This window comes from Peromyscus eremicus, chromosome 19 (assembly GCF_949786415.1).
Source record: "Peromyscus eremicus chromosome 19, PerEre_H2_v1, whole genome shotgun sequence".
Taxonomy (NCBI): domain Eukaryota; kingdom Metazoa; phylum Chordata; class Mammalia; order Rodentia; family Cricetidae; genus Peromyscus; species Peromyscus eremicus.
The window spans coordinates 20,506,907-20,578,995 of NC_081435.1; the positions used below are offsets into that span (position 1 = coordinate 20,506,907).

Here is a 72,089-nt window from a genome sequence, read left to right on the forward strand (position 1 = left end):
ATAAAACAGAACAATCAAGAATTTGAATATCATGGCCGGGCGATGGTGGCACACGCCTTTAATCCCAGCACTCGGGAGGCAGAGCCAGGCGGATCTCTGTGAGTTTGAGGCCAACCTGGGCTACCAAGTGGGTTCCAGGAAAGGCGCAAAGCTACACAGAGAAACCCTGTCTCAAAAAAAAAAAAAAGAATTTGAATATCATATAATCAATAAACTTATGCACATAAGCATGTGTGTCATCAGTATGTCCCCAATAGCATGTAGATCATACTTAGTGTCAAAAACACATTATTGATCTGAAATTCGATGCTACTTGGGTGTCCTATATTCCCATTTAGTAAATATGCACCTCACATCAGTGTTTAAGAATTTATAAGATTAGAAATTTTTTCAAACTGGAGTTGTCATGAGCTCTTATATTTTTCTTGGTGTTCCTATTCTTTTCTATTTTTGAGGCATTCTTGATCATTTCTTACTCTTCAAAAGTGCTCCATTTGCTCTAACTATGCGAACAGGACTTACCAGTTACTAGCTTATTATATATTCTTGTCACTTCCTATGAGCCCCATCCAGTGTCTTGTGTTTCCTCCCTGCTAGCACTGACTGAGGTGTTCTTAAACAACACAAGAAGCACATAGGAAACTAATTTTTACCAAATATTGTATACACTTGTGTTATTTTATTCCTACACCATAATTAATTTAGGAGCTGAATACATCTGATTCACCTTTGGAAGACAACCTTCCTCTGCTTCAGACTCAACCAGGTATTGAAACCTCAGCTTCCTACCAAGATGCAGCCTCACCAGAGTGGAGGCCCACAGCTGCAGAAGCAGGTAAGTCTTGACTTCTGGGAAACTGAAAGTAAAGAATGAAAATTAAAGACAGAAGACCACCGATTCAGCAAGCTTCTCTTCCCTCCTGATCCTTGACATGCAATTCTCATCCTAGCACACTTCAAGGAAAGACAGTTAACTCATCATGGGAGGAAAAAAAAGTACTCAAGGTAGCTTACAAATTATAACAAGGTTGTTTTTACAAGGCCTCAAAGATGTAATTCAAGATAGATAGATACTTTCCCTATATCTAATTTCTGGTGGATTTTTTAAATCCCCTAAACTACCCTATATATACTTAATCATGTGTGCTGTTTTAATCTGGAAGAACTTTTATGTTTTGTGACCTCAACAATGTTCCAGGGAATATGAGCAACAGCTTGTATTAATTAATGTAAATGGCTCCTACTGACTTGGCATGAACTCATGGGAAATCTAAAAGAAAAGGAAACCCATTTTCTTATTGGCCCCAGCAAGAGCCAACACAAATTGGATTTAGTGTCTGGTTTATGAGATAATCAGCATATACCTACACACCATTTAATGAGTCTCTTGATTAAGCAAAGAATGTATTTACTGTATCTAGGACAAATTATTGTGTTTATGACTGACTGAAACCTACAGGTGATATAATTATAAAATTACAATAGAATTGTAATATTTAGCCAGGGAAACACAGATATGAACTGATTTACTTTCACATAGGAATTACAGTTGAAGCAAATTAGCAGATGTTAATTTAAAGTTTTATACTACACAAAATTTGTAGATAAGTATAAATCAGGGTTAGATAGGAATAATTGTTCTGATTTTAAATAAATTTTTGAGTATTTCAGTTTCAAAAAGTTTGCTATGTTATCCATTAAAATGTTACTTTTATACTGAGTTTTCATCTAACTATTTTAATGTGGCAGAATCGGTATTTTATGTATGGTAAACAGAACAACTTTTTCCCCCATTGAGAAGCATACTTGCTAATGGGGGGTGTCAGGGGGAGCAGTTATAGCACGTGCCCAGATGGTTTTGATAAACATTTATCAATTTGGTGAATTTGAAGTAATCTAAAAAACAAACCCTTGACAGTTTTTCTAATATGTCCTTCCCATAAATAAACCCAGGAGAAAACAGAGAACCAGCCATTAAACCAATAGTGTAAAATAAATAAATTCTAGATCTACTTTAAAACTGCGAAGTTATAAACTTCACCCTAGGTAAAGTGTTATTTTTATAATTAAAAATTAAGTCTAGTTGTTACATTAATTCAAATCACTATGTAACATTCCTTTTCTCCCCTCAGATGTAGAATTGTTCCTTAATCAGAACAACTGAGTGTCCACAATCTGTGGGAGTACAGATTGTTTGTGCTCACGTGGTATGGGGGGGGTAGGGCATCTTGGCAATTTTATAGGGTGGAAAGGGGCTTTGGGGGATAGAAGATTCACTGCAGGTCAGGTCCTCTGCAGTCTCGGAGTGGTAAATCAACACTCCAAGAGGTGTGTTGATCCCCTTATCAAAAGTGTCCTGGAACCTGACAGCCCACAAGTGTTACAGTGATGTCAACTTTACTTTCCCAAAAGATCCTCTGTTCAACCTTCATTCCATACCCCAAGGACACATAAAAAGAAGGGGGGCAATGTATTATCATATTGGTTGCTTTCTGCAAGGGATAATGAAGCAGGGGGGGGGGGAGTAGGCTCTATACCCAGGATCTTAGGGGGCATCATAGGTCAGAGTGTTTTCGACTTGATTGGCTGCGGTGGCTCTTCTATTGCCATTATGCACTCCTAGAGAAACATTTTTAATTAGATAGTTAGACAGGGGACTATAGTAAAGAAGACTAGGAAAGCTAGTAGGGGACCCAGCCAGGGTAACCACTATCCTCATGTGGATCTAGTGACAGCAGTGATTAATCCAGGAGGAAATTCTATAAAAAAAAAAAAAATTATCAAAGATAAAGTGAAAACTTAAGTGTGAGAACGACGAGGAGGAATGGAGTGACCAAGGGGAGGGGCCAGCTCAAAGGCCGTCCGTAAGAGGAAGCCTGCCATTGAATTTTTGTCTGGTCCCTGCCTTTGAGCCCATCTTGGACCCGTTTGGAATTGTGGGGGTAGAAGTAGCATGTTCAGCATGTTCCTGAAAAATAACACAAATCCCACCCTTAGCAATAATCAGATGGCATCCTCTTCCATTTTTAGAGTACCACAATAGCCAAAGAATCAAGTTGGTCCTGAAGGATTCTAAGCTGCTCTGAAATTCCTTTAAGATTTTCTGAGAGCAGGTGAGGACAGCGAGGTTAATCAATGCAAAGTAGCCTTCATTGCAACTGTTTTAGTTCTGAGTCCTGGGGGGGGGGGGGGGGGATGTCCAGAGTAGTTTAAAAAAAAAAAGGCTAATGAGCTGGATGGCTCATTAGTCCCCTTTTCAGAGGCCACCAGAACTGCTTTTAGGAGTTTGGGTAGGGCCCAGGTCTCTCTTTACTGCTTCAAGCTGACAAAAGGGGGTGATGTAGAAAGGGCAGCAGCTAGAGTGCTTCAGAGGATGGTTCATCTCAGAGCCCACAATAAAACTTAACAGATGTCAAAGAACCAGAGCGTAAAACAGCCATGTGATGACAGCATGCATCCTTGCAGTGTGATATGTGAGGGAGGTACATCTGTGACACACAAATGAATAAGAGTATCGGGAGTACTATAATTCCTACCGAGGGTGTAATTAAGAAAATAGTTGGAACATCTTTACCCCTATTGGAGGAAAATAGAAGACAAAAAAAGAAAAAAATCTAAAAACACTTAGCAGGCTTTGTCATGGGTGTTAGCAAAACTGATGCTATTTGCTACACAGTTGTGGATTACAAGGTGTAACTCCATTTGGTTTGGCAGAAGAGTTTGAGACATTTTTCATTGGCCAGTCTAAGCTCAGAATCAGGTACTGGGTCTCCTTGATTACAATTTTTTAGGAAACATTAAGAATTTTAACATCATGATTAACGTGAGTTTTGTTTAGTAAGGTGAAATGTAATGGTACAGTTAGATGGCCCTTGTCCCATAGCCCTGTAGAAGGAAGGATAAGGTAACTGTTATCAGCTGTGAGTTATAACACACTCCTGCAAAAGGATCAGGTACCTGAAAGCTTTGTAAGAGAAGTTAAGTTACATATGTATATCAGAGGAGATGGTACCTAAGGCCTAGGCAGGTAAGCACAAAATAGCAAAATAAAGAAATGAGGGAAAGAATTTTATGGTCTAAAATCCAGAAATCTGGGTCCATAAGCAGCTGAAAGAGCAGCTAGAATCACAGGAGGAAGCATCTCTCAAAGTCTCAAAAGAGTCAATGGGCAAAGAGTAAAGATCTCTGAAGATTACGTTCCTAAGGGATGTTACCAGCCCTGTTCCAGGATGAGGAAAGATTAGGGAATTGTGTTTAGAAATTCGAACAGGTTAAAACCTGAGATCCATAAATGTAGGCATAAATCGAATGACAAGAGTGATGATAAAAAAAGAGACTTGAAGGTAAGACTTTAGACCCTGTGAAATTTTGTCTAAGCTGGTAAAGATTTGGAAGTTGAAAGTCCCAAATTCAGTCCAGGTGTGGCCATTCTCTAATTGATGTTGGGGCAGGATCTGAATGGACAGCCCCATAAGAGTAATGGGTCTGAGGTTGCCAAGACCCAAAGTCTTGAGGTATAATTTTAAGTATACCAAGGGAGTGTTCTTGGGCACAAGCAGTTTGTAGCCCATCTCAGAAGGCAGGGTAGAGGGAGGATACAGTCATTTCCCAAGTCATCACCAGGGTTTGAACAGCTAGGGGTGGGTAATCCTGATTTACAGAAGAAGGTATCTCTGCCCATAGAAATTGTATGGTAAAAGCAGAGGGCAAAAACCAAAGAACTCCCAGAGTTATGGAGGGAGCTGAAATCTGGGGCATCTGCAGGCCTTGGCTGGGCCTTACTTTCCCACCGCATTTATGGTGGGTGTAGTCCAGTGGACAAATGGTGACTGGCCTCTGCCCTGGAGGTCAGAAGATAGTGAGAGACAAAAAGAGGTGGCAGATAGTGATGGAGAGAGTGAGAAAGAAGGGCAAATGAGAGAAAAGACTCAAAGTGAGTTTACACGGCATATCAAAAGCTCAGGAGTATGACTCAAGACCATTAAGCCCTAGTAGGCTCAATGGGTAGCCATGTTCATGATGGGATAGGTCTGAGAGAGAGGAAGAAGGGTTTAGGGAGATAGATGTTGCAGGGGGTGTAGGCTGGGTTGCAGGAATCCCAAACTCCTCCCAGTTTATGGCACTAAATGTTAAGATCCAGATGGATGGAGGCGATGCAAAAATAAGAGAAAGTAAACAGGCATCTCCAGAAGCATCAGAATGACCCTGCGGGAATGTGCTATAACACTCTTCCTAGAACTTATCTCAATGGATGTGTGTGCTTAGTTTAGTCATATTTAATACATTTGCTAACATTAATTATTGACCAATCAATCCAGGACATATTTGTCTCAATAAATTACAAACTGTGCCAATTCTTCTTCACTCCAAGTTGAGATGAGACTTGAGATATTCAGAGTACTATATGGCCATAGATGATCTTGGATATTATTCTACTGGGCCTGACAGAAGTGGGAATCTGTGTAAACTAACTTATCTTTTACATGCAACCTCTAGGCTTATCTTCCAGGCACTTTCAAAATAAATTTTGGAAAAGCAGCACCAAAAAAAGTCAACCTGGCAGCTGACTGCTGTTGACCTTGCATGGCTACTTAAAGTATCATTATTCTCGAGTAAAGTTAGAGAGATATACACATATATGATTTTCTGCTTATACTCAGTCTAGTTTTCATCTTGATTGCATTAGAAACCTAAACTTAAGTATGGAAGATGATCTCTTAGAGGAAAAATAATCTAATTTAATCAAGAAGGCTGCTTGAAACTAGAAATTTTACCTTTCAAGGGACAATAAGGAAAGGAGATGCTACATGAAGGTAAAAACGACCAAAGTTTCCAAATTACGTGCAGAGTCAGGTAGAGCCACAGTGTGTCATCTTCAGCTCCTGAGATAGTCTACATTCTTCTAGACTCGTCTTCCTGAGACATAAGATAGAAATTAAATATCGTTAAAATTTAATCAGCATCTCACACTAGATGTTGACCCTGTGTTTAATTCTAATACTTGGTAAAACTTTTTGGGTTTTGGCTTTCTTTTTTTGCATAATTTCAAAAGGTCCCTACATGCTGTCAGAGTTAGAGTTTGATGTTTTCTGTTTCCAAGTCATCCCTTCCAATAAAATATACAAGGAAATAAAGAAAACTATGAGTATTTAATAAGAACTAGGTCGTTAAAATTCATGATACCAGGTAACAGTATTCAATAAACTTCTCAAACTTCTCATTCATTTTCAAAATTGATTTTAGTGGAATTGCTCTGAGTTTCTCTCCATTTAATTTGATGATCATTACATATAAGCAGAAAGGGTTAACGAAATAAATACCACCCACATAATATGAACACTTGCTGAGGAGAGAGAAGGCAAAGGACGCATACCAACAACAACATCAACACCACTACCAACAGAAATACAGAGAGAGACTGGAAGAATGTGTACTCAATGAAAATCTATCATAGTAATTAGGCTGTCAGGAAGATGACATTAGTATGAGTTTACTAGCTGCCAACAGTTTCCAATGACTTGGTAATGCTTCATGATGGTCCAGCCATCATTACATTGAGAACCATGTGAAACATTAATGTTGTAAGCAACCCATTGCTTGGGTTCAGAAATAGAATACCAAAATAAATAAATAAATATGCTTTTTGCTTTTCTTGATCAGCACCAAACACATCTTGCTTCTTGAACACATCCATTTTAATGCTTAAAATTAATGGTGCAAGAATGACCCTCAGTGATTCTATGAGCAAGTGCATCAGGATCATGATGGGGAAACCTGAAGAGATGATCAAACCAAACTAGTGGGAACTCATGAAAGTTGGATCAATGGCTGTGGAGCCTGCATGGGACTGGACTAGGCCCTCTGCATGATGAGATAATTGTGTAGCTTGATTTGTTTTCAGGGGGCCCCTGGCAGTAGAATCAGAATCCATCCCTGGTGCATAAGGGGGCTTTTTGGAGCCCACTACCTGTGATGGGACACCTTCTACAGCCTTGAGACAGGAGGAAGGGCTTGGACTTGCCTCTAGTGGATATGCCTCCCCATGGGAGGCCTTGTCTTCTTGTGGCGGGGGAGTGGGGGTGAATTGAGGGGGAGGCTGGGGGTGGGAAGAGGGAAGAGGGGGATCTTCTTTGATTGGTGAGTAAAATGAATAAAAAAGTTTTCTTAATAAAAAAAAAAGAATGGCCCTCAGCAACACTAATAATAAATCTCTGGAGGAGGTGTAAAATAGTATGAGCAAGTGGGCATGTATATGCATACATCTCATTAGAAGAAGACAGAGAAATGGGTGACAAAGGCCCAGAGTAACAGACAAAACAATAAGCTCTAGTATAACAGAGGCCCAATACAATCAACTTTTCACTAAGCACTGTGGCACATGGAGGAGCAGGTCTTTGAAATGAAATATGGTTGTGATGGTAAACAACAAGAAAATTCAAGGGAGAACGGTAATGTTATTGGGTCCGTAATTGACCAAGAAAAATCACATCTTAAGATAAAATGGTTTTGTTGTCCAATAAAATTCATTTTAAAAGTCAAGCATTGAATGGTTTGAGTCTGTAAATTGGGAGTTGTATATGATGCTTGTGTCTTTGAAATAAAGCTCCAATAAAAACTGTGTACAATAAGCATTTCAAAAACTGTTTGCAAAGAGCTATTTTAACTTTAAACTGTCTTCAGATGAGGGATGATTCCCTTGTTAAATAATTGGTAGTATCTTAAGTGAAGCTATTATCATTAGAAGCTTCATAAATGAATATAAACAAGGTACTACCCCTGAAGAAAGCTTTTTAAAAAAACCTGTCAAATGTTCTTTCTCTCCAGTCTTTTCACTGAGTGAGTTATTTCTGCAATGAGCAATTTATGCATTCTGTATCTTCATTTTCCAGGCTCTAAAATGGCAATAATTTTCTGATTTCAGATCTTTTGAAGAGGTATACTTAATGTGTCAGGTATAAAGTAGATTGATAAGCATTAACAGTTCTGGGTTATAATTATTAGAATATGATCATAGAATCATTGAATCTTAGAGTTGGGAAATTATTCATCATGATCATTTCCACTTGGGAAACAATACAGTCAAACAGCATTATACAGGAGCAAGACGTCTAGAAAGATGAGCGTTTGATTATCATTAATGTGTTTGTCTTAGAGTTTTTATTGCTGTGAAGAGACACCATGACTATGGCAATTCTTATAAAGAAAATATTTAATTGAGTAGCTTGCTTACAGTTTTAGAAGTTCAGTCCATTATCATCATAGCAGGGAGCATGGCAGGATGCAGGCAACTTTACCAAGTTGCTGCTGGAGGAGCTGAGATTCCTACATCTTGCAGGCAACAGGAAGTCAACAGACTGTCACACTGAGGGAAGCTTCAGAAAGAATAAGCCTCTGTGGATTTATTTGGGAGCTGGGTGGCGGGCCCTCCAAAGATGCAAAGAATAAAAAACAACCAACAACATATAATAATTTGTCCTTATACCCACAACTAAATGTAGTCTTTACTCCTTATCAAGGAAACTTTGCAACAAGTTGACAGAATATCACAACCAATTAAAATACAGAGTTGTAATGGGTTTATGTGCAAAACATTCCCCATGCAAAGACTTGGAGAACATTGCAGAAGAGGAGGCAGAAACATTCTAAGAACCAAAAGGTAAGGAAATTTGCTATGATATTGTGTCTCCTAGTAATATCAGAAGCTATACCCATAAAGTCTCACCAATATGACTGCCTAAAAATGAGCTGAACAAGGATGACACCTAAAACATACCGAACTGGATACAGAAATGTCCATGAGTCCTTAACACACACACACACACACACACACACACACACAAAAAAAAAAAAAAAAAAAAAAAAAAAAAACTATAGGCAACTGAAAAATCTTGGAACAGGAGAGGTGGGTCCTCTGCAGGGAAGAGCTTACCAATTGTTTGTCCAGTGTCAAAGCTCACCCCTGGCACTTACATACAAGTAGTATTTCACAGACTCAACAGGTTATATTTAGGAATACATATGTATATACAAATACATATCTGTTTGCAATAACAATTAGTGACAAAGAAGCTATAAATTGAAGGAGAGCAGGGAGGGGTGTATGGGAGAGTTTGGAAGGAGGAAAAGGAAGGGAGAAATGTTGCAATTAAATTATAATCTCAAAAATTAAAAGGAAACTTTGGTCGACATTCCACTCATTTAGTATGCAAATTCAAAAAATAACTTTACACATCTGTTTACACTTATTTATTTCTGGGGGTGGGCAGTGGCATATGCCACAGAGAATAACTTTCAGAAGGTAGTTTCCTTCTTCCACTACATAGGTTCCAAGGATCAAACTCAGGTTTTCAGGCTTAGCAGCAAGTACCTTTACCTGCTAAGCTGTGGAGTCGCAGAAATACATCCCAGACTCACTATAATTCAACCTAGAAAACCTACCCACAAGTATACCATCAGAAATGTTTGTGAATCTGGAATCATGCCTGGTATAGGCTCAAAATAAACACTATCTGAATTTTCTAGTCTGAAAGCACTGTATAAGGAGATATTTCTGTCTTTATTTTTTACCGTTTTTTTCTTAGGTTGAAACATAAAATTCTTTCCTTCAGTATTTCTAATAAAAACAATCTAATTACTTTTAAATACATTAAAAGTTATTCCAGTATAATAAGGTAAAATTAATATTTTAATAAAATAAGAGTAATAAAATATAAATTACTTAAAGTGCTTTGAGTTTAGGACAAATTACTAGTAATTTCTGATGATGTTCTTCATAAATAATAGATTTGAAAGATTAGATTAAGATTCACTTTTGATGGTAAACTATGCTAATTTTCAAGAAAAAGAAGCAAATTATTGTTTTGATCAGTGCCATCATTCAATTTAACTTTTAATTAATCATACATTTTAAGTAACATGGTCATTCTCCTTCAATTTCTGGATGTAATATCTCATTGGAAGGAAGTTTCAGGGTTAAAAAGTAGCTAGGCTTTCCTAAGGTGGTGAATCTTGGGTAGATTTGAAAAGTAAGGCTGATCTCCCTATGCAAAGGCTTGGAATTCTTTATACCCTGTAGTAGAAATTAGTTCAAATCTGGACTGAGCCAAAAAAAAAAATAGATCAAAGGCCCAGAGCAGATAACCATAATTGCAGACATACAAGCTGAGATAACTGGTTCTTGACAAGTCACTGGAGACAAGGTAATCTTTTCAATAAATGGTGCAGTAACAGTTGGACATCTGCATGAACAACATAATAGTATAGACAGTCAAGATTGAGTGAAGACATTTTGATGTTTTTTAGAACCCTGAACATACTCTTACATTATAACCCAGGAAATCGTTCTTGGTATTTGCACAAATAACCATACAACATATAGCTATACAAAACTTGCATATATGGTTTCTAGCGGTGCTACTAAAATTTGCCAAAGCCTGGAAGCATCCAAAGTGTCCTTCATCGAGAGAATGAAAATTTTGTCATGCATGGACAATGGATTATTAGTCGATACTGTCTATAAATTATCTGCATGTTGTCAGAGTCATGTTTTACTTTAAATGTATGTCATTAAATAAAATAATTTGAAATATCTGAAAAGACTGCATTTTGCATGATTTGACTCCCTGATAGACTCCAAAATAGTAAATGGAAACAATACTAAAAGGTCTGTGGTTGTCAGGGGTCCATGGGAAGGAGAGATGAACAGGTAAAACACCAAGGGGTTGTGTGTCAAGGAACGTCATTTGCATAATGTCATAATAGTGAATATACATGTTTCTTTGAATTCATACAGTGATCCTTCCATAGGCTATGAGTCTTGGTGATGATGCCTATTTATCATGAAAAGTTGATAGAAAAGAGAGCAGAAGGGGGCGTGGGGGGAGTAGGGAGTCTATACTTTTGACCAATGTTGGTATGATTCTTGAAACTGAAGAATAAGATCTATTAAAAAGTGTACTAACTCTTCAAAGTAAATAAATAAAAATATAGCCTGCATTGAAATAATGTTTTAAGCATAATTAACATAGATGATATCATGGATAAGTAGAAAATTAACTTAAGCCGAGTTTAAAACAGTGACATGAGATACTAAAAAACTCTCATTGGTACTGAACTTTTGTTAATTTAAGATGCTTGTCCAGCACTAAAAGAAATGGATTACAGTATTATCTGTGCCAGCCAAATCACTTGGAAGTTTATTTTTCCACATAAGTATGACTACTGGCTCACACTAGAGTGAGAAAAAGAGACAGAGTTAGCATAAAAACTAGGACAGAGTTGACATTTGAGACTGTACCACTAATACGATTTTATTTCCATTGAAGAGGTATCAAGAAAAAAACTGTATCTTAAAAGGCAAATACAAAGATTTTCTTTAAAATATAAGTAACAAGTTATACTGCTTGCTAAGCTATATACTAACAAAGTACACCACTCTGAGCTGCCCAGTTTATTAAGAAAAGACTCACCCACAAGTAACATCTAACACCAAGAGCTGATAGGGACACTGTCTTACACATGGGGACTCCATAGGGGCTTTTGTGTCCATAGTTCTAGATTCTTGAAAAGAGGGCGAAACACAGACAGGGTTATTTTAGTCTGCTTACAATTTCCTGTCCCTATGAGCTAATTGTTCCTAAGGACCAGAAGGAATATAAAACGTAAGTATCCCAGGTACTCAGATGGTGACATAGTTTTGTAATTGAAAATTTTGATGACTCCCTTTGTGTTTGTCAGATGGTTCCTGGATGTCAGGGTCCGCTCTTGGGGTTCTTGGTCTCATTATTAAAATAATTTAAGAAAAGAGGCTGAGAGACAGTTTTACTAGTTTAACGGGGGGGGGGGGGGGGGGGGGGGGGGCGGGACAGGGCAGGCGAGTTGTAAATCCCAGCAACTGTATGGAGGAAGAGACTGAAGGAGAGAAGAGGGTGGGGAGCCAGGCCATCTGAGTAACAGTGGCCTGGAGGTCAGCCAATCACACAGCAGACAAGAAACAACATGGTGGGGGCTGGGGGCGGAGCTTTAGAGAAAGAATAAGGAATCCCAAAATGCTAGAGAAAGCTTACTTAGGTTTAGGCCAGCGCAGAAAAGAGACAGGAAAAAGGAAGAGGGGAAGCTGCACATTTCTAAATGAGGAGTCAAAAAGATGAGCAGACCCCGTGACCCTTGACTGCACTATGGGACAGGGATTCTGTGAAGGAAAGGCATATTACCTCATTAAAGGAATCATTTATTCTGCCTGTCATTTTAGCATGGCTTAAGGTAAGCCTGCATTCCTAGAGGTGATCCTGCCTTCCTGAAGAATGGTCCTGTCAGGTGATTCACTAGACCTTCTGGAATGTTAGGTCACCCAGGCCAGAGATTCCATTCTCTTGAAGAGAAAAGAAGTAATTTTCCCTGACTTCCCTTTAGTGCAACTATGTCAATTTGGGTAAACACTGTTGCTTTTCATGCCATAAATATCTTTGCCTATCATTTTCCTTAGTAAATGACTTTTATATTACCAAGATAAAACACAGATCGCAGTTAATCTTGGCTTCTTACATAGTCAAGACCACGGTTAATAGCAAAAGTTAGCTGTTGTTCCAGTAGTCATCAATGGGATTTCATGGAGGAGAGTGGCTTGTGATTATGGGATAGACTTGAACCTGGCTGAAACTCAGGTTGCCAGATATGGAGTATGCTGTGGGATGTTCTGTATGCTGTGAATGTGTTGTTCTGATTGGCTGATAAATAAAAAGCTGATTGGCCAGTAGCCAGGCAGGAAGTATAGGTGGGAAAAACAGACAAGGAAAATTCTAGGAAGGGGCAGACACTAGCCACCACCAAAGAACAACATGCCAGCAGACCAGTAAGCCACAGCCACGTGGCAACGTATAGATTAACAGAAATGGGTTAATTTAAGGTATAAGAACTAGATAGCAAGAAGCCTGCCATGGCCATACAGTTTTAATTAATAGAAGCCTCTGTGTGTTTACGTGGGGAACGCAAGTAGGAGAGATTTGTCCAGACCATCAGCAGGCCAGGACACAGAAAAACTTTCAGTTGCAAGAGTATTGGGGAAAAAAATAAGTAAATCTACCACTTAAATATTTTATGAATTGAGCCGGACGGTGGTGGTGCATACCTTTAATCCCAGCACTCAGGAGGCAGAGCCAGGGGGATCTCTGTGAGTTCGAGGCCAGCCTGGTTTACAGAACGAGATCCAGGACAGGCACCAAAACTATACAGAGAAACCCTTTCTTAAATATATATATTTAAGATATATATATATATAGTGAGTTGAAAATGAATATGAAATAGTTTGCTCAGAGATACCTCACCAAACACATGTTCTTAATCTGTCTTTTATAGGATTCTCAGCAATTGTGTGGGCTTATGATTAAGGAAGGTGCCACTAGGGAAAAAAAGATTGAAACTTTATGGAATGTCCTCTCGTGGAAAACATGCCACCTTTTACTCTTACAAGCTGGAAAGATTTTTCTACAGTCTTTCTTATTATTTTGTGTGTCTGGGTGTTTTGCCTATGAGTCTTTCTTGCACGGTTTGCATACCGAGTGTTCCCAGATGCCAGAACGTGCTGTCAGATTCTCCTGCTGCAGTTATAGGTGATTGTGAGCTGCCCTGTGGGTGTTGGGAATTGAACCTGGGTTCCTCTTGAAGAGCAGTAGGTGATCTTAACTGCCGAGCCATCTCTACTCCCCTGGAAGGATTTTAAGCAGGGAAAGACCGTTTTGGAACTATGCTTTTGAGTTTAGTCACTGATTTTAGCATGGGAGATAGACTCTGAACAATCATGAGTTCTTGTGTGTGTTCCTGCAGATCATCTTTCCATTGCTGTCAATCCTGTCTAATGTATCAAAGCTCTCGCCTCTGTAACGACATGTGTTCTGACACCCAACTACTTGAAATTGTGATTTTGAGATCGTTCTTTGACTGAGATCATTATTTTGGCTGAAAGTTTGAGGGGCAGTCTATCGTGGTGAAGAAGTTGTGGTAACAAGAGCATGAGACATTATTCATACTGCAAGAGGCAAAGAAAGAGAAGAATGCTTGTGATCAGTTAACTTTCTCCCTTCTATGGTAGTCTGGAATCCCAGCCCCTGAAAAGTTGCCATTCACATTTAAGGTGGGTCTTCCTACCTCAATTAACCTAATCAAGATAATCATCACAGGCATGCCTAGAGACTTGACTCCAAGGTACTATATCCAGTTAAATTGAAACATAAATGATCACAAATTCAATCCTAGTCGTCTTGACACTGCAACATATCACTTTTAAGTCCCAACTTTCCAGTCATTATCCCCACAGACTCAGGAAAAAAAACTCCCTGAAAAAATTCATTAAGTCCAACCTGAAAAAAATCCTGTAATTTTTAACAGTTCTAACATCATTCAAATGTGTTAATTCCAAATTACAGAGTCTCTTCTGATATACAAACAACATCTGGGATACCAGCCCCTGAACACCTTTAACATCAAAATAATTAACATGATTTTAACATACAGTGGAACAGAACACACACTCCCATTTCAAAAAGGAGGAAAAGAGGCATAGAAAGCAAGTATTAGACCAAGACCAAAGCCCAGGAGGAAAAACACCAAAAAACTGAAGCGCCATGTCTAGCATAACAACCTTATGACGTAATTGTCTAAGTTCCAAAGGGCTTAGGCAGCACAGACCTTCCAGTTCTGCCTCTTGCAGCATACTACTTTGAGCCAGTCTACTACATAACTACAGCTTTCCTCAGCAGATTCCCACGGGTCTGACGTCTCCAATATCTTTGGGTGTCTATTATAACTTAGGTTTCACCTTTGCAGCTTCATACTAGAGCCCTCAGAGTCTCTTGCAGGGACTCCAAATGTCTTAGGTAGGGTTTATTGCTGTGAAAAAAAAAAAAAAACCACCATGACCATGGAAACTCTTAAAAAGGAAAGCATGTAATTGGAGCTGGCTTACAGTTCAGAGGTTTAGTCCATTATCATCATGGCATGAAACATGGCAGCACACAAGCAGACATGGTGCTGGAGAAGTAGCTGAGAGTTCTACATCTGGATCCATAGGCAGCAGGAAGAGACTGTGACACACTGGGCCTGGCTTGAGCATCTGAGACCTGAAAGCCTTCCCCCAGTGACATACTTCCTCCAACAAGACCACACCTACTCCAACAAGGCCTCACCTCCTAATAATGCCACTCCCTATGAGCTTATGGAGGCCACTTTCATTCAAACCACCATTCCGACTCTGCCACATATTGCTGGCATCAGAAGTATTCTAAGACCATGGAGCAAGACTCTACAATTAACTCAATCTTGCATGTTTTATGTCTGCAAAACCAATACCACTTGGATTGCCAAGTTCTGTAGGCCATGTCAGGTTGCAGGCTGCCTCTCCTAGATTACAGTTTCTACAGTGTTTGTGTGCTTTGGTGATTCAATCTGAAAATCTCTTTCTTAGGTTGTTGTTTTGGGGGAGAAAGCTCTTTCTGTGTCATTCTCAGTTTGAATTTTTTTTCATTTAAAATAATTTAAATGTTCACAAGGTAAAGCTGATGGGTGATATCTTGTCTTTAGGATTAGCTTACCTATGGTCCCGATGCTGGTGGTTTCTCTTTAACAATTGTAACAATCTCATTCAAGTTCTCAGGACACAGGTAAAATACAGCTAGATTCTTCAGAGAATATAACTTGAGTGGCTCCTAGCCCAGTTTCTGACAGAGTCTTTGTTTCTCCATGAAACTTAATGAACCAAGCCTTACCTATCTACATTTCCTCCAGCCTTCTGGTCTTCTAAATCCCACATGAATTGTCCATTAAGCTCTGCTAACATCATGCAAGGACTTTCCTAAGCTTAAGTGCCAAGCCCTTCTAAATTCTTCCCGCAAACCAGTTCCAAAAGCCTAAGAACATTATGATCAGGTTTATCACATCAATGGCTACACTCCTACATTTGTTTCTCTACATTAGTTATCTCTTTGGTTTCTGCAATGAAATACCTGACCAATTTAATGAAAGAAGGGTTCATTTTGGTTTATAGTTTATGGGGAAGTCCATTTGTGGCAGAGAAGATGGTAACAGGATCATGAAGCTGCTGATCACATTACATGTGTAGTCAGGAAACAAAGTGATGAGTTCTTGTGTTGAACGAGATTCTTCTTGTTTATGTAACGTGGAACCCCAGCCTGTGGAATGGTATCGTCCACATTGAGGGTGAGTTGTCCCACATCCATTAACCTAGTATAGATAATCCTTCACAGACATGCAGAGAGCTTTGTATTCAAACTGATTCTAGATCTAGTCAAACCAACAATCAATATTAAACTATAACAACACTTTCTGGGTGATGCCTAAACATCTAAGACAGGACAGAAACAAGATTAAGCATCCTGAGTATAGAGCTCTGAATGAATCTTTAAGCTTCCTGAGCATAGAGCTCTGAGTGAATCTTCACTTCTCTTCTGTCAACTAGTTAGGAGTTTGAGTAATATGCTTAATTTCTCTGCTCTCTAACCTTGTATATCCCCAGCCCTCGGGACCAACGTGAAAATTGGCTGTAATAAAACTTTAATCATGCTTAACATGGTGAGCCCTGAATGAATAATTAGAAAGCACTATTCATCACTACTATCAAGTTATGTGGTTGTATTAACAACACCTAAAGTCTGTCTTATACATCTAAGAGTCATGGGTTTTATATAATAATTTTCTTCTAATCTATGATACACTTTGCTGAAAACTTTTATTGAAAAAAGAAAATTATTGTGAAATTACTATTAATTAAAAATGCATTGTAATTTGTAGAACTATAACTGCAAAATTCCTTTTGGAATCCCTTCATCATCTGTAAGCCCTGACCTTAATATCGTGCATACCACACCACAGAAATATTGAAATTATAATGAACAAAATAAGACACACGTGAAGTCAGACTATAAAAGGTCTAGTTTTTAATCTATGCCATGTGTCAGCTGTGGGACTTTCGATAAATTACTCAGCTGCCTTGTTCATTAGTTTCCTTATCTGAAATAAACAGAGGTAAAGAAATGGACGGATAATAATATCTTCTTTATAGAAGTGATGTGAGAATTAGAGATGTTTTTAAAGATCCTAACAAAGAGAATAGATGCAACAAAATGACAGCTATTAATAGTAGGCCTTGAAGAATTGTAAATCTGTAAGCAATATGCCATTCCCTCAGGCTATTTTAATCTAGATAGAAAATAAGAACATATGCCCTTGTCTTTATTATGATAGTGAATAGAACTCCTGATGTATAAACCCATGGGAGAGCTGTGGCCCTCTAGTCTAACACAGGAAACAAATGGTTTCATGCTCATAGCTCTTCATTAGCACTTGCAGCTTTCAGTAACAGTAACGCTGTAATGGTGTCCCCTGCTTCGCTACAGCATCTCTGGGTAGTTCAACAAAAAACGCAGATGGAAAGGTAAATGATCCCATTCAAGATGACACTGAATTCCAAATAATTGATAAATCATTAAAATGTAAATTGAAACAAGTTTTAATCAGATATGATTAGCCATGAACTATTTAATGCATTCAAGATACCTCATTCTGATCCTATATGGACCTCCATGGCATGTATTTCTAACTTGTCCCATTGCAAAAATAGTGGAGTGAGGACTGTATGGAAGATTTTCTATTGATTAGCTGTACATCTTCAAATGGTCACTGCCCCTCTCTAGGGACGATTGCTGGGACAGTACTTCCCACCCTCTACTCACAGATAATGCTGCAACACTAATCAGATCTTTGGAGTCCATCTTGTCATACTTTTCAAAGTCTTGACAACTCTAATACAAATGGAAATTGTATTCAAATTGAATAATAATATCACAAAATCTGTACCTTATAAATAGCCTTTGCTTTTTAAAAAATTCAATGTATATCTAGTTGGTGATGTTAAATGACGTTAACAACAGTTCCAGTGAGTGTCCTTTTGTTTTTACTATTTCCACCTTAACGGCTTTTTCAAATTTGTTTTGAGATGTGGAAGACATCTGCTGTGGGATGGTCTGTATGTCAAGTGTGTTGCTGATTGGTCAGTAAATAAATCACTGATTGGCCATTGGCTAGGCAGGAAGTATAGGCGGGACAAGGAAAAGAATTCTGGGAAGTGGAAGGCGGAGAGAGAGACACTGCCAGCCGCCATCAGGACAAGGAAGATGTAAGGTACCAGTAAGCCATGAGCCATGTGGCAAAGTAAAGATTAATAGAAATGGGCTAAATATAAGAGTAAGAGCTAGACAATAACAGGCCTGAGCTAATGGCCAAGCAGTTTAAATAATGTAAGAGTCTGTGTGTTTATTTTATAAGTGGGCTCTGGGACTGGCGGGACTTGGTGGCGGGAGCTGGAGAGAAATTCTCCAGCTACAACATCTGTTTGAGTTTTGATAATTTATAATCGACTTGATAGAGAAATGTAAAGATGGAAACAAAGCAACATGATAGATAAGTTGGTTTAAGGAGACCCAAATTATGGTCATGGTTTCTTGCTTTTAATTTTTCTTTTGGAAGTCGATTTTCCTGATTCAGAATCAAATCCAGCCCAAGCTTATTTAGTAAGTGATACCTATGCTTAAAAGCCTGTTATTTGTTTTACCTTGTTCTCACTAACTTCTGCCTTCTCCAGCTAATCAAGCTCCTCAGAAATTGACGTGGTTCTCTATACGAAATGCACACATTGCAGGGTAAATGGGCCCGCCAAAGAAACTCACCCTGGCCCTGAGACCAGAGCCAGTGAAAGAAACACTTTGGCCCTGAAACCAGAGCCAAATCTGCCCCTGACCAACTGAGCATGAAACCAACCAATCTCTGAGCACAAAACCAACCAATCCCTGAGCACAAAACCAACCAATGAGAGCTTGTCCAAGCTCAAGGGGCTTGAACTCTGACCAATTCCCACCCTGAAAAATCTCCCTGGAAAATCTCGGCCCCTAAGAAGCCATATAAGCCCTGTGCCTGTTGAGTTAGCAGCTACTTTTCTCCACCCTGGCAGAGGCAGCCACTCTCCTGGATTCCTTCTTACCAAATAAATCTCTTGAAAGAGTTTTGGGTGAAGACCTTTCACTGGAGTGGAGCAGAATCTCTGCTGGGAAACTCTCTCTGCAGAGTGGAGCAGAGAAGCAATGGACCTCTCTGCTGGGAAACTTCCTTAAGGGAGCGGAGCAGAAGTAACAACTTTTTGCTGGAGCCTGAGCAGACTGCTTCATTTCTGCAGGGGTTCCCCCCATTAGCAGAGTGAAGCAGAGAAGTTACAACTTCTGCAGGAGCTGAGAAGAAGCAACCGGACCTCTCTCCAGGGAAACTCCGTAGTGGAAAGGAGAAGGGAAGCAACAGAAACTTCTGCTGGGAAACTCCCTTAGGGTAGCAGAGCAGAGCTCAGCTGTAGCGGCTGTCTCTCAGAGAGGAGCAGGATTGCCACATCCTGTGGGAGACCATCCCCCACTGGAACCCAGGCTTCAGGTTGTAACACTTGCAAGTATAGCCTGACTCTCGACTGTCAGGGTACCTTTCCCTCCAGAGCTGTAACCCTTGCAGGTATAGCCTGACTTCCGACAGTCAGCCTACCTTTCCCTCCAAAGCCATAACACTTGCACACATGAGGAAGCTGCAGATTCTAGCCCATTAGGGGCTGTGTTTGACAAGTGTGTTGATTTTAATGTTTCCTGAACCACAGTCCTTCCTTTCACTTTCCCAGGTGTCACCTGGGAAGTTGCACTCAAGGTGAACACTGTGAATTCCAAACTGTCCCCTTATGTCACAATCCACTCATTTCTTCAGGCTGGCCAATATTACACATGGGTGGTATGCACAGTAGTGTATATGTGTAAATAATTAAAAAATGCTCTCCATGATTCCTCCTAGACAGAGTCAAGAGTCTCCCTCAAGACTCTCTGTGTGAATGTTTTTGGTCCGAAAATGTCCACAACTCTAGTACATTTGTTTTCCAAAACTTTACTCCACATTCAAACCCCAGGTCAAAGGTCTGATTTTGCACATTCTCTTGACTTTATGTAATTTTTGTAACTGTCCTCTGTGGCTCAAACAGTTAAATGCTATGCCTCCCTGAAGAAATTGTGTCTAAGTAAATGAAAGAGTCCTTAGACAATTTAGGGCACAAGGAGGTTTGGTGACTATAATCTTCACCTAAGTAAGATATTAATACCTAAGTAAGGTATTACAGCTTTGATATACCTCTGCTCCTAGAGTGAAGCAGCAACTTGCTGTGGGATGTCTTTCTGTATGCTGTGAATATGTGTGGCTACCATTGGATAGTAAATAAAGTTGTTTGGGCCTATGTCAAGAAAGCTTACAAGCCAGGCGGGCAATCCAAGCAGAGATACAGAGAGAAAGAAGGGCAGGGTTAAGCGAGACAAAAGAGCAACAAGATGCCAGCAGACCTGTAACGACATGGCCACGTGTCAACATATAGGTTAATAGAAATGGGTTAATTTAAGATGAAAAAGCTAGCTATCAAGAAGCTGAAGCCATAAGCCATACAGTTTGTAATTAATATAAGCCTCTGAGTGATTGTTTTATAAGCTTCTGTGGAACCGCAGGGCCAGGCAGGACTGAAAAACATTCCAGCTACAAGAACCATAAAAGGACAAATAAGAACATAATAGCAAAACATGTAGAGTATAATAATCAGTGTCATCTTCAAACCTGTTCTCATTCTGACCCCCCAGAAAACCCACTTTTTGGTGGTGGAGGGTGGTAATGACGAATCCCAGGCTCTCATGCAAGACACCATGTGTCAGTCAATGAGCTCAGTACCAGTTCCTCTCAAAAACCTTTGACACAAGGAAAATAAGTGTCACTGTGATTTTTTATTTTAGTGACAGGGAAATAATGTGGATCCTCTGGGTCAGAATCACCTGAAGTACAGGTTAACATACAGACTCCCTTCACTCTATCAATTTGCTAACTGAACCATCTCCTCAGCCTTTTAAGGGGACTTCTCAGTTGGAGTCTTTCCTGAACTCTGTCCCTTGCATAACCTTTTTTCAGGGGTCAAGGGGAAAAAAAACGGGCATTTTTGAGAACAGAGGTATCATCACTCTTGAAGTAAATCACATAAAGGGGTAATTTCCCCAGAATTTATATTAATTTAAACCTACATAGAAGGTAAAATAGTCCACACTGATATCTTTGCACTTTTCTTGTGGGAAGCTTACTCAATAAAAGCCATGTCTTGTAAAAGAATTCCTAACTAATCCTTTTTTATGTTTTGTTTCTTCTAGGAGAAAGCTTCTCTATGGGTTTCTATGTGATTCTGTGAGAAATTAGCAGACTGCTATATTCTGCAATATCATATCTTAGATAATAAAAAGTTAACAAAATCATGGATATAGTAGTATACAGACCTTTCTGGGGGCGGGGGAACTCCTCGTTAGTGAAACTACTTCTATCATTTATCTTTATTTGATTACTTCAAATACTAAAATGAATCTCTCTTCACAACCATAGCACTCAAAATATCCATTAATACTTTCAGACTTCAGGTTGCTCACTCTGGCTTTCTTCTAGCTCATCCTCGGTGTGTCTCCCTGTGGCCCTTCTGGACACAGCTTTCTCCTAGAAAGATTTCAACTCCCAAAAACCTACTCTACCTTCTGGGTGTATAGAAGGAAGAATAAGAGAAATTGCTGCCTCAATTTAAGTATCCCAGTTCTATTTTTACATATTAAGATCATTCTCTTTTTTTTTATAAAGCCGGCTTTGGTATAAATAAAGAAGACAGGCATTCGTGAAAGGAAAAATAGGTACTTATGTTTAATCCTGTTTCACCTTCTTGTGAAATCTGCATGTTTAAAAGATTTAATGCTTTTTCAGTCACAAGTCTAATATTTGTGTAATGGAACCCTTTAGTGACAAATGCAGGATTGTCTTAGAGGATTAAATTAGAAAAATAGGTAAATGGAATACAGTGAGTTATTATCTTAAAATAATAAATAGTAAATAGTAAAGAAGTCAATGCATACAGTTACTACAAAATTACCTGAACTTTTGTGTAGAGAGAATATGTTCCCCAAAATTCCATCTCTGTTATGCAAATATGCAAGAGAAATCAGACTTTATATGTACCTGTCAACCTCTACCCTTCGTCCACTTAAACACAGCCTTGTGTGTGTCTTCCAATAAGGCTGTGCTAGTCTACACATATGTGTTATGCTGTAAATCCTAAGATGAAGCACTGTGCCATGGAAACCCAAAGGGGGAAATGACCACACAGAAAAGTATCCAAGAACATGTAAAATAGTATGAATTTATTGTGAAGTTCTGTAATCAAAACAGATGTTTTAGAGAGGTAATATAAAAGGGAGTAGAGTGAAGGAAGAGAAGAGAAAAGAGAGGAGGGGAGGGGAGGGGAGGGAAATCATCTAACCTCCTGATCCTATACTATTCTACCTTGATTCCATAAACGTGAAATAAGGAAAATATTTACAAATCACCAGGTGTGGAAGAATAAAAACAAGATAGGTACTGGCCTCAATCATTTGCAGCATATATACTTAGTAAATCATTATTAATATTCACATTAAGGGTAAAAGTACCAACTTGGGGGGGGGGGAGTGTAAGGCTAAAAAAAGGCAATAGGTCTGAACAAGAGATTCATTAAAGAAAAATGCTCATTAGTACCAAGAAACTGCGAACTAAGCCCGCAATCATATCCCAGTTTGACTTGTTACACTGATATAACAATCTCAACAAATGAGACAATATGAGATTTTGCTGAATATTGACTAACAGAATTAGTTGCCAATAACATGATAATATAAAATTTTATTGTATGTTGAGCAGCAACAGAACACCCATATTCTTTAGTACTCTACCATGACCTGTAAAGGAATAGCCACTTTATAAACACTTGGGCAGTATCTAATAATACCAAGGTACTCTATTGTGGTGATTTGGATGAGATGCCCCCCCCCCCCATAGCTTTGAATGCTGGAATACTTGGTTCACAGTCGGTGGTGCAGTTGGGAAGGTTTGGGAGGTGTGGCCTTTCTGAAGGAAGTATGACCCCGGAGGCAGGTTTTAGGAGATTAGAGATTGTGTCATTTTTAGTTTGTCCTTCCTCTTCCTTCTTGAAGTTCTAGATGTCATCTCTCGCTTGTTCCTGCTGTCATGATACCCTCTGGAACCATAAGCCCCTCAGACCTTTCCTTCTCTGAGTGGCTTTGGTCAAAGTGCTTTATCACAGCAATAGAAAACCAATTAGGGCTGGAGAGATGGCTCAGCCATGAAAGGGTAGGCTCACAACCAAAACCAAAAGTAACTAATGCACCTTGACTGTAGAAATGTATTCTGAAACTGCTCCCTAGCCCATTTGTATTAAAGCATGCCATGAGGCTAGCAGTCTGCACATCACAAGGACTTGCTGGAAATCAGAACTTCAAATCACTTGTTTTTCACTGAAATCTCTGAGAGAAGCCCAGAATTCTATGCTAGTGTGATTCCAGTTCATGCTGGTGTTTGAAAAATCACTGACTAAAGAACTTTTAAACTAGGTACACGGGGATGTATACTAATATGCTAATTGTAATATTTTGTATGGCACAAAATTTAAAAGAAAAGGAAAAGGGGGAATTAATTACTACCAAGAACAGGAGATTTAGTATATAAATTTTGTAAAATCCACATAGCAATATGCCTCACAGGACTTAAAGGAAATAAATAAAATACATCTAGGTAAAAGTGGAGTAACTAAAAAGCTATGTAATATTGGGTTAAAAAACACAATGTAAAAGAATAATTTACAAATGTTATAAGGATTTCAAATGTGTTATAAATAACACACTAAAATTAAATTCATTAGTTGTGGACTGGTATATAATGATAAGGAATATTTAAAATAGCTGAAAGAATATTCCTGAAATTTTGTATTTTGATACACCTGTAACAATTATGAAGCAGTAGGAAGTAATTTTTCATACATCCAAATATAAATACATTTATCAAAATATAGAAATGCAAATGTCACCAAGTAATGATCAATACAGAAATAACATGTGTATTTGTTACATCGTTTTCTTGAGTTTCTGCATACTTTTGTTCAGGTCACTCTCAAACCGTTAGTTTATTTTAGAGATAATCTCAGACACAGTTGAAGATCAAAGGGAGGAAAGCTACTAAGAGCGTGGTAGGCCTGGCTCTTGCTGTGGGCAAATATGTCTCAATCCATTTGGGAACCAATTCAGAACACATTCCGTAACCGCTTGGCCTGTTTTTCCCATGCTCTCCAGTGTTGTGTGTGCATAAGGACACGCTCTCTCCTACCTTCAGAAAAGCTCTTAAGAGAAACTGTGGTGAGAATCTGAATGAACTGGGACTCTGTCAGAGTTTGGGAAACTGCCAGCTCCAGCAATGATGATCTGGCAGAGAGAACAGAGGGAATTCAGCTCAGGGCATCACAAAGAGGTAAGATAATGTATGCAGAAACTTCTTACCAGTTATATTGTTTACTAGGCATGGTAGTTTATCCCCTTCCTCCTTTAGCCTCTTTAAATTGAAATAGTTTAATTCAAAGTACATGCTGCATCAGTGTTGCCACTTTGAAAGCTAAAGTCCACATTTCTCTGTTCCCTAATCTTGTCACCTGAACTCACCGTTGCTTGTCTTCCAATGAATTTTGAGTGGATTGGTAAGAATATTTTAAATTTAATTAAAATTTATCATATTGGAGAAACTCATGTTTATGATGCTAATAACTGTTGTATAAATTGGGTTGGTGTGTTGGGTAAAGGACTATGTATATGTATGAAATGTATATATGACATATATCTCTCAAATATATCCAATTATAATTAGTTTTTTCCATAGTGGTAAAAGCTTCAAACAAAGCATCTTGTGTATCCAGTCAATGCTAAAAAGTCTTGAAAACTGTGTTAGCATATCTATTGGTGTGACCATTGTTCAGGTCTTTTTTAGGCAGCCAGGTTGATAAAGGGTAATGAGTGTAGCTTCTCTGGCATTTCTAGGAAACACAATCTCCAAGAAAATCTCCTGTTCCTCTAACTCATGTAACATTTCCATCTCCTCTTCCACAATGATTCATGAGCCTTAGGCATAGGAATTGTGCAGTAGACGTACTGGTTGGAATGGGGCATCACATAATCTCTTGTTCTCTGCATTTGGGCATGTTAACGGTCTTTAGTCACAAAGAGAACTTTCTTTGATGAGGATGAGAACTATACTCATCTGTGGGTTTGAGGATAAATATTTGGAAAGTTGTTAGGGTTTATATGGCTGTTGTGGGTTCTCTTCCAAGATCCATGACTTTATGAGCACTGAATAGTCAGCTAGGTTTCTGTACCAGGCTTAGTTTTCCTCATGTTGAGGAGACTTTAAATCCAACTAGACAGCTGTTGATTACTGCGAGGTATGCATGCCACCATTGTACCCTTAGGGTTGTCACGCTGTTCTGATCACTGTTGTAGTTCATAGACAGCATAACCATATCGGACTGTTGGGAGCTTCCCTCCCTCAGAAGTGTGCATGGCATCTTCTGGTACGGTGAAAGCAGTCCTCAGGAAGGAAGCTTTCAGGTCTATTCCAGATAAAGTCCTCTGGGTCATGTGTCCAAAGTCTATGTTACCTTCAGCAATCAGGACTTACCTTCCACCTCTCAGAAGAAACTGAAAGCAACAATACTAATTTGGTCAGACCTAATTTTCTTAACAACTTTACCTATCTGGATCTCAAAGCCCATTTCAAGCATTTCAGTGTCATCCCATAAGTATATTGGTGAAGGTAATCTATTAGGTGACCAAGTGTAGCTATGCAAAACTCAACACATCTTTCCAAGGCTCACATTTGGGAACCTATAAGAGTAACTCTGTAAGTGCACATACCCTTGAATCTAAAACATTTGCTGTGATAGTCATCCACCTGTTGTATCAGCTAAGCAAATTCTCTGATAAGGGGTAGCACTAGACAAATTGGGTCATATCCTCTTTCTGAGTAATTTATATAAACTCTTGCTGACAGCTAATACACCAAAGTCTTCCCAGAGTCAGTCTACATAGTGCTACAATATCCCGGCCACTAAGAGTTAATGGGCATTCCGGGCACTGAATGGGAATTGGTTCTTTAAAGACCTGTCCCATCGGCATATCTGTGAAGTATTGGGAGGAGTTAGCATGATGTAAGGCAAGAGCAGGTTTCAGACAAACATCCCTACCCCTGTTGTAATCTCTTTCCTTTAACGTTGCTGATCAACCTTATATTAAGTCATTCTTGCCACTTGAGGATGTTCCACATAAAAATTCTTCTCAATCGATTCTACCCACTTGAATGGGCAACTCACACAAGTACTGTCTTGTTTTATTTCATGTTCCCAATGGGGGTGAGCACCACCTTTTACTCCAAATCTGCCATCTCAGACCTCCCAGTCTTTATCATTTAGAAAGCAATGCTTCCACATCACATTTCAATAGGTTTCCAATTATCTAAAATGGGACTAAGAAGATTAAATCTTGTTTAGACCTTAAAGAGACCTTTCAGACACCAATCCCTCTAACAGGCTTCCTAAGTCTGAAGCCTGTAGAGATAGATGGTGACTTGCCCTCAGGGAGCCAGCTATCAGCAAAGTTAGACAGGGCTGTAGCAGCCAGTCTACACAAACTATTAGGGTTTATCCCAGAAGTTAGCAGCTATTTGTAAAATAAAATAAAACAAATGTTTTTTAGGGAAAGTTCTAACAGTCACTATTTAAGCAAAAATGAGCAAACTTAACTAGATATGTATGTATTTGCATGTATATACATGTGTATACATACATGTTTATTCAAGTGGAACTTCCAATTCCCTGTACAAATGTTAAGATTTTCTTAAAATCCCATTCATATTTTCAGATCTTACTATAAGTAGAGCTTATCTATGGATTTGAATTTTCTTCACCTCATTGTCATCTACAGTTTTATATATCCATAGTTCTACAGTGACATACATGTATAATTACAATCACTTCTTCATTTTAACAATAATGGTTACTTAAAGTGATGATGTGAAAATAACAAAAATTACTGATATCGACTCCAGTGGAATTCCACTGCTTGGGTATAGTCCCCACCAAGTAGAGGTGCGGGTGAGTGATCCACCTGGCCAACTGGACTGCACCCTTCATCTCGTTCCCCCAAGAACCATTTCACCATCCACACCCTCCAACCTCATCCTCCTCCCCACAACAAGCCCTTCCCCTCAACTCTGGTAGACTTCATTGGCTCAGGTACTGTCCACATCAGTTGGAAGAACAGGTGAGTAACCTTCCTCTCAGCAGAGCTACCCCACTCTCCAGATTCTGATCCCCAGCATACACCCTGTGGCCCTCCCTCTCCCACCTCAGCACCAAAACCACTGCTGGGCTCTGCCCCCAACTGGAAGGATTCCACTACTTGGGTGCAGTCCAAACCAATCAGAGGAGCAGACCTCATTGGCTCAGGTACAGTCCACACCAGTTGAAAGACCAGATGTAGACCACAGCAGTCAGAAAAACAGGCCACACCAGTCACAAGAACAAAGACCCCCTGCTGCACCAAAGGCCAACCTAACCACCAAAAGGCTAGCTCCCAACTTTGACAGAGACTCCCTACTAGATCAGAGGCCACACTGGCCACTAGGAATCCAGGCAAAAAGAACTAGAAGACCAAAGAGGAAACAGAAACCAAGAAAAAAAAACCATCCAACAAAGACAAACTCAGACATCATAACCTAAACCTATAATCATCCCAAAACCAGATGCCTAAACATGAGTGTAAGAATATAATCAACAACAGCCAGGGCAATATGATACCATCAGACTCCAGCTAGCCTACAGCAGCAGGACTTCAATATTCCAAGGCAGTCAAAGCACAAGAAAACAATCTTTAAAACAACTTGATGAAGATGATAGAGGTCCTTAAAGAGGAAATGAAAAACTCCCTTAAGGCAGTTGAGGGAAAGACAACCAAAGAGTTGAGGGAAATCAATAAATGCCTTAAAGAATGCCAAGAAAAAGCAAACAGGTGAAGGAAACTAGGCCAGAAAATCGAATAGAAGCAATAAAGAAAACACAAACTGAGGGAATTCTGGAAATGGAAATCTGGATAAGCAAACAGGAACTATGGATGCAAGCATCACAAACAGAATACAAGAGATTAAAGAGTGAATCTCAGGTGTTGATACAATAGAAGAAATAGATTCATTGGTCAAAGAAAATGTTAAAGCTAAAAAACTCCTAACTTAAAACATCCAGAAAATCTGGGACTCTATGAAAACACCAGTAGAATAATAGACATAGAAAAAGAAGAATCCCAGCTCAAAAACCCAGAGAATACGTTCAATAAAATCATAGAAGAAAATTTTCCTAACTTAAAGAGGATATGCCTATAAAGGTATAAGAAACTTACAGAACAACAAATAGACTGGATTATAAAAGGAAATCCCTGAACCATATAATAACCAAAACACTAAACATATAGAACAAAGAAAGAATATTGAAAGCAGTAAGGGGAAAGGGCCAAGTAACATATAAAGACAGACCTATTAGGATCACACCTGACTTCTCAACAAAGACCCTAAAAGCCAGGAAGGGCTTGACTGATGTCTTGCAGACTTTAAAAGACCACAGATGCCGTCCCAAAATACTATACCCAGCAAAACTGTGAATCACCATAGATGGAGAAAACAAGATATTTCATGACAAAGTCAAATTTAAACAGTATCTTTCCACAAATCCAGCCCTACATAAGGTACTAGAAGGAAAACTCCAACCCAAGGAAGTTAGCTACACCCATGAAAACATAGGCAATAGGTAATATCACACCAGCAAAACTCAAAGAAGAGAAACACACACACACTCACACACACACTACTACCAACAACAAAAAAATATAGCAGGAATTAACAATCATTCGTCATTAATATCTCTCAATATCAATGGATTCAATTCACCAATAAAAAGACAGGCTAACAAAATGGATACAAAAACAGAATCTATCCTTCTGCTGCATACAAGAAACACACCTCAACATCAAAGATAAACATGTCACAGTTGGCTCTATTCATTTAGCACAAACAAGTCAAGACAACTGAATAGCTATTATCACTACCAGAAAGTAGAGTCATCTTTTGGAGTCTTCAGAATCTTGTTAACCTCCCTTGGCTCTATTCAGCTAATGCAGACCCACCAAAGCAACTGAAGACCTTAGATCATCTAACTCACTAATGCTTGTGTGTTCGTGTGTGTGCGAGGAATTAAGTCCAGGATCTGGTACATACTGGGCAAGTACTCTAATCCATATCCACTAATAATAATTATTTTATAATAACAAACAAAAAACAAGAACTCAGCAGGAATAAGCTACAAATAGTCTCCTTCTCAAGGGACAAGGAAGAAGGCTCAGTCCCAAATGATTCAGCATGTGTATATGTGATAGGAGGCAATGGAAGAAAAAATAAAACTAGAACTTGAAAAACTGATTCAAGGATACAGCTATAGGATGAAGTAGGATTGTTCCTTCAAGGTATTTTTTAATTTGTTAATGTTGTTTGTTGTGAATATTTAATGTATCAAATTTTATGGATTTGGGCATGTGTAAACAGTCATTATGTCATAGTTACCAGTCAGCTGGGTGGGGTCATTCTGCTCTCTCAGTCATGAATGGGCAAGGAGAATCTCTGCAAGTGTTCCTCTTTGGCAGAGTCTGTGTCTCTCCACATTTGACAGCAGTGAGTGACAGCAGCAGGCTGGAGCAGAGACAGGTGGCATCTTCTAGTGTGACAACCCCCTTGAAGACTGCACTTAGTGGTATCTCATGGCCTCCTCAGTTCTTATACCTGTCCATTACAAATTCTAGTGTATGTTACATCCCAAATATGTTTTTTCACTTGAAATAAATCGCCATTGATCTTCTAGTACACTGCTTACTTCTAAAGTACCTTGGCTATTACACAAATTCTACCTTTATTTTCAAAATATCCCCAGACCTTTGGAAAATCCAACTGCTCAGAACTAGGTAATTAAGTAATTTCAAAATGTTAGACTAACTTCAGCTTTTCAGTGATAGGACTTCTAATGACTTGTGATATTATTATATTAATTTTGGACACTATCTGTGATTTTTAGTTTTAACTGCCAACTTGACAGAATCTGGACTCATTTGGGAGGTAGACATTTGGGCATGTTTGTGGCATCATCTTGACTGTATTAATTTAGAAGTGAAGACATACATTTTGTAGGGAAGATCATTCCTGAGGTGGTGTCTAAGAGTTAATATTGCTGTGGTAAGGACACGACCAAAGGCAACTTGGGGAGGAAAGGGCTTATTTCACTTACGCTTCCAAGTAATAGTCCATCACTGAACCCAAGCAAGCAGGAACCTGGAGGCAGGAGCTGATACAGAGCCCAGGGAGGAGTGCTGTTTACTGGCTTGCTGCTTATGGCTTGCTCAGCCTGCTTCCTTAAAGAACCAGGACCACCAGAGACAGCACCACACACAATAGGCTAGGCCCTCCCACACTGATCACTAATTAAGAAAATTTCCTACCGGCTTCCCTGCAGCATGACCTTACATAGGTGTTTTCTCAATTGAGAGTCCCTATTCCCAAATCACTCTCGCTTGTGTCCAGTTGACATAAAAGTAGCGAGAATGGATTGGGATCTTGAGCTATATAAAATTGAGCAAGTGAGCTGAGCACCAGCATGCATGTGTTCATTGCTTTCCCGATGCCTTAACCTCCCCACTATGATGGACTGTACACTTGAACTGTGAGACAGAACAAATCCTTTCATTTTTAATTTGTTTTCTTCGGAGTATTTTATTAGGTAACAAGAAGAAAATAGCACAGCCTATAACTTGAGGCCAGTGAATAGATACCGAAAGCAAAATCCAGGCCATCTGATCCATTCTTCCAGTGCCACAGACAATAATAGTCTCTACAGAAGGAGTATGGATTACACCCACGTTTCGGGATTTGGAGAGCTACTTGCTCTGGGAGAAAATGAAAACAAAAGAAAAGCAATTTGATGTATAATCTGTGTGTGTGTGTGTTTGTGTGTTCACATGTGTTAAATGCACATATTTGTGTTGGTATACATGCATATACAGCATAGATATTCATGGGTGGGCCTAGAGGTCTATTCCAAGTATCTTCCTCAGATTCTTTCCATCTAATTTTTTAGATATTCTGGGTTATTTTATATGTATGTGTACTAGCATGAGTTTGCGAACACCATATGCATTCAGGTTCCCATAGAGGTCAGAGGGCATGAGATACCCTGGAACTAGAGTTACAAATGATGATGAGCCACTGATGTGGGTTCAGGGAATCAAATATTGGTCCTCTACAACAGTAGTAAACACTTCTAAACTCAAGCCCCAGCCAAATTATTGTTGCTATCATCATCATTATTATCATTATCATTATTTTAAGAAAGGATCTCTCTATACAGCCTTGGCTGCCCTGAAACTTACTATGTAGCCCAGACTGGCCTCCAACATAAACTGATCCACTGGCTTCTGCCTCCTGGGAGCTGGGATTTAAAATGTGTGTCCATACTACCATGTTGGCTTTGAGTATCTGATGATGTGTCACTTCCAGGATGCTATCTGGGTCTTTGCCAATATCCTCCTGTACATCCAGAGGACCACATACAAGTATGAAATGATTAACAAGCAGAATGAGCAGATTCATGCTCTGTTGGCCATTGCTCTCACCATGTACCCCATGCAGATTGATGAGAGCATACACCTCCCGCTGCATGAGAAATGGGAACAAGATCCTCCATATGCAGAAGGGTAACCCCAAGGTCTATGAAAAACTATGCCTGCCCCAAGTTCCTGTCACCTGTGGTGACCAACTATGACAATGTACATCCTAACTACCACAAAGAGTCCTTGCTGAAGCAGCTGAAGGTGTTTTCTGATAAAGTACATCAGCAGGCCCAGCTCTCCACCATCTGCAGCTTCCTCAAGCTCTACAACACCATGCCAGTGGCCAAGCTGGCTGGCTTCCCGGACCTCACAGAGCAGAGCAGGAGTTCTGCATTCAACTGCTTGTCTTCAAGCACAAGATGAGGAACCTGATATGGACCATTGGCATTTCTGCCCTAGGTGGCAAATTCCAGTCAGCCTTGGCCGTGAACTTCTATATTGGTAAGGACATGATCCACATTGCAGAAATAAAGGTCACCAAATGCTATGGGATTTCTTTATCCAACATATCCACAAATTTGAAGAGCTTTATCGAGCCCTGAAGAAGATGACAGAAAGGCCCTGAGGACACTCATGCATGAGTCAAGAACCTGCTTCAATGTTATAGATGGGAAGCCTTCTTGTCACCAAGAAGCCTTACCTAAGTCAACCATCAGCTGAGGGGAAACTTGTTCAAATCAAGGACTGGATGTTTTAGGGAGCTTTCAGTAAAGGGTCTTTGTTGGGGGAAACAATGTGTGTCACCACACCATATTTTTTTAGACAAGGTCACTCACAAACCTGGAGCTCACTGATTTGACTAAGCTGACAAGCCAATTCGGTCCAGTCATTTTCTTGCCACTGTCCCTCCGATGTAGTGGGTAGCCATTCCAGCTTTGGTTTGGAAGTTCTAACCCCCATTGAGGCGTCAGTAACTATCACGCCTACAAGGCGGGGCCAAGGGAGGGCCCTGAAGACCGGAGATGAGAATGCGCCTCACTCTCTTCCTGCTTGGACAGTGGACACTAGAGGTAGACCGAGGAGAGTTCTCCAGAGAACACCACCGGACTGCACTGCATCTTTCCCAGAACCTGCCACCTACCTATCCCTTCATTTGTAAGTTACGCCATTAAATAAATCTCCCTTTTAACTACGTAGAGTGGCCTTAATAATTTCACCAATATTGGCCCCGCCTTGTAGGCGTGATAGTTACCGAAGCCTCAATGGGGGTTAGAACTTCCAGACCAAAGCTGGAATGGCTACTCACTACACTCCATTGCTAGTGTTATGAATGCACTCCACCATGTCCAGCTTTTACATGTGTGCTTAGAATCCAAATCAAGTCCTGATGCTTGCACAGCAGGAATTTTACTGACTGTTTCATCTCCCCAGTCCACTTTATCCTAGCTTAAATCTATGGCAATGCGTCTGTAATTGTGGCAGCAATGTGTAGGAAGACTTTAATATCACAAAGGTGGCTTAATTTGGTTGTGTTATGTGGCAGTAGCTATAAGTGATGAGCTATATAATATAAGCTATATATTTCTATGTGATGGTAATTCATAGCTACAGTGAAATGGTATGGTGAAATCTAGAATTCTGCAAGAACAAACTTTGGCAGTTAGACAGGTAATCAGCATTTAATAATTGGTCTTTTCTACCTTATTCTATTTCAATTTAGATGAAGCATCACATGACTGGTAAATGTTCATCTCTTGGAAGTTATGCAAAGTCACAACCAAATGGAAAGAAGAGTATTGCATTCTTCAGGTAGATTTCATGAGTCTTCACTTTGCTCCCAGAAAACTCTTGACACATTTAGCCTTTTTGTTTTCAGTAGTGAGGGGAATGTTGTCAGTTTAAAGGTGGCAGTCATCTTCCTAAAGTAATGCCTTTTTCTCTATCCCTATTTATTATTTGGTGAATTCTGAACTATGTCCCTCCAAATCCAGAAATGTGGCTGTATTTGGAGATCAGCATTTAAAAGTCAATTTGGATAGAATGTATTTACAAAAGAAAGGCTCTATCCAATAGGACACTCTATCTGCATTAAAAGACATTAGGACATAGGAACATAAAGAACACACACAGAGAGATAGATAGGTAGGTAGGTAGGTAGGTAGGTAGGTAGGTAGATAGATACATACATACATACATGCATACATACATACATACATGGATACATGGATAGATAGATGGATGGATGGATGGATGGATGATGGATGGATGGATGATGGATGGATGATGGATGGATGGACGGGTGGATGGACAGACGGGTGGATGAATGGACAGAAGTCATCTATGAGGCAGTGTGTTACAGAAGAAGTCAGTTCTGGTGACATTTTGATCTCAGATACTCATCCTTCAGAACTGTGAGGAAAACATATTTTTTTGTCTAAGCTGCCCTACACACAGTATTTGCCTTGTCAAGCCTAGCAAGCCCCAGCGCCTACTTTTTTTTCACTACTTGAAGTTCTAGTCTATATTTATTGTTGTATAATTATTTCACCATTGTTTCTATTGTTCTCTTTGTGCATTCACTATAATGATTTTAATAAAAGTATTCTATAAAATAGATGTGGTAGTGTATATCTGGAACTCCAGAACTAGGAGGTAAAGAAAGGATTATCACAAGTTCAAAGTCATCTTCAGCTACATTCCAAAATGAGCACAGTCTGAGCTACATAAGAACACACACACACACACACACACACACACACACACACACACAATGTTTACATAAATATCTATGAAAATACAGAGAAGCATTCACACAACACTTGAGTAGGAAGGTTAACCAATCAAATAGTTTAGATTCAATTCTTCTAGAATACACTATTTCAGATATAGGTATCACTGTCTAGTTGCTTCTGGGCCCCCTCAAAATTCCCTGTCATGTCATTATGAGTGTTTTTTTTTTCTTTAGGTAATTGAACTTTTTTTTTCTTTCTGCCTTCTGAGTATGGAAGCTCTGTTCTACCTCAAACCTAAAATTTCTCTAAAATTCTTGCTTTCTCTGACTTAGTCCTCCCGTTTTCTCTTTTCCACATTTGGTTTTACTGATAAAATGAAAATTCTAACCTCTGGTGAATTTTTTAGCTACCCAGTGATAAAAAAAAAAGTATCATTTCAATTTTCAGACTTTTTGTGAAAACTAAATATTGAAATGGCTATGTGTTAGCATTTAAAATGTATCTATGAATTCCTAAGTAGAGCTGAACTGGTTACACATATCAATACCTCTTTTAAAAGCATCATAGTTTAATTTACTAGATTTTCTTTTTACCTTATTAGATCTAAAGAAATTCAATAGACATCTTCTGAAAACCAGCCTCCACATAGAACTAATGACCTTCCCTCCTATCTTTTTGTTTAATTTGAACGTTTTGCTATGATGCAAGTATTTTCAACTCTGTTTTAGCTAGGGAGAAACTGAAACAGAAATATCTAGTAGAAAGATGTTCCCTAGATAGAGTAACGGCTCACACTAAAGGAGTCTGAACATTGAGCTTCACTTTTAGAGATCAGAGTAGAGGGATCACTTAGTCCAGTCACATATGACCAACAGAAGAAGGAAAATCTATAAAATGATGTTTAAGAGAAAATAAATGGTAATTCTAGGCTAAACTACTGAACCCTTTCTCATGTCACAAATGATCTCAGTATCAGTTTTCTGCTACGCTGTGTTCTATGATTTGGCCTCCTAATTTATCTTAACATTCAAAAATTAATGTTCAGGGATCCTGACAAACTTATTAAAATCATTTAGAGAAAATACCAGTTCTATTGCTTAATGCTCGCAGATCTGTGTTAAACGCACACTCACTGTCACACACACACACACACACACAAACACACACAAAATAATAATGGTAATGGTACTGGTGCTGGTGCTGGTGCTGGTGCTGATGCTGGTGCCGGTGATAAGCTGGGAATTTGTTTCAAAGAGTATTTTCATCATTTTCAGTATTTTCTATGTATTTAACATTATCATAGGGTGCAAGTAAAGAAAAATTGTGTCACTTCAGTAGCTTAGACTGGTCTACATAGTGATACAAACTGGGAGTTTTGTATTTAGCAGCCTGAGGTTCCATCCCATCACTGCCAGCTTTAAATTACATAGCATTCCAACATTGGAGTCTACCATCAGTGAAAAGTAGAGTGATATACCATGCTGTGAACTGAAATGACGTGAATGAGGAAATGCAGTGTGCTTTTGAGTTTTCAATCTAATAAGTGTTTGAGTGACTTACTACCATGAACAGATGCTGGAGATGTAGTACCCATACTACAGAAGAATTCCAGCTGAGAATATAGAAATAGAGACGTTAAGTAAATCAGCTCAGTACAGGGTTCAGTACCTGATGTGAACAGCAGTTGTGACATAAGCATTTCACCTCCTACCTAGTTAGGATGGCTGTTTAGGGATGAGAATTCAGTCTAATTTCCCTGCATGGATCCTGTCCACAGATTCTCCATCTATGGAGAATATTCTACCTATGAGTGTAGCAGAGACTGTTGCAATGCTTTCAGTGTGCCCCCACTTTCCTCCTGCAGGCATATATGGGTACACATGGCTTTCTAACAGTATTCCTAAATTTAGTTCAAATCTAATTTCTTTATTGGCTCAAATTTCTTTAGTTGAGTAAATACTCATTGTATTTACTACATGCAAAACTCCAGCCCACCCACTGTAGATGTATAAAGATCAACAGAGCACACACTTCTTCCATATAAGGATCTAAGCTTATAATAATGAGGAAGGAAATGCACTTTTCTGACAAAGCATTGATACGTGTAAGTTTGAACATGATACATATAAAGTCCTTTCTGCAAGGGAGCCCTCCATAGATTTTTAAGTTAGGTTAAGGATTATCGTCACCACCTACAGTCAGGGGACTTCCTGCATGATACCTTGTTCACTGAAAATAGAGCAAAGAAGGAGTGTGCATCACAGCTTTTCTCATATCGTAAGAAGAAGAAAAAATGCCTAGACAAATGTACTTACCTACAGTAAAATTGAGAAAAGTACCCTCATTAAGTATGAGGAAAGAGGGAACATATTGGAGATAATGAATGGAAAATTGTTTTCTTTGTAATTTAACTTTGGAACAATGTAATATTTCATGAACTATAGATATTCCATTTTAAAAGTAATTTCCTAAAAATAAAAACAAAAATAACTTAAGTGTAAAGTGATTTGGTGACATAATAATACAGAAACCACTTCAAATGTCTAAGAAGTACTCATGAAAATTGTTAGGACAATGTACCCTAATGACACAGGAAGTTTTCCCCAAATACATTATAAACCCCCTGATTTCCAGAAGTCATCCATCACATGGCAATGCCAGTGTTGTTCATTCTTTTGTGACTTCGCTGCAATTGTCTCCTATTTTTTTCCCTTAACAAATTTATAGGGATCTAATTTAGACACAATAAGTTGCACACATTTAAATTTGATGAGTTTTAATACATACTCCTATAATCACTATCACAGACAAGAAAATCACCAGAGTCATTGTCTCCAAAGTTTCTCCCTAACCCTTTCAATCTCTGCCAGTCTTATCTATCTGTAATGGCTCCCCAGTCCCAAGCAAGCAGCGATTTGTTCCTCGTCACTATACGTTACAGCCATGTCTAGCCTTTTGGATACATAGACTAATATGATATACACTGTACATTTTGAAGGAAACGAAGTTGTCTAACTTTCTGTGCTGAGAATAATTATTATAAGATGTAAAATGTTGTACACATCAAGGGTTTGTTTATCTTATTGCCAAGTAGCATTTTATTTTGTGGCTATACCACAATTTATTTACCCATCCACTGATGACCATTTGGGTGGATTCCTGGATTTGACTACTACAGATTAAGCTGATATAAAAATCCATGTGTGAACAAATTCTTTCATTTTTCTTAAGTATATAACTATGATAAAATGAATGAGTGTTATGATAGATTATATCCAACATAACAGAGTACTTTATGTTTTTTGTTAGCGATGAAGGGAGGAATGTTCCTTCTATGTCCTTGTCAATATTTGGCATACTCTGAGTTTTTATTTCTATAATAGAAATGCAGCAACCTCTTGCTGAAATTTTTCCATTTCATTTTTTCTTTTGCTTTTGAGATTAGAATACAATTGTATCACTTCTCCTTTTTTTTTCCTCCATCCAGACGGTCCCATGTATGCCTCCTTAACTCTTTCAAATTCATGGCCTCATGTTTCATTAATTGTTACATGGATACATGTATATACATACATGCACATATATATTGATAAATAAAACCTGCCCATTCTGTATAATGTTATTTGAATTATGTTCATGGCTGACCACTTCATATTGGAGAACCAATTGATATGCTCTTCCCTGGTGAAGACTATTTCTCCCACCCTCAACATTCCTTAGTTGCCTGTAGTTCTTTGCGTAGGGTTGAGGCCTCCTGGATTTTCCTCCATCCACTTTGGCATGTCTATTGTTGTTCTTGTTCAGCTCATGTTTAAACAATAATTTTTGATGAGACTTTACAGTATAGCTTCTGACGTTTTAAGGAGACACATTCTTACAACAAACTCCCTGATCCTCTGCTGCAGTTTTAACTAGCATTTCCCTGATAATAAATTCCCTTGGAAAATACTTAATGCCTCTGAATGCTTTTAGAACATATGTATCTTTCTTAAATATTTATTTTATATGTACGAATATTTGACTTGTATATCTATGTACCATATGCATACCTGGTGCCCATAGAGGCAAGTAGAGAGTGTTGGGATCCCTGAGACTGGAGTTACAGGTAGTTGTGAGCCACAGTGTGCTTGTTGAGAACTGAACTGAGATCCTCCAGTAGAGCAGCCAGTATTCTTAACCACTGAGCCATCTCCCTAACCACTGAGCCATCTCTCCAGCCTCAAAGATAGGCATCTTTTAAGACCACTGAACATTTAAATGTAATAATGGCCTATTTATTCTTTCAGCATACCAATGCACACTTTTAATAAGAATCAGGTGATTTCAAAAAAAAAATGTCACCGGGCGATGGTGGCGCATGCCTTTAATCCCAGCACTCGGGAGGCAGAGCCAGGCGGATCTCTGTGAGTTTGAGGCCAGCCTGGGCTACCAAGTGAGTTCCAGGAAAGGCGCAAAGCTACACAGAGAAACCCTGTCTTGAAAAAAAAAGTCAGTTGATTATAGTTGTATTCTTTTCACGAGAACACTGTGCCACATATGTACACCATAGCACACTTGCGCACAGGTCAATACTGTAAAAAGTATCTGATTCTCTAGGCTGTTACTCTAGGCTCACACTGATGGGACTGCTGCAGCCCCCCCAAGTTTTCTTTCCTTCTTAAAGATGAAATATATCTGTACTGTTTTGCTATTATAATAATTAAATCTAGGTAGTATAAGGATGTTGGGATGATTAAAAACATAGTACAAGGAAATAATATAAAATAATTAGGAAAAAACCTAAAGTAAAATAAAGAGGACAAAAAGTGTAAAAATATAATGGGAACCAAAATGGTTGAGTAAAAACAAGAAAATATGGAAAATCAAATAAAAAAATAGAAAAAAAAATGAGAAGGGCCTCCTTTAAGAATCTAGCAGGAAGACTCCCAGCAATAGTGGATATGGGGCCTGAACTAGCCATGTCCTGTGATCAGATTGGTGACTAGTCCAGTTGTCATCAGAGAGCCTTCCTCCAGTCACTGATGGAAACAGAGGCAGAGACCCACACCTAAACATTAGACAGAGCTTGGGGAATCCTGCTGAAGAAAGGGAGGAAGGATTGTAGGAGCCAGAGGGATAAAGGAAATCACAAGAAAACCTGCAGAATCAACTAACCTGGCCTCATAAGAACTCAGAGTCTGAACCAGCAACCAGGGAGCATGTATGGGACCAACCTAGGCCCTCTACATATAGGTGATAGTTGTGTAGCTTGATCTACTTGTGGGACTCCTAACAATGGGAGCAGGGGCTGCCCACAATGCTTTGGCTGGTTCTTGGAAAAATATTCCTCCTACTGGATTGCCTTGCCCAGCCTAAATACAAGGGGAGGTGCTGAGTCTTACTACAACTTGATAAGCCATGCTTTGTTGACAGCCATGGGAAGCCTGACCCTTTCTGAACAGAAACAGGGGAGGAGAGGTTGGTGGGGCAGAGGGGAGGCAGGGGAGGGAACGGGAAGAGAGGAGGGAAGGGAAACTGCAGTAGGGCTGTAAAATAAAACTTTTAAAGAAGAATCTAGCAGAAAGAGCTAGGGATATACAGTGGTCTTGCAGTGGCCTATCATGGATAAGAATGTGGATTCAGTCTCACTCACTGTAAAGATGAAAATAAGGAGCTGTCCCTATGAAGACTGCATCTTTGCTAATGGCAGTACACCTCTGAAACCACAGAACTCAGGAGACTGGAGAAAGAAGAGCATGAGTCTAACACTAACCTGGGCTAGCAAGACCATGTCCTGAGAAGAGCTAGAAACATCTAGTGAAGTCAATTGACAAAACTCCTGCCTATCCCCACCCTTGAAGAGAGAAGAACAGAAAGGAGGAAGGAGGAATGCCAAAAGCGACCTTCATCTGTCTGTCTATGCACCATTGAGCCCAGTGCCTCTGCTTCCTAATAATCGGACTTCACCTCAGGTTAGGCATGTTTGCCTCCGATGACTATCAAAAATGAGACAAAACTCAGAGTTCCAAACATGAAAGATCTTGTTGCTCAGTCTCCAGTGCTCCCTAACTTGTGTGGGTGGTCTATCAGAAAAAAACTCAGAAAGCGGTAAGATAAGACTTATGACGGCACCACGGGCAGGAAACACTTACTTGAGATTGTTTGGGCAAAAGCAGCAGTTTATTCATGTCTTACAGACATACAGTGCTGGCACAAAAGAACAGACGCCATCTCCCTTACACCATGCTTTCCTCCAGATCACTTCTACTGAACTACAACAAGTCAGAACAAGTCAGTTACTGAATCACACAGTTCTTCAGACATGGCAACCTCCCTATTTGGGTGGTTTGCCCAGCTAAGCAGACAGTAAATTAATTTACATGTTTAATACAGTGCAGGAATTTTAGCAGAGTTGGATATTCACATTGATATTGTAATACGTTATAAACAGTACAATTTTCAGAAACGATGAGATCACTCAACTCCCTGCCTGTTGCAACTCTTTTCTTGCTTTTCTCTTTCTTTTCCTTAAAACCAGTTATAAATAGTTTTAATCAACTTATCACCTTCAAAACACTTGAAATTGTGAAACTAAAAAACTATTTACAAACATTTTAACGTGATTTAAAAGCATCTGTTGTCAGACTTGTTTTCTATTTAAAAAAAAAAAATCTTTTCCAGTAAATATCCTGTAAACTGGATCACCATCAACTTCCTGCCGCTCTGTAGGAGACTTGGAAAGGATGCCTCATGGCATTAGAGCTCCAAGCTATACTACATTCCATGGCCTATGACATCAAATGTCCATACATACAAAGGCCTTCTGGCCTCCCCAAACTTCACATGACGGCAGTTCATTCCATGTTGTCTTCCCAGACTGCTGAGTAGACAGGGGTGTGAGATGACATTGTCACTGGATGACAGTGAATATGGGAAAAGCATGAAAGAGGTTGTTTCAGTTTTTGTACATACAGAATGAAAGAAACTTCCTTACAGGAAGCTGGACGTTTGTTGTCATCGTAAAAAGCACGGACAAGTAGTTCAGAAATACATCTTCATTGAATTTACAAACACTGTGATATCAAACACATTCTCAACAATGTCTAAAGTACTGCCACAAAACTGGACTCAAAGGGTAAAGTTTTTCAGGAGACATCATCTCTAACTTGCATATTTAATAATTCAGCTGGACCTAAGTCACACTCATGATTCTCTAACAACTCAAATATAAAGACATCACCATCGAGTTAAGTCTTCCCAGAAAATGCCAAAGCTCTGCTTGCCTCCAACAAGTTGTGCAAGAATTTCAGAGCTTAGCAACTGGGAGTGGCACAAGACACGATTCTTTAAACTATCTTAAAAATAACAGCTCAAGACAAGTCGGCCTCCAAAGATAGTGCAGAACACACATGTCTGTGCTAATTTTACAGCTTAAGCATATTTTGTGAATATTTGTAAATTCTGATAGGCTTATTTGTCTTTTGTCTTAGTCTTTTTACTTAATGTGGTTGATTTCAACCTGACAACATACAGAATTTAACACATGTTTTCTTTTGTTTCTCTTAAAGTAGCTTAGGTCTTCCTGGGAAAGAATAAGCTAAAAACTTAGGTAGCCATGCCCTCTCTGAGGGGGAAAGACAGCCTTGAAAATACACCTGTACACTGATAGATTTTTATAAAAAAAAAAAAAGTATTCCTAACTGAATTTCTAGCTTACGTTTATTTTTTTTACACTAGATAATCTGACAATTTCACGAAGGTAAATAGGAGTATCTTCGGCCACACTGAGGCTTCTAATGGGCAGTGAATAATTCAAGACCATGGTTCTTATGTGAAGTTACATTTTACATGACTCACGTGTGATCTTAGGGAACAAAAAAAATCTCATCGCAACCACAGTGTTCTTCAATTCAGCCCTTTAATAAATTAATATCTCAACTTGTTTGCTGTCTTTGTGAAATGAACCCAAGTTACCCCTTTTATGATGAGATTGTATCAAATAATTACAAACCAAATGGAAATGACAGCATGTCTTTGATATATAGGACAACCATTTGTACATGACATATTGAACTAAGAAACAGACTTGAGGACATTTCTGAAATATCTTTGGATTTAAATAAAACCTTATCTCCCCAACCTGAAGAAACATGAGTTAATATTCATACAAAAAGGTGTGGTTTTCATTTTGAACTCTTACCAATCACCTGGACTTCTGCTACCAAGGCAAAAGTGACATCATCACCTACAATGCACACCTACCTGTGACTTGAGATTAAGCTAGAGTGCTCACTCATAACAGGCTTGGTTGGCCCACTTAAGACCACACAGGGAAACTGAGTATCTTACAAAAATTTAGCCAACACCTCTAATAAAGGAGGAAATTATCAAGATACACATTTACAACTGTTTTCTGATCTACTACTTTAATCCACTTCTAACCAAAATAATAAATAAATAGATAGATAGATAGATAGATAGATAGATAGATAAATAAATAAATAAATAAATAAATAAATAAATAAATAAATAAATAAATAAACAAACTAGCTTGCTGTGCCACAAGCTTATAATCATGTATAAGAAAGAAAATCGCTTCTCGCCTAGTAAAAATCTTTAAGCTCCAACTCATGGCCAGGAAACTACCCATCACAGAGCATATGCCACTTAGCAATTTGTCTCCTGGGAAAGTCACAGATCTCCTTCCAGTGCCCCCCACCGCTTCCTTCTGCTGTGGCACCCAGGACCAACCGCCCAATCACCTCATTTCGGGACCCCCTTTCAGAATCCAAAACTAAAAATTCAACGCTTATTTCTTCAAGACTCTCACAAGGAATATCAAAGACAAACAGTTCATTGAACACTGCATTGGGAGTGCATTTTTTAACGTGAGTCTTCTTTTTAGAGATTCTCTTCTTGGCGTGGTACAGGTTCACTTTGACGTAGGGATCTGCAATGGCACACAAGTGTTATGTTGGCAACAATCAGCTGCAGACCCAACCAAGGAGATGGCTAGTTGACTATGTCACCCCAGTACAGTGGAAATGAGCATCTTACAACATAAACAAGTATAAACAAATAGAAAGTGTGGATATGTTTGAACTTTCCCTTATCAATAAAATTGGAAATAATGGGGATAGAAACCAGTTCTAGACCTGACATTAGGGAAGGAACCATAGTAGCAGAAGGACAAGAGCTTAATAAGAAGGAGAAGACAAGAGAATGCTACACACTGCCTACTAATAACAAAATCCAGCAAGTGGGATGAGGACAGCATCTGAGCTTGCTGGTTTGATGCTCTCGGTGGGTCTGTCTCTAGGTGAGGGCTGGTTTGGTGTTGAACAGGGATTTGAAAACCCTACTGGCCATGCCCTCCACCTTAGCTTTTCTGCAGGTGGTTAGCCTTTTGCAGAATTTGCTTTCAGTTTACCAGAGTTGATATCTCCTGTGACATTCTTACTAAATGGGTTTAGGATTATGTAACTTTGTTTATCACATAATTATAATTTTTATTGCAGTATATGTGTTATTCATTTTCATGATCTCAAGTTCTAAGAACATGACTTCAATTTCTACAATCATAATAACCATACCCATCAGTAATTCTTTATTAAAATACATATTTCTAGTTTTCAAAATGCCCTTCAAGTATGATTGTGCCCAATTTCTACAGTGTTTAAGAAATATAAAGAAGACACTACACTAAGAAATGGAAAGGTGAAAAGTTTAATTAAGACTGTTTTAACCCATAACGTAGCCCATTTGCTTTCTCATAGTCTACAACAAATACTTTATTTTTTTCAGTTATTCAAAAACTGAAATTTAATTCTTAAAGCATATATATTATGAGAAGAAAAGTAATAAGCTCACCAAAGAGTGTGAATGAGTAAGTCATTTGAACTGCAAAAGTAAAAAACTCTTTTTCTGAGCAGCGTTAGGCTACATCTTTCCCTCGTTCATCATTGCTTTTTGTAAGCCATTTGCTTAAATGTTCCCTCCTCACTAACCCTATCTTACAGGCGTATGAACTTCTCTGTAGTGTTGGCAGAACTGACTCACAAATTTTTCCCACAAAGCAAGGAAACAAAAATCGACAATCCCAGTACTCATGACTGAGAATAACAAAGCCAGAGTCCAGTGTTGGTTGACAATTGTGAAATACGTTAGCCAGCTATAGACTGGACTCTGGGATTTCACAAGTATTCTCACCTGAAAGCCCAGACACATCAGACTTCGGCAGGTGCCGTGCCTTTAAGACAACCACAGTGAGCGTGTTTGTAGTGGACTGATAGCAGAGAGAGACCAGAAGTTCACCCCGTCCAGAAGACTTCTAAACAAAGACAAACACAGTAGACATAGTTTTCGTTTTGAGTTTTTGTATTCTCATCACAAAACATACAGCAATGTAATGGCTTTGTTATTTCAATGCCATGTTCCTATTTGTTTTTAATATGGCAAGCTAGGGAATCTGAGAAAACGCTTTTGTGCAGCCCTATAATGACTAAAACCATTGCCTGCCATCTTGTGGTTGTTTTAGGTACTACATGATGCTAAATTTGCAAGGATTTGACCACACCCAGTACTTACACATGTTTTGAAGAGTGTTTATATTCTATTCCCAAGAGGATTTTTTTCTTTTACTTTTGCTATTTAAGGATATCTTTAATCTTTTAAGTTGTTAATAGTAATATAATACATAATACTGTCAATTGATATGTGTAGGATCACATGGCTGATATTTTAGTTTAGTTTAAATTCTTTGTTATTGGCATCATTGACATTTGAATTCAAGCCAAAGAAAAGTTATTCTGCATCCAACCACTGTTCTGGACCAGGATCATGATGGAGTTAGAATTCTTGTCCTACATAGTCAAAGTCTTTCCTTAATTTAAGGAAAAAATAAATGAATTTCAGTATTGAAGAGAATTGATTCAAGTTTTATAACTTGCTTTTGGACAGTAATATGGATTCCTTCATTGCAAGCTACTTGCATTTAAATTTATATTAAATACATTAGCTAAGACAACTAAGTGTAAGCTTTAACTAAAACTAACAAAACAGTAACATGGGACTTGCTTACAATTAAGAACAGCTAAAGAAAAACCTGTCAAAAAATGAATATATGGCTATATTTCTATAGCCAAGAAAGACCACCTAAAACTAAGCAGCCCCACAAAAAGGAAGAGCAAAGAGAGCGAAAAGGCATCCAGGGAGCTCTTTGCTCCTAAGGGGTCCCAACCAGTCAGGCACCTCTGACAAGCTGTGCAACCCTCTGGATCTGACCTGGGCTTTCACTGTTACCAATACATAGAAGACCAGAAAGTGGTTACAAAGTGTTCTAAAGGAATTTTAGCTCTAAAATATTGTGATTTAAAAAAAACTTAAATAATGTGATTGTTGTTTTTCTTCAATTATGGTATTGGGAGAATAAATTATTCTGAAATTTCACTATTAGAATCAATGACATTCTATATTTAAAACAGAAAAGGGTTTTGTTTGCTAAATTGATGTCATGTCATTTTCTAATCATCCAAGAATTATCAAAGTAGTACAAGTAGGAAGGCAGAGTAATTCACTTCCTTTATGTAGCAGGAAAATAGACCTTCATAAGTCAACATAACAGGATGACCCCTTGTTCAAAAGCAACTTCATTCAAATTCCACATTGCATTCAAATTCCACATCCTGAGAAAGAATTGATTTAATTTTTAATTTCACTTTCAAATTAAGCTACCCTGGCCCTGAAACACTTTTGATAACCTATGTTAAGAGACATATACATAAATTTTAAAGTAGCAGTCTTTTTCAAAATATTTTAATAGAAAGTAAAAAATGTCTTTTACATAAATGATGTATAAATATCATAAAAGTATGGCTTCTTATTTTATATCATTAAGATTCCTTGAGTATTTCAGTTGTATTAAATTTCTTTTTGCCTGCTCCATTCTCTTATTCTCTGTTTGCTGTCACCTATAGTAACTAATGATAATATATACCAACTCATCATTTGAATGAAAACACCAGAGATATTTTTAAAAATCTGCACTAAAGATTCTTTATATGCTTTAAATGCTTAAAGAATTACCTTAGCATTTCTCTTGATGATCTCTCTATTCATTAACATTTTTCCATCCGATAATTCAATCCCCGAAAGAGGAATCAGGACTTCTCCAATAATATCATCTCTTGAAAACCTGTCAAAACTCAGAACTGTGAGGTGCAAGGACAACTCTTGGATGTGGGGATAAGGAATCCCATAGAAGGTGAAGGTTTCGTCAAAAACAGGGTCCAGTGTCTTCCTCAGCACTCTGGTTTTCACTTTATGCTTTTTCTCTGGTAGGATGGTCATTTTGATGTACGGGTCAGAGGTCATGGATTGCTCATCCATGGCTGGTAAGCCCTGGGCTTCCTTGATGTTCACCACAAACGCTTTCTTCTCAAAGTTGTACTCTAGGGACAAGCAGAGTGTCCCCAGCTTCTCCTGCTTCTCTTCCGAAGTGAGGGAAGTACTAGACTTCAAGCTCTCGGGGGAAATGGCCTCTTTTTCTCTCTCTGTAAAGAGCTTTGGGGTCACGTTCTCTAGATCAGAAGGGCTGCCAGCTTTGAGGTTGGTTTTGGGGAAATTGCCATTGAGATCTCGCTTCTCCAGATCAAGATGCAATGAAATTTTTGGTACAGCTGGTTTATTCTTAACTTCATTTTTGTCATCTCCTCCAAATTTCTTTTTGCTACTTAGGTTTTCAGGGTAGATATCAACTCCTTTCAGCACATGCACAAACTTGTATGGAGGAGTCTTGTTGGACTTAGATGATCTTCTCTGGCAGCAGATCCAAGCAAAGAGAGAGACAGTGAAGACAAGGCCAAATGCACTGAAGATCCCCACTACTGTGGGAATTTCATCTGAAAAGCCAAATGACCAATGACATACATTAAATGATCAGAATAGAAATGGGAGACTATAGGAAGAGAGTAATAGAGCTAACTCTTACTATAAGTGGGGAAGATTGAATTACTTCCCCACAGTTCTGGGCATGAGTAATAGTAATATTTCCCGCTAACTTGAGGTCTATACATAGCCCTATGTGACACACATGAAATATATTATGATTTAAAACTCCTTACTTCAGTATATTTTCATAAATAAATGAAAAAGTGTATCTGGAACAAACATGGGGTCATGTTTAATATTCTCACCTAACTTTGTTTTACTCAGATATCATGAGTCAACTACAATAATATGAGAAAGTATTATTTTCATTGTTTTTTTTCATTGACATTTTGAGGCTTTCCAAAAGCATTAATCTACTAATTATGAATATATATGCATTTATATACATATATAACCAACAAATATTGGAGAACTCTGTCTTTTTAATACATCTATATTCACCCAGGATTCAAGCAGGAAAAAAAAAGAATACCTAAAGACAGTAGTCTACACAAGTAAAAAATTATGGAAAAAAAACACCCTGGCCATTGGTTATTGTTACAAACCCATTAATTTTTTATTCTTTGTGAGAATGTGATTTTTAAAAAGATAAACATCTATTAATAATGATAAAAAAGAGTAAAAGAAAAACAATAGTTTGATAATAGTATATAGTATAATATTATAATCCCTTTGTAAATATGAACTTAAAATTCTTCAAGCACTGGATTATCCAAAGCACAAAGTAATCTATGTGGGTTAAAAGCAAATGATGGCCATAAATCCATAATCATTCCCAAAATGTGAGTGAAAAGTGAGTATAGATAATTTAGAGTTCAATTTTACCCTTGTCTATTTCCATATGGCAAAAGATGAGAAAATTGAAAAGGGCATTGTTTTCTTAACTTTGAACACATTAAATCATTGGCATCAAGTGATATGCCAGCAGTGATTGTGCCTGAAACACATATCATTTCATAAGTAAGCAGATTCTTCTAACAATTATTTGTAGTTGAACTATCACATCTAGCAGTGAAGCAACTGAGTAGATCTTGACATAAAGTGAATATGACACATTATGCACATTTAACTCTATTTTATCCATGTTTCATTTCAAATAGTGAATACTAAACATAAAACTCTCAACCCAAAAAGAGTTAACACTTTCTAAGATCAAGAAGACCAATCTTTTTTATGTCCCTTCTCCATATCCTAAATATTTTGAGCATTTACTTCATAATAATAAAAATGAACTCAAAGATAATCAAATGGAGAAACGGTAAGAGAAATATGTGAGGTTAAAAAAAATAAAACAGTAAAAAATTCCATAACTCAATTGTATGACTAAATTGAATAGTGTAAAAATGAAGTAAAGCTGTGAGTCTCCTAAATAGAAAAGAAGTTAATGCTTCAGAAGAAGGAGGAGAAGAAGAGAAGGAGGAGGAGGAAGAAGAGTTAATCAACTAAACAGTATCAGCTTCTTCCCTTCTATTCAAATCTTTGTGCCCCCCCACCCGACACACACACACACACACACACACACACACACACACACACAATCTAATAACTCAGAGCAAGGCAGCAAACACAAACTCAGGAACTAAGAAATGCTTCAGCCAATATAAGAACAATAAAAGCAGTTGAAATCAATATTTCCTAAGTAGACAGACAACTGGGCATGACCACATGTTCACAAGGATAGTCTCTGAAGATGCCTCACTATGAAAAAAACTCTGATTTCAAATCAAGAACTGAGTGTATCGCACACCCATACACACATACAAATCCAATGACGAAAGGCTGAGAAAATCATTTATGCATATTTTATTATCTCTAATGTTCAAAACACCCAAGATAACATGGACTCGTGTTCTGCTAATGTAACTACTGACACTGTATTTAGCTTTTGAAGGCAGAGATTATGCCATATCCCTCATTTTAATCACAATTATGATACATCTAGAGATACTATTCTGAAATTTCTCCATCCTTTAATTAAAAAATACTTATAGATAAAAACCCTGGTCTTTTCCCATTAGAATATAATTGGACCTAGACATGTGAATTGAAATAAACTAGGCACGTCTAGTTTATTTGCTGTAGCAGACAAGGAGACCATGGTGACAAAATTTTGGAATACGAACAGGAAAAGCAATCCAGAAAGCAGGATCCCCAATCCAAGTTTTGAGCAGCTTTTACTTAACTGCACAGTGCTGGACTCCAGAAAGCTCAACCAGGGACATGAAACAGGCCGAAGCCAGTTTGGTTTCAAAGTCCTCAGAACTATGCTATCACAGAATTCTGCCTGTCATTAGCAACATACTTCAGGGATACAAGAAAACATAACAGAAAAAAAAATTATGACAGTGTAATAAAATACTCATCCCAAATCCCCAACCTACAAGTTATTTTATGACATATCAAACTCTTATGTAACCAAAGGTGTGTGTGGCTTTCTCTAAGATTTACACATAAGTAGGAACCATCCAGAAAAAGAAATGAAGCAGCGTTCTAACAACAGATGTCCTTGTCTTTCCTCAGCTCAGGCTTACAGAGCTGAGTGAACATTCGGGAACTTCTGGAAGGTGAAATCACAGAAGGCGATGTTAAGGAGAAAGATACCGAGAAAAGGAAGTAAGCCACAATTAACCATCTGCTGCTCTCGTCTTCCTTTCAAATTAGCTACTTGAAAATATACATATTCAACATCCAGTGGAGAGCAAAGCACAGCACAGCCCCGAGCCCAGCCACAGCCCCAAGTTCAGCAACTTGCTCACCGAATTCCACGCGGCTGGTCGTGATAGGAGCCATGTTTTCTGCGTGCTCTGTCCGAGGTGCTGAAGGAACTCCGGGCAGATTCACCTGGAAGGACCCTGGAACAAGGCTTCCAGGGGAAACACAGCCGATCCTGGGACCGGCACCCGCAGCGGGAGGGGCTGGAGGAAGGTCCGCGCTTGCTATCAGCAATGTGCCGCCCTGCCCTGTTCCTGTTTGGGCTCTTCTGAAAAGCTTGTCTCCGAGACTCCAGACGTGGCAGAAACCCGAATTGACGCAATCCTGACGCTACAGGGCTGAAATCAGCACCTGCCCTCCCCCTCCTGCCTTCAGCCGCTCCTCCTCGCCCTCCTTCTGGCACCCTCCCTCCTCTCCTGAGGATTCAGCGCACACTCACCAATTATTTTAACTGTTGGGCTACTAGATATTAACTATGCTATTCTGTTAGGCTCAGAGACACGCGGAGAAGCGTCCCGAGACGCATCCCTGACCGTTCTTAATCCGAAATTCTCTTGATCATCTACAGATATTAAAATAAATGTGGCCTAGTTATCAGAATATCATAATTTATAAAGGAAATAAAGAGTAAGGAAAAGAAAATGTCCGTATCAAATACCCACTGTAAAATGCATCCTTGTCTCCTAAAATATTCTGTGAACTATTGAATGCTTGTCATACTTATCACATTTTAGGGAAATCCACTGCAAATCGATATATTTAAAAAACCATGTTCCCTCTACCATCCCTTATATTTAAACAATTTCTAGTCTAGACATTTGGTTAATGTTCCTGCTGTTTTCTGGTCTGTCAGTTATTTTCCTTTTAATATCTGACATTTTACCAGTTAAGATTCTTGGGAAGAGTTGGAATTAATTCTGACTGTGTTAAATTTATTCTCAGACATGACTTTTAATATTTGGACACTGCTGATATAGTCATATTTACAGTCAAAGGCCCTAGCTTCTACTGGGTTTCTGCAAACAAGTTACAAGAATTGGACCAAATTCTGAAATAATATTATTACCAGTTACTTTCAAAGGAATGCTAGTCTTTGGAATGAAGATCTGGAAAAATAAGATCTCATATTTTGATTAATTTGAATCTTAAGGGTATTACTCTTTAAAACGAACACTTAGCAGATTTACAAAGAAGAAACATACAGCTGTGACTTGCACCCATTACTTCATGTTTCACAGATACACCCAATGTCCTTTGCTCTGAAACTCAATAAACAAATGGAATTCGGTATGTGCTGTGTTGAAGGAAGATGAGGCATGAGGATGTCTCAGAAAACTACTGTACATGAGACAGGTGTCTGCACACTGGCGAACAGCTGCCCCGAGCGTCAGCAGGGTGTCTGGGGAGACATTGGTTTCAGCCCTCTGCATCATGGAAAATTTTCTAAACCGCAGGCTCTTTTCTCTCCCTTCCTATCTGCTCCCACACACTTGGCACTGTAGCATTCTTTGAATAGCCATTTTTTTCAAGCCTTACATACTCATGCTATGAAAACACAGAAACTAAGTTGCTGCGTGTAATTTTCCCATGGCAGTGTCTGTGGCAGTGTCCTAAACAATCTGATCATTCGCGGTAGCTGCCTTCTCAGCCCTGGGCACGCACCAGTGGAACTGCTCCATCAGATGACAGTGGCATTCAGCTGGGATGTTTTTCAAAGTAATCTGATTATATGATGCAAATTGTATTAAAGTGTATGTTTCCCATCTAAGTTATTGTAGCATATGGTTGAGCTCATTTGTGATAAACAGAAGTATATTCTGTGTATGTTATATAAAAATTAGTACCTCATTAACTATACCTTCAGATGGTAAAATGGTGAATAAAACCTGTCTGGATTCTTAAACAGTATTTCTCCAAAACCCAACCCATTGTGTGCTGCCTTATTTCAGAGGGTCCAATGAGATAAGATGACCACTTGCCCAGAGCTGATGGTATTGTAACTATTTCATTGCTTGCTTCAAAAGCAAACTGAAAATAAATGCCATTAATCAAAACCTGAAGTTTCTTTCTTTTGCATTTGATTAATACCACTTCGGCATTTATACACTCTCTAGACAAGCTTCAGGCAGCATCAGATAAAGAGTGGAATCTATAGAGAAAAAACTGTAAGTTTCTTATGATTGAGAAAGACGCCCTACCACATTATCACATTGTTCTTTCAGATCTAGCAAACTAGTAATAAATTTACTGACATGCCCAAGCTGATTCTTGCAGCACAGACAAGGGAGGAGGGGTTGTTGCTAGGTAACCGCCCTTTTACCACCCAAAACACACAACCTCCAACAATTCCAGTCCCGAGAAACAGAAGGTTCTGTCCCAGCAACAGTGTTTACTTCAGTGTGTTTCTTTCACTAAAAACATCTTCACATACTATGCTCTGAGAAACAATTAGCAAAACCCTGGAATTCAACTTAGTATTTTAAAAAATCCAGGTAAATTTAATTGATGACTCACTGATTTTTATTCTATTTTCTTCATTCAGTTAATTTGATTTAATTTAGTATGGAATCTGATTGGTCAAGTCCATATTTATTATATATACTTTATGATTTTAGCATTCCCTTATTCAAAAATGGTATTTGTTGGTATAATAATATAATTCTGTTAATCACAAGGAAACTTTAAAAGTGTGTGAAATGTTAAACTGCTCCTCAATAAGTTTTGGTGATACAAACATATTTTTCTGGAATTTGGAGTGGACTGAATATCTGATTGTAGAAAATAAATGATTGCATCAGTGTTCCAAGTCATTGTATTAAGAATACTGGCTCGAACACAAATGGGAAGGTTTTATATTACACACATACCTAATTCTATTTAACCATTTTTGCTACCAAAGTGTCTTTATGATTTCCCGTTGGATTTTGAAAGAGTCAAGTATTACATTAAGGTCTTTGGTCCATTTTTAATTGACTTTTGTACAAGGTGAATAAAATGGGATTGTAGTTTCATTTTTATACGTGTGAATGAACAGTATTGCCATTTCTTGAAGAGATTTTCTCTTCTCCAATGTATATTCTTTTTGAGGAACTGTATTGAAACAGATGTCTACAGTTGCATAGGTGTGTATATGCTCTGTTCTGTTGGATTTTATACCACAGAGTTTTTGTTACTATAATTCCATAATATAATTTGAGATCAACTGTTGTGATATACCTAGCATTGTTATTTTTGCTCAGGATGTCTTTAGCTACACTAGATCTTTTGTGTTTCTATATTAATTTAAGAAATATTTTCCTATTTCTGTAAAAAAAAGTTATTGGAATGTGTGGTGGTTTGAATAAAATGGTCCTCACTGGTTTATATGTTTGAATGTTTGATCCCTCATTGGTAAAACTGTTTGAAGAAGAATTAGGAGGCATGGACTTGTTAGAATGCATGTGTCACTGGTGGTGGGCTTTGGCCAGGCCCAACCTCCTTTCTCTCTCTCTCTCTCTCTCTCTCTCTCTCTCTCTCTCTCTCTCTCTCTCTCTCTCTCTCTCTCTCTCTCTCTGGCTCCTACTTGCAGATCAGTTACTGCTTCAGTTCCTTTCTTGCCTACCTACTGCCATGCTCCCCACCATGATGCTCATGGACTCACCTTCCAATTAAATTAGTTCTTTGACAAGTTGCCTTGGTCATGTTGTCTCTTACAGCAGTAGAAAAGTAGGTAAGACAGAATGCTGATGTAAATTGCCTTTATCTTTAGATCATGTTCGTTAATGTAGCCAGTTCTACTACATTAGTTCTTATGCCCCATGAACTTAAGAGATCTTCCCATCATCTGGGGTTTTCATCAATTTCTTTCTTCACTGTTAAAATTCTCACTGCATAGATCTTTCACTCTCATGGTTATTTTCATTTCAATTTTATTGTAATGTGAACGGAATTGCTTTCATGATTTTCTCTGATCATACTACTTATTATTGTATAGAACTGCTAGTGTGTTTTTTAATATTGATTTTTTTAATCTTACTGTTTTTCTAAGTGTTTACCAGAACTGTGAGTTATGTAGTGTAGTCCTTAAGGTCTTTTACATATAGGATCATATAATTAGCAGAGGGCAATAATTATTTTCAATTTACATCTTTTTTCTTTCTGTTGCCTTAATATCCATCTAAGAATTCAACCACTATATTGAATAAAGTGCAGAAAGTGGTCATCCTGTCTCATTTCTGACTTGTGAAAAAGGGGTTTACTTATTCCATTCCAGGAAAAATGATTTCCTTTCCTACTTAGTCTTCTAAGCCATCTTGGCACATCCTTGGTCTTTATACCCATAGCTGCACACAGATAATCCATGCCTTCACTAATACTAATACACAATTTTCCACAGGGCTATAAATCATCTTTTTTCATTTTGGAGTTTTTAAATATAATTTCTTGATTGATTCTTTGGGAATTTCACATTATACACCCTAATTCTACTCACCTCCTGGTTCCCCATATCCTCCCCTCACTTCCACAGCAACCCCAAAAGACAATTTTTTTAAATCAAATCAGAGCAAAACAAAGCAAGCAAACAAACAAAAGCAAGAACAAAAAACAAACAAAAAACAAAAAACCACATGTCTTTGTTTCTCTTTCAATCCCACACCTCTTCCATTTGTTCAGCTGGCATTGGGAGAGGTGTATCACACAGTATATCCTTCTGTCCAATCAGCTTTACCAGCAAATGTTCATTGCACTAAGTCACAGGTCTATTTCCTGTGGAACAATAATAGCAGTATCTCCATGACTCTGGCAGCCCAGGGATGTCCCAGAGGAGTTCCAGTGAGTACCAGAAACCAGAGGCTGTAACTCATCTTGAAGGTGTGGCCAAATGAACTTCTTCAATTTGTAGATCTTGGCGTCTCAATAAGAATTTGGCCTAGAAATCTTTGTAAGCATTTCTTCTTTCAGTTCACCTTGGAAGGGCCTCCTTCTACCTCCTCGAGATGCCGTATTCCCTTTTTCAACTCTGATCATATGAGATGTCCCTCATGCTACTATAAGAATAAAATGTCGGGATATTTTATATGTGTGTTGGGGAGTGTAGGGAGGATAGAAGATTTTCTCTCTTAAACCGTGCAGATTCAACAGATGTTTTATTATTTGATAATAACTATTTTCACATGGTAGAGGCAAACATGGGTAATGACAGGAGGAACTGATGTCCAGTAATAACTGAAGGAGAGCTGTGATCTAGTATAAAATTTACATGATGATGAAACAGAAATAAAGAATAAAGTTAAAATGTTAATAATGATAACATCAGAAAGAAAACCCAAACAACTTAAGTAAAATGTAAGCATAATAAAATTTTACAAAATGCCAATTAGTAAGAAATTCACTTTTAACATAAAGCTCATAGTGGGTTACAAAGTACAATCTTAATATATTCTGCTTAAAGTAAAATATAGACATGAAAATAGCTGGAATACAACATGTATTAAATAGAATGAATGAAGATTTATTAAAATATAGAAATAAATTGAGGTAGGAAATTAAGAATACATCACAAGGAAGAAAATATTAAATTTGTTTTAAAAAGCACTTACTAAAAATGAGAGTCCAACAGTATGTAGACTTATGTTTCAAATGACTTACCATCTATTTCATAAAGCAAAGTTGTGATGCACACTGAAGAAAGCAAACAAAAACATATAAACTGAATAGAGACATGATTCCTTCCATTCCTGAGTGGGGTGGTGATCTTAGGGAGGCTGATGCACAGCCAGGGTTTTACCTCTAAAACATAAATGCAAAATAATGTCTAAGACATGAAAACTCTTGGGAAACAATGGAGATTATTCAGATATATGTAAAGTAGAATGGTAACTTAGAGAAAATATTCCTAAATATTATGGTAAGAACTGACTCTAAAATCAAACCTGAATGGACTTCAGAGGTTGCAGGTTAGAACACAGTTGAGAAGCAAAGGGTCATGTTTGTACCCTGTCGAACCAACAAGCCCTTCACATGTCACAGACGTCCCAGAGACGTTCTTCTGCTGGCCCAGGAGGTAGTTCATACAACAGTGCAGATGTCAACATCTTCTGTGACAACGAGCAGCTAAAGTCAGAATGAAGTTGTCTTTCCCACATGAGCAAATAGATTTTTCAAGGATTCTGTAAATGAAAAAAAATCAAAATACCATATAAATTTCCAACATAATTTTGTGTTATAAAATATTATGACTAAGAAACAAAATTAGTTTTTTCTCCTTTATATTAATTTAGGCTTATTTTAACTGAGACACAAATGCATAGGAATCATACATATTTATATGCTGCCATGTGACATTTCTTCATGTGTTTATTTTGTGAAATGTTTAAATCATTTCAAATATCTCTCTCTCTCCAAACATTTAGCATTTATTTATGGTAAAATCACTTAAATTCCTATCTTTAGTGTTTGAAAACACATAGTACATATTACCATTTATAGTTTCTCTATTTTTCAAGAGAACACCAGAAATTCTTACTCTTTTTCGATGTTTAGAGAATTTCATACATGAGTTTTATATTTACATCATTTCACCAATCCTTTTTTCCCCTCCACTTCCTTCCATGTCCCCCACTTCCTCTCAAATTGTTGACACTGTGTGTGTGTGTGTGTGCGCGCGCGCGCGTGCGTGTGTGTGTGTGTGTGTGTGTGTGTGTGTGTGTGTGCATACAACATGCTGAGTCCATTTATTATTGCTCATATGTATACATGTTTAGTGCTGAACACTTTGGATTGAATATCAGGGGTCTCCATCTCCTCTCAACAGCTACCAATTCCCCATAGCTCTTCATCTCAGAGTGGGGCCTTATGAGAGTTCCCTCACCAACACTGGTATGTCACTTGGTGTCTCTGTGAGGGTCTTGTTTATGTGACCATATTGTTGAAATTTCATGGGCACAGCTTCGCTACCATATACAGTAGCCATCTTGATCCTCTGGCTCCCTTTCTGCCACCTCTTCAGCAATGTTCCCTGAACCTTTGGTGTGGATGTTGTGTTGTAGATGGAACAGCTGGGGCCCGGAACCCCACATTCGGTTGTTCCTGTGTTTTAACTAGTTGTGTGTTTCCGTGATCATCTCTAACTGCTGCAAAATGAAGCTTTTTGATGAGGGATGACATTTATGCTTATCTGTGGGAATAAGGATAGGTATTCAGAATGGGGTTAGAAATTATACTAGTTTAGGACTAAAACTTACTGCCCATAGATGAACTTGCCTCTGACCTGGCAAAGATCAGTCTACCTGAGGTTCTTTGAGATCAGCCTTTGTACATTCCACATGCAATGAATCCAGGTGGTGTTTGTTTTCAGTGTCTGGATCATTTAACTTTGGGGCATTATCCTTTATTGTGGATGAATAGTATGTCAATGTGCACATGTGTCACCACTTCTTAAATAAAAGTAGAATTGCAGGAACAAACAAATATCCATAACAAACCCAAAAATACCAACACTTGATTTTTTTTCTTTTATTGAAAATAGCTTTTTCTCATACAATACATCAAGATTATGGTTTCCTTCCCCAACTCCTCCAAGATCCTCTCCTCTTCCCTCCCCACCCTCACATCCTAGGCCACACCCTTTCTGTCTCTGATTAGGCATCTAAGGAATAATAAAATAAGATAAAAGAAAAACAAATCAGAATTGGGAAAAACAAACAGAAGAAAAGAACCAAAGAAAAAGCATGAGAAACACACATGTTCACACACATAAGAATCCCATAAAAAATATAAGGTTGGAAGCCATAATATATACGCAAAAACCTATAAGGAAAAGAAAAAAGAAAAAACAAGCCTTGACACAACATTCCATGACAAAGAACCTCCAATGATGTCACTGAGTTCATTTCATGTTGGCAATCTACTGCTGGGCTTGGAGCCTACCCTTAAGAGGAGTTTGCTTCCCCAGTGAGATTCACTTGGAGAAAATTAATTTTTTCATTTGAAAGTGGTTATCAGTTGGAGATAGCTTCTGGGACAGGAGTTGGGGAGTGTGTCCACTTCTCCTCTCAGCTCAGGAGCCCCATCTGGTGCAGACCCAAGCGGGCCCTGTGCATGCTGCCAGTCTCTGAGTTTGTTTGGATGTCTATCATGATGTGTTTAGAAAGCATTGTCCTTGATGTCCTCCATGCCCTATGGCTCTTATACTTTTTCCACCTCCTCTTCAGCAGAGTTCCTTGAGCCCTGAGGGGAGGGATTGATGGAAACATCCCATTTAGAGCTGTGTTCCAAGCTCTCTCTCTCTCTCTCTCTCTCTCTCTCTCTCTCTCTCTCTCTCTCTCTCTCTCTCTCTCACTCACTCTGTGTGTGTGTGTGTGTGTGTGTGTGTGTGTTGTCTCTTTGTCTCTTTATCTCCCTCTTTTCTCATTTCTGCACATTTTTGTATGTGGGTCTCCGTATTTGTGTCCATCTGCTGCAGGAGGAAGCTTCTCTAATGATGGCTGAGCAAGGCACTGATCTCTAAGTATAGCAGAATGTTATTAGAAGTCATTTTGTAGCTACGTTCCTTTGGAACAGCAGTATTTGGTTCTGCCCTAGGACCATGGCCTATCTAGTCTCATGTTCTTGGCCACCCAAGCGGTGTCAGGTACGGGCTCCCTCTCAGTGAATGGGCCTTAAATTAAATCAGATATGGTTGGTTACTCCACAAGATCTGTGACATTATTGCACCAGTGTGTCTTGCAGATAGATCACCACTTCAGATTAAAGGGTTTGTAGTGGGATTGGTGTTTATCTTTCTCCTTTGGTAGCAAGCAGAATGTTTTCCAGTACCATGAACACTAGTACATGGGGGCCATACAGTGTGTTCTTTTCACTATCATGAAGTCCCATTTATTAATTGTTGATCTTAGTATCTGTGCTATTGATGTTCAGAAGTCTTTTCCTATGTCAGTGAGTTCAAGAACATTCCCCACTTTCTCTTCCATCAAATTCAGCATATCTGGCTTTATGTTAGGTTTTTGATCCATTTGGAGTTTTGTACAGGATGATAAGTATGGACCTGTTTGCATTCTTCTACATGCAGATGTCCAGTTTGACCAGCACCATTTATTGAAGATGCCATCTTTTTTCCAGTGTATATTTCTGGATTCTTTATCAAAAATCAGATGTTGGTAAATACATGGACTCATTTCTCTATCTTCAACTCAATTCCATTGGATCAATGAGTCTTTTTTTTTTAGTGCCAATACCATGCTGTTCTTATTATTATAGCTTTGTTAAACAACTTAAAGCCAGGAATGATGATACACTCAGCAGTTCTTTTATTATTCTAAAGTGTTTTAGCTATGCTGAGATATTTTGTGTTTCCATATGAAGCTGATTTGTGAAGAATTATGTTGAAATTTTGATAGGGATTGCATTAAATCTGTATATTGCTTTGTAAAATGACTTTACTATTTTAATCCTACCAATCCATGAGTATGGGAGGTCATTCCATTTTTTGACATCTTCTTCAATTTCTCTCTCCAATATCTTAAAGTTTTTATCATATAAGTATTTCATTTGCTTGGTTAAAATTACCCCAAGATGTTCTATGTTTGAGGCTGTTGTGAAAGATGTTGTTTCCATGATTTATTTCTCAATCTATGTATCATTTGTATATAGCAAGACTATAGTCTTGTGTGCTAATTTTGTATCCTGCTACTTAGCTGAAAGTGGTTATAACTACAGGAGTTTCCCAGTGGGATTTTTAAGGTCACTCATGTATACTATCATATCATCTGCAAATAAAGATACTTTGACTTCTTCCTTTCCAATTTGTATTCCCTTGATCTCTTTCAGTTGTCTGATTGCTCTAGCTAGGACTTCACATACTATGTTGAATAGGTATTGAGAGAGTGGACAACTTGTCTTGTTTCCTTATTTTAGAGGAAATGCTTTGAGTTTCCCTCCATTCAGGTTGATGTTGGTTATGGGCTTGCTGTAAATTGCCTTTCTTTTTACTTTTATGTTCATTGGTGATTTGCCCGCATGTATGTCTGTATCAAAAGCCCCAGAACCGGAGTTACAGACAGGTGTAAGCTGCCGTGTGGGTGCTGGAAATTGAACCCAGGTCCTATGGAAGAGCAGCCAGTGCTCTTAACTGCTGAGCCATCTCTCCAGGCCCCAAATTGCCTTTCTTAGGTTGAGGTATATCCCTTATATCCCTAATCTCTCCAGAACTTCTATCATGAAGGAGTCAACACCTGATTTTCAACAATAAAAAATCATATGCAAACTTTTGTTTAGATTATAATAAGTTCATTTAATTAGAACAATTTCTTAAAATCAATATTTCATTTGAGGGTTAAACAATTTCACTTCAAGGGCAGGATACAAAAGAAAGAACACAGAGGTAATTTAAAAGTTCACAAATCACCTTTCTCTTTTCATGTAAATTTCTATTTTCTTTTCTTTTTTTTTTTCCTCAGTGTAGTTTTGGTCCCTTTCCTGGATCTTGCTCTGTAGACCAAGCTGGCCTCGCACTCACCAAGATCCACCTGGCTCTGCCTCCCAAGTGCTGGGATTAAAGGTGTGTGCCACCACCACCTGGCTCTATTTCTTATAAACAAAAAAGTCACTGAATAATCATGCAAGGAAACAAAGCCAAGAAGTTTCTGAGTGTTATCAGAATGTCATGATATGGGGACTTAAGTGTAAAGACGTGAGTAGCATTTGCTGGTCCAGAAGTGGACTAAGGTATTATGAGACAGAATCAGTCCCTCTGAAAAGAAAATGGTATTGCAATATCCAAAGTCACTGAAAAGTATCAACCCATATATTTCTTTAAAAAATACTAACTGCTGGGATGATTGATATAAATCAACATGGACCTCAGTTAAATCTTGAGGATAACTAAAAAATTATGTCTTATGTGTGTAGAGCAGCATAAAACCTGACTCGACAGCACTATAGAGTGACAGGCACTTGAAAATAACAGAATAACAACATTTAAAACCAGTGTAATGCCAGACTAGAGTCCAAATTCCTATCCTTATGTCCACAAATAAATATAACTCTCATTCCTCATCAAAGAAGGTTTTTTCCAGTAGATGAAGACCACCACAGAAGTTCACAATAGGTAAAAATGCAAAGAACAACTGGCATATCTCTAATACATCCCTGTTCTCAGGAAACATCACAGAAAAGGAGGCAGGAAGATGGTAAGAGCTAGAGGACCACAAAGCCTGCTGTGGAGTAGTGTCTTCTAAATACAACAGGGAAGCTGTACTCATGAAATCTCAACAATATGATCATTTAAACAATGGCAGAACAATCTAGCACCAGTTGACATGCCAACCTATGTGGGGAAATCTCACAAGGCCCCATCTTAGATGTAGAACCACAAGTTATTAAAATAAAAGTGCTGTTGAGAGAGGGGCAGTCAGTCTTCTCCCTGGAGGAGCCCCTAATATGTAATCCAATCCTAAGCAGTCAGCCTTAAACATATATACAAATTAATAACACTAAACGGACTCAACAGGCTGTATTTATATGTACATAAATACATACAAAGACAGAGAGATCATGAACTTGAGAGGGGGTAGGGGCCACAGACAGAGTTAGAGCGAGAAAGGAAGGGGCAAAAGTGATGTCAATACAGGACTCAATGTGTAATTATTTTTTAAAATGGAAATATGTGTGAAATTAGAGTAACTGTCAACCTGGAATTTTGTACCAGTAAAATCAGGATGAAAGGAAGACATTTATAGAAGCAGAAAGTATGGATTATCATAAAGTATCAATTAGATGAAAGAAATGATTGTACACAATGACATAGGAAAAATGTGAGTTTATGAACTTTAAATTTTAAAAAATGGAGTAAAATGCAAAATATAGACAGACTAAATGTATTAATGACAGTGATTCAAAGGGAGAGAGATTAGTTGAGTTAACATGTTTTAAATTTTAAAAGCATCCAAACTTTCTCATGACTGACAGAAGAAAAATTCAGTACAAATAGAGAATACCTGAATAAATTTATTCATTTGGCCCACTTATCAAATATCATACCCAGTAGTATTTACAAGTAAGTCCTGGGACACAGTAAATGGAGCTTGTGTTGGCTGAGTTGCAAAACATCTACAGGATTAAAGTAACTCAGTTTGTTCCATAACCAAAGGACATTAAGCAAAGAAAATCATACCACATTTAAATAGGAAATCTTATGGTTTGAAATCTGAATAAAATTACCAATAATTTATGGTCATAGATAAATTTCAATAGAAATTAGATACACAAAACAGAGCAGAAAGCATCTGTGGTAGTCTGATGTTACTGGCCCCCATCTTTTCATAGGGAGTAGCACTATTAGGAGGTATGGCTTTGTTGGAGTGGGTGTGGCCTTCTTGGAGGAAGTGCATCACTACCAGGGAAGGTTTTGAAGTTTCCTATTCTCAGGATACCACCCAGTGTCTGACTTCCTGTTCCCTTCAAGTCAAGGTGTAGGCAGCACGGCAACGTCTGCCTGCATGCCGCCATGCTCCCTGCCATGATGAAAATGGACTGGACCTCTGAAACTGCAAGCGAGCCACCCCAATTAAATGTTTTCTTTATAAGAGTTGCCACGGTCATGGTGTCTCTTCACAGCAATAAAAACCCTAAGACAGCATCTAAAAAGAGTGACCACCCTTCATCCCAAAATGATTTCAAAAATGGAAGATTCAGCTTACAAGCACGCACAGAAGGAAAATTACAGAAACATATTTACCAAAATTGTTAAAGCATCACAGAAAAGAGAACCTAGGACTCTGAAGTCATTATGCAAAAAGTGTTAACCTTGTTGAGAATTTCTGGTAACACATGAAAATATCTAAATTACAACTGGCACCAAAAAGCAGAGAAGGCAGTCACAAAAAATAAAAAAAAAAAACATTGCAATGTATATTTATGAAATAGAAATTATACACACAATTTTTTCAAGAAAATCAGTGTCTAAAAGACACATTCCAATTAAAGATAGGGGGGAAAAGCAAAAGAAACAAGTAAAGTCATAGTAGTGAATGATCCTAGGAAAGGATCAGAGGATCCTGAGGGCAATGAAAACTTCCCACAGTAGGAAGGACTTCAGTTCCACTGCAAGACTTACTAGGTTTTGATAAAAAATTTTGGCAATACATACTACAGTGGATGGCCCCATACCCATGAGCATATGGGAAGCTCCAGTTGGACTCAGTGGATTACCAAATACACAAATGAAAAAAGGGTGTGAAGTTAGGAGGGAGATGTGTTGGAGAGCTAGAGGGAGGAAGTGGAGGGGGGCTATGACCCAAATACATTGTATACAATGTATGAAAGACTAAATAAAATGTTACTTAAAGCCAGGCGGTGGTGGCGCACGCCTTTAATCCCAGCACTCGGGAGGCAGAGGCAGGCGGATCTCTGTGAGTTCGAGGCCAGCCTGGTCTCCAAAGTGAGTTCCAGGAAAGGCACAAAGCTACACAGAGAAACACTGTCTCGAAAAACCAAAAAAAAAAAAAAAAAGAAAAAGAAAACTGTCTCAGAGTCAAATCTGCATATCCCCTCTGGGATTGCAGCCACAAGGCCTCTGTGCGAGATCCGTCAACCAGGTAGATGTATATGAATGGTTAATATGAGAATTGAAAGAAGTAACAGTAAACTATTAAACTCATAAATATGAGCTTATTAATGTCCATTCCTGTGGTCTGAGCATTAATAAATCAAGTGAGGAAAAGGCAGTTAATTGTAGGTTGGCTTCATGTGGCAGTTCAAGCAGCACTGGAACATGTGGAGATCTCCGGTACATGTGTAGATGCGGTTAGAGGTCATGTCCAGATTTGGAGAGCAAGGATGACAAGGTCTGTAACTGTGACTTTTAAACGTTTCAGTATTTACCGCTGAAAGTTTCTTGTTTGTCCCAGAATGACTCTTGACCTTCATATTGCTGGACCCCATCTGCATTAGGCACTAGCTTCAATGCCAAAAACTCACACGCAGCATGACCACATCCTAGCTTCTTATTCTCATCCCTATTCCAGAAGGAACCCAGAATATGTCTTTAATTACTCACCTGTGCTTCCTCCAAATATCTATTACCTCACAATGCTCATCTCACAAAATTATATTCACATGCTTTTCTAAAACTTATCCCTTTCACAAACCCATCCTTAGTCTCAAGTGAAGAGTGTTGTTCACAGAACACCTTCAAAAAAAGCCCTTCAGGTTTTTCTCTGGAGGAAAGCATCTTACAGACTTACATGTGGAAATGTAGCCAGATATTATTTTATGCATCAGGAATTTAAGAAAGAAATGGAAATCACTTGTCTCTCCCAAGTCTCCAAATCCTTTTAATGATTACATTCTATGTCTCTTCACAGCATTTCTTGTCAGAAAGCAGCAGAGATTCCCATGCTGGATTGCCTCGCCCAGCCTTGATACGAAGGGAGGAGCTTAGTCCTACCTCAACTTGATATGCCATGCTTGTTCACACCCATGGGAGGCCTGCCTCTTTTTGAACAGAAACACAGAAGTGGATGGTGGGGCAGAAGGGAGGTGGGGGAGGGAATGGTAGGGGAGGCAGGAGGGGAAACAGCAGTCTGGATGTAAAAAAAAATGAAAAAAATTTAATTTAAAAAAAAAAGAAAGAAAACATCAGAGAAACTCACAAGCAGTCCTAGGAGAATTAAAACCAAAGTTCAAAGGTCTCTAACTGTGGGAAGGAGGCAAAACCACAAGAAATGAAAAGTTCTATTTTGGAAAACATTTGGTGCCTAAAGGGGGCATCTCTTTTGTACTTCTTCCTGACCTCTCCTAGCTGTTACTGAAATCAGATTATTTTTAATGAAATACATCTTACCTACTAACATTTGGCATTTAAATACATCTAGTCCATCTGGCGTGCAGGCATAGTGCTCCAAACTGCTGATTATATCTACTGGAGCTGTAAAAACTTTAAGAGCGATCATTTAAATATCCAAGATCAAGTTATTGCAAATATCAAAAATATGTAACCTGGACAAATAAATAAAAAACATAAATGATCAGAGTACAGAGAAATAGAAAGAAAGTAGCAAAAATGTAGGAGAGAAAGACTAGGCAGAGGAATGAGAGAGAGAGACAGAGAGGTATGAACGGAGGTAAGAAGGTTGGGTGTAGGGTAAAGAATGAAGTTAAAGGAGCCAGAAGAAGAGAGGAGGAGAGGAACATAAGGAAGGGGGCAGACAAGGGAGAAAAATTACATTTTAAATAGAGTAATATATATATACAATTTAGAAAATACTTATTACACATAATAGTACCTAGTTTGTATTATATAACAGGCCTCTATATAATTTAGTATATATTTAGTATTGATTTTATATATATATATGTATTATTTAGTAGTCTACAAACATTAGGTTAGTAATCACAACTCCTCTTCTGTCTAGTATTATTCTTGTCTTGTGTGTTGCCCTTCTTATCCTGAAATTTATTTTAAGAATATTTTTAATTTATTGAGTAAAATTTGCTTTTCTCTGTACATATTGCTCAATAAATATTAATTTGTGTTTGTATTCATGTAACCTTTACTGTAATCAGAATTTATAACTCTATACTTCCCCCACCATGCATATACTTTGGAATCCATTAATGTTTTAGTCATTGTTCTGTTGCTGTGAAGAGACATCATGACCATGGCAACTCTTATAAAGGGAAAGATGTAACTGGGGCTGGCTTACAGGTTCAAGGTTTAGTCCATTATTACCATAACGGGAAGCATGGCGGTATGCAGCCAAACATAGTGCTGGAGAAGGAGCCAAGAGTTCTACATCTGGATTGGCAGGCAACAGGAAGTGAGAGAGAGAGAGACATTGGGCCTGGCTTGAGCATTTGAAAGCTCAAAACCCACCCCAGTGATACACTTCCTCCAACAAGGACACACATCCTCCAACAAGGACATACATCCTAATAGTGCCACTCCCTAGCAACCAAATATTTAAATCTACGAGCCTATGCGGCCATTCCTATTCATACTACCACATGTTTCTTAGACTATGTTTTTGGGAGGTTTGAAAAATGTCATAAAGATTGAATTATTCTACATCTTTTTCTTGAATACATGCTTTCATTCAGCATAGCATCTCCTAAGATTAATCTAGATGTGATACACATTAGTAGTTTGATTTTCTTATGGCTAAGTGGTGTTACTTCATAAAACTCAGTTATGGTTTCATTGTCATGTACGCAATGAACAACATTAAGGTTGCTTTTAGTTTTCATTGACTGCAAAAATTTATAAAGAAACTGTAGCTGGTGTTTTCTCCAGGCCCACCCAGGCCCACAACCTCTCAGACCCAAATAAACACACAGACACTTATATTAATTAAAACTGTTTGGCCTAATGGCTCAGGCTTCTTGCTGGCTAGATCTTACACCTTAAATTAACCCATAATTCTTATTTATGTTTAGCCATGTGGCTTGGTACCTTTTCCCAGTTCTGCCTTCACATCTTACTTCCTCTGTGTCTGGCTGGCAACTCCTCTCTCAGCCTTCTTGTTCCCAGAATTCTCTTCTCTGCTTGTCCTGCCTATACTATACTTCCTGCCTGGCTACTGACCAATCAGAGTTTTATTTATTAACCAACTCAGAGCAACACATTCACAGCATACAGAGCAATATCCACAGCACTTCCCCTTTTCTTTTTTTTTTCAAAAAGGAAGGTTTTAACTTGTAACATAGTAAAATTACATATAACAAAACAATTATCAAGCAAGAATTATAGTTATAATATCTAGTCTATTTGTATTTGGCAAAATTAAAGAAGAGATATCCTATCTATCCTATATTTGTGAGTCTAAGGTTTTATATCTAACTTATCTTTTATCATAACTAAGGAAATTATAATTGTCTAGTCTTCAACTACATCAAAGACCTCAGAAGGATATAATATTACCTGAGAAATGGGAGAAGGATGCAAGCAACTTTTGGGAGTCTTGCAAGAGTAGACAGACAGCTGGCAGCCTGAACAGTCATCCAAAGTTCCTCTGTAAAGTTGGGGCATCTGTCTTCAGCCCACAGGCCTAGAGTTTCTCAGTCACTTCTCTCTGTGTCCTGCAGAATGTCTGGCAGTTTCCTCTGCGAAGCAGGAACCTGAAGGACCATTTCACCAAGCAAAGTTCAGTGGTTACCTTCCTATGGATCCTACATGTCCAGTCAATACATCATTTTGTCAAATCATCCAAGCAAGAATAGTTTCTTGCCCAAATGGCTATTTTTGCCAAGAAGAAGATAAACTCCATATAGAGTGTCTTTGGTGCCCATCATCTTCCTTGACATATTTGGTGCTGCCAGGAGCAGATGCATCTCATTGTCCAGAAAAGTCTAAGTTCTTAAAACATTTTAAATGCCGTATTCTGTGGGTCTTTGAAGTATTTGAAGATTACCTACCTAACTGAAATATATCTATTTATATCTAGAAAACTTAACTAACATGACTACAAATGTGATTATCATAGATGACTAATTAATCTGTATTTTTAATTATCCATTACAATCTAAATGAGTTACATAAACATAATACCTCAAATGAGAGTAGAAATATATATACAGTATAACAAAACTAAATTTAAACTTGTATCAATAAACTAAAATCCATAGTAATGTAAAACATTTCTAAACAAGTTGTTGCTCTTTAAAAGTAGGTTCATTGATCTACCCTTTCATCCTATCATATCTATACTATCCCCTTTTCTTCTTTAGAAAGAGATTGTATTTATAATCAACCTGTTTTAAATACAAATATTGGTTTTCCTCTGTCCCACACCAAAGGGCTCTTCTGATATGGGGCAGAAGAATCTCTCAACCTTTTTTTGTTTAGCAATATGCTTGGGTTTAGAGAAGGAATGAGCCAATTCCATCTCCAAAGCCAGCTTGGTATATTTGGGAATTTGGGCATAGCTTCTCTTACTACTTCCTGCTGGAGGGGGATATTGTATCTTATGGGGACACAAAGAAAATTTTAGGATTATGGAGTAGTCCGTGAGGGTGTATCATCTGAGCCAGTTACCTTGAAACCATTCTGGATGTTGGATTATCTGGGCCATGGTGTCATCGGAGACCTTTCAGGGTGTCTTGGCTGGTCAAATCTGATCTGTCTTAACCTGGAACAAATCCATAGCCTCTTGCTTTCAGTGGAAATAAAAGCAGAGCCTCCTTTCCAAAGCAACATATCCTTAGATCCAAATTTTGAAGTCAAGATACCTTTAAAATATATTTATTGGCTTAATTTAACAGCCTTTATAATCAAATGTCTCTCTGCAGTTAAAAATCCCAAAGACAACACAATCCAGATTATCTGTGTAATATCCATCTTTACATGGCTTATTTTTTATATTCCTTTTACTTTTTCTTTAAAGACTTTATTTTTTTAAACTATCTATTTTTATATAACTGTATATATTTTTTCTCTTTTAAGCCTACATACATTTTTACACACATTGTAAACCATTTAGAGGTTAATCACATCTGAATGTGTCTTATTGTGAATTTATTACTTTAAACTGCAGCATTTTCTGCCCACCTCAGCTCCCCAGCATGGCAGTGGTATGTTTACTGCCAGCTCTGGGTCTGGTAGCCATGTGTACCATCAACTCTCAGAAGCAGTGGGTATATGCTTCTATCAAAGCAGCGTGTAGCCCAGAAATCTCTTTTTTTTTTTTTTTTTTTTTTTGGTCTGTACCAACAAAGGCTAAATCTACCATGCAGTGTAATGAGTGGCCTGCAGACACCTCATTCCTGCCATGCTGTAGGTCAAGCCCACATGCCACAAGCCCGCCATAGAGTAGCTCAAGCCCACAGGCTGTAGCTAACTTGAGAGAGACAACTAGAAAGCTGTTTTTAGCTCTGTTTTAGAATCTTCTTTCTCAGGTTTTAGATGGAAACTCTTGCCCCACGTTGGGTGCCATTTGTAGCTGGTGTTTTCTCCAGGCCCACCCAGGCCCACAACCTCTCAGACCCAAATAAACACACAGACACTTATATTAATTAAAACTGTTTGGCCTAATGGCTCAGGCTTCTTGCTGGCTAGATCTTACACTTAAATTAGCCCATAACTCTTATTTATGTTTAGCCATGTGGCTTGGTACCTTTTCCCAGTTCTGTCTTCACATCTTGCTTCTTCTGTGTCTGGCTGGCAACTCCTCTCTCAGCCTTCCTGTTCCCAGAATTCTCTTCTCTGCTTGTCCTGCCTATACTATACTTCCTGCCTGGCTACTGACCAATCAGAGTTTTATTTATCAACCAACTTAGAGCAACACATTCACAGCGTACAGAGCGATATCCACAGCAAAGGTTGCTTTTAGTTTTCATTGACTGCAAAAAATTACAAAGAAACAAACAAAATGCCTGCAACAGTCATGTATAAGACTTTGCATATTTTTTTTCTCTAAACTAAATACCAAGGGATGAGACTGGTAGAATCTTGTGGGAAGCTGAAGTTACCATTGATAATCTCCAGGAAAAAATAAAAATAAAAGATAATCTATAATCAAAACACTTCCCAAAGTGACTACTGTTTTGCAAACCCATCAGTCATGTGTAAGTGAGACATTTGTTCTGCTTTCTCAGTAGCTAATACTATCAGTATTTCTGAAACTGCTCTCTTTCTCTCAAATGCAAGTTGTTCAGTGGTACTTCGAGGTTTTAAGTTGTAGTTACTAATGGCTGATATTGGATATCCTTTTTCAGTTGCTTATATGCCAGTCTTATTATAGCTTTTGGGATAAATATCTACTCAAGCCCTTTAACTACTTACTGAAATTGGATTGTTGATTTCAATTACTATTAATTTTTGAGATTTCCCATATACTCTAGTGAAATGTAAATATATTGATAATCTCTGTTGCATGGGTGATCTAGTAAGTTTTCTACCAATATGTAACTTGTGTTTGTTTCATCTTGAAGGTACTCTAGACAAAGCAAAATTTTTAAACTTTGGAAAATATCAATATGTTATTTTCTTGTTTACAGATCATCCTGCTGGTATTTATAAAACACAGCCCCAAAACACAATAATACAAGCTTTATTAAAATGAAATAATCAGATTTTCATAGTCATAATTCTGGACTGTCTATTCTGTGTCATTGATCAATGTTTCTACCTCTTTGTTAATACTACACTATCCTATAATTTTGCATTAAGTTTTAGAACTGATAATGATCTTCAAACAAGGATTTTCTGTATTCATTATGTACATTTTCACCAGGTATTTAAGACTTCCAAAATTTTACCAAATTGTGTCCCACACAAAGTAGGAAACGTATTCATAACTCAAACTTTTCCTCTTTATTTTTAAACTCTAGTCTAAGCTTTCCCTCCGCCCTGCTGCTGCTAGGACTGTTAACAGTTTCATTCAGTTCTGCATTGTGTCATAATGGCTTTCCCTAGCTGCTGCTTTCAGGAACCACTTACAACTTAAGAGCCCCTGCATTTGCACAACCATCAAAGCACTCGGAGCCTTATAAGGAAATGGGGCTGCTGGGGTTGCAGACTTCATGTGCATTATCATATTGAGATCTGCTTTTTGTAAGGATTGCCCCGCCTTGAAAATCCCATGAATATGTCTTTTACATTACTAGTCCCCATGATCAAAAATATACTTAAATTCCATGTCAGAATATTTTGTAGTCAGGGATCAGCTTTTAAAAAAAAAAAATTACAGGAAAATCTTGAAAACAAGAGTTCTTTCCAGAAGATGAGGATGGAGTACAATTTCCTTTGTCACTTTTGAAATATTTCAATGATTCGCATGTCAAAATACAACCTTAGAGGAGATGACTGATAATAAATCCTCAGGTGAAAACTGGACATTTGTTTTCAAGTTAAGAGAAAGAGAACATGTACTACTAGGCACATGTAATGCAGTGAGAAAATTTACTAATACGCAGTAGAACATAGTTGCCACTGGGCTTTAAGCAAATTGTACAATAAATGAAGTACCTGGTGGAGTGACTCCCTTTATTGTGGAGATGTTGGATTATTGACAGTTATTGAGTCTTTTTCAAACTCAGTTACTGGACAATTATAGGACACATTGAGGGAGGTCAAACCCAAATCATTCCTACCTCATGCTTACGACTTCTGGCATGGTTCAGGATCAATAACCTAAGTGCCCCTCATTGTGGACTCCTTATCAGCCACATTTATCCTAAGTCCCCATTGAGTAAAGAGTGTCCTTACAGAGTGCTTCAAAAGAAGCTTGCCCACTCAGAATATATCCTCAGCTCGGAGATGCTTCAGTTAAGAGTTCTGTCCAGAGCACATGAGCACACAAATGTCCCATACCTGCACGCTGTTCAGCATGTTCACTGTTTCTGCAGTCCCAGTGGCCTTTCTGAGTTTATGAATACCACTGCCTTCCTGTCTGAGCAGCAGCTTGCATGAGAATGGGATTATCTGTAATTGTAGGTGGACCATGAACTGCATTTTCTCTGCTCCACTCTCTGTTGATTGGAGTTCAACCACACTGTCAGTAACATTTTTGTTACATCTCTAGTGAAATGTCGGGTTTCCCTCCATTTACTTTGTTGCAATACTTATTGGAAACTCACTCCCTTACACACCATTAGAAAAATAAAAATATGGAATCTGCTACAATATTCTCTTTTTTTAAGCAACAGTGAACTCGGTATGAGTAGTATGTGCATTCTATCCTTAACTTTATTTGGATATTTAGGCCTTGTAATTATCAGTTACTCCTGTTACTGTAATTCATTGTTTTGTTTTATCATGCAATGTATATTTTTTTACCTTATCAGATGCATGGCAGACAAATATGTTAAAAACTCACATAGCCATTTCGTCCATTACTTCAAAACCCTAATCAAGTAGTCTGAAATATTCCCACATTTATGTTGAAATTTAACAAAACAATCTGGATGTTTCATGGACCTAACAAGACACCACAATTTTATTTTTATGCACATTAGATAAAGTTTCTGAAGCACAAAACCCAAACATTTTCATTGTCAGCAGGTATTAAGAAGAATTTGATGATTCACTGATGACAGTGTGTAAAGTGAAGGAAAATGAAACCAGGGTGGATTAATGCATTGCTTG

At 38.2% G+C, this 72,089-nt stretch overlaps 2 protein-coding genes across 2 annotated transcripts; one reads left to right on the forward strand and one right to left on the reverse strand.

The window, feature by feature from the left end:
- Positions 1 to 31,554: 31,554 nt before the first annotated feature.
- Eif3l (eukaryotic translation initiation factor 3 subunit L) lies at positions 31,555 to 32,283 on the forward strand (the record flags this gene model as incomplete). Its single annotated transcript, XM_059246709.1, is given in 5 exon segments — positions 31,555 to 31,772; positions 31,774 to 31,821; positions 31,823 to 32,030; positions 32,033 to 32,204; positions 32,207 to 32,283. Coding segments are annotated over 5 exon segments (723 nt in total), but the record flags the coding sequence as incomplete, so codon positions are not given.
- A 10,713-nt stretch (positions 32,284 to 42,996) lies between these two features.
- Syt4 (synaptotagmin 4) lies at positions 42,997 to 50,221 on the reverse strand. Its single transcript, XM_059246440.1, has 4 exons — positions 50,074 to 50,221; positions 46,454 to 47,268; positions 44,579 to 44,699; positions 42,997 to 43,319 (listed from the first exon to the last, which is right to left on the reverse strand). Exons 1-4 carry the CDS (start codon positions 50,105 to 50,107, stop codon positions 43,012 to 43,014), a joined length of 1,278 nt encoding a protein of 425 aa, XP_059102423.1. The 5' UTR covers positions 50,108 to 50,221; the 3' UTR covers positions 42,997 to 43,011.
- Between the last annotated feature and the right edge of the window lie 21,868 nt (positions 50,222 to 72,089).

Bases quoted from the DNA above. Each gene is read 5' to 3' on its own strand.
- Syt4 (XM_059246440.1), bottom strand. From the start codon at position 50,107: ATGGCTCCTATCACGACCAGCCGCGTGGAATTCG. The intron at 44,700-46,453 runs GTAATTCTTTAA...GTCTTTGTTTAG, and splicing joins TCATCAAGAGAAATGCTAAG to AAGTCTTCTGGACGGGGTGA. The intron at 43,320-44,578 runs GTGAGAATACTT...GTGCCATTGCAG, and splicing joins TGATGTGTCTGGGCTTTCAG to ATCCCTACGTCAAAGTGAAC.